This window comes from Pongo pygmaeus, chromosome 18, assembly GCF_028885625.2.
Source record: "Pongo pygmaeus isolate AG05252 chromosome 18, NHGRI_mPonPyg2-v2.0_pri, whole genome shotgun sequence".
Lineage (NCBI taxonomy): Eukaryota > Metazoa > Chordata > Mammalia > Primates > Hominidae > Pongo > Pongo pygmaeus.
The window spans coordinates 27,863,936-27,936,024 of NC_072391.2; the positions used below are offsets into that span (position 1 = coordinate 27,863,936).

Here is a 72,089-nt window from a genome sequence, read left to right on the forward strand (position 1 = left end):
ACTGGTGTCTTCAAAGAGGGCTCCTTTACTGATAATTCCACAGCTTCCATGCCAAGCATACTTGCATGCGCCAGGGACTCTGCACATGTATCCAAGCAAGGCTTATGGCCTTTCAGGACCCTCCTCTCCCCTTGGCCTCCCTAGAGCCCTATACACACCACCACCACCACCACCATCACCATCATTTTCCCTCCAGAGTCCGACCACCTCAGAGTGAGTAAGATATTTACTTGTCTTAGAATCCAAATCCACTGTTCCCCCTCAAAGTCCCTGGACCCATCATAAAGTTTGGGGGTCATGATGAGCAATGCTCCTTTTAGTGCTTGGAACACAAAGCATTCATTCTCCTCCCTTAATGTCTAATTGCCTCAACTGATTTTTAGGAATTGAAAATTTGTAATCCTTAGAGATTTTTTCCCCCTCAGAGACTTAAAGTCTCTCATCCAATTCCCAAATCTGAGTGAGTTCACAGACTTAAGTCTCTGTGAAGGAATGGGAGGTCTGGTAACCCTGTGGAAGAACCCTGATGGAATACGGCCTGTGAAGATAATGAGCTTTTATCTTGCCTTTCGCCAAAAAGGTTTGTGGCCATTTACTCAAGGAAAATACAGGGGACTCATTTAGTTATGGATACTCTGCAGACACTGGCTCTGAGCAGCTACACCTCCTGAGGTCTCTGGGTCCCACTGTAGCACGCTGCATAGAGCAGAGGCTTATCAAGTCCATGTGACAGATACTTTATCTGGAATCGACCTCATGTTTAGGTGAACTGGCTCCAGGAACGCATCCTATAGTTCTTTCTACAGTTCCCGATGGTGTAGTGGAAAATAGAGCCTCAGCAAGTACTAAAATCTCTACCCTGCCTTTACAACCCATGGAGCTGGAGTTGTTATGGTAGGAAGAGCTAAGTGGAAGCCACTGGAACACTTCCTGTATGCCAAAATTTTCAATCAAAAGCAACGCTCAAGGATGACAGAAGATGCCACCTCCATATGTGCCACTTTTGGGAATAAGGATTATCTTGAGTTAAAGGCACTTGAGAAACAGCAGGTGCCACAGGGCACTCTCACTCCTCTTTTACTTCCTGAAAGCAGGAGTTGAACCCCCAAGTGAAAGATGCCCTCCCTGTCCTGGGAAGAAAGAAACGTACTTATCACAAGATGGGGAGGCAAGGCCGAGGGAATCTGTACAGACCTTGTTAAAATAATCCTTATCTTCCTTTGGTCCTCCCATATATTTTAGGTACTTTTCCACAACTGACTCTTTGTTCAATCCATAATACAGTTAGGTTTTGCTACTTCTTTGGGTCATTTCCTTTTTTTTTTTTTTTTGAGACGGAGTCTCGCTCTGTCACCCAGACTGGAGCACAGCGGCGTGATCTCAGCTCACTGCAAGCTCCGCCTCCTGGGTTCACGCCATTCTCCTGCCTCAGCCTCCCGAGTAGCTGGGACTACAGGCGCCTGCTAATACGCCTGGCTAATTTTTTTTTGTATTTTTAGTAGAGACAGGGTTTCACCATGTTAGCCAGGATGGTCTCAATCTCCTAACCTCGTGATCCACCCGCCTCGGCCTCCCAAAATGCTGGGATTACAGGCATGAGCCACGGTGCCTGGCCAGGTCTTCATTTCTTGTGGAGACTCCCGTGTATGCTTTTCTCTTGTTTATCTGTTTTGTGTTACTTTAATCCTCAGGCCTAGCCTGAGACCCTAAAAGAGTAAAGTTTTGTCTCTCCTGTTACTCTATCTTCGAAGAAACTTTTAAGACTTCTTCCACCATTAGGCTATGGGGGAGTGCCTCAGAAACACAGGCAGCACGTGTATACAAGGCTAATTCCCTCCTAGCACTGGAGATGACCATTACTGGGACAATGGCAGGGACAACCACCAGAGGACTGCTGCACACAGACAAGCTGTGGACCCACAAAAGACCCCTGCTACTTGTGGGGGACAGCAGTGAACTAGAATGAGACTGGAATTCTTTTCATTGGCTGCTAAGATCAGCTTTTATCAACTTCTTGGTACATTATATTTTCCCTTAATAGAATGATGCCCTTCAAATTATGGCAGAAACCAGTGGGAGCCATTTATTTTAGACATTTAGTTCACAAACAAGTTTTCAAGAAGACATCTAAGTGAACACTGATACAAAACAATGAATGGACATCCATTTGCACCGGGTCTTGGAATGCATTCAGAGGCAGAGGCTTCCAGTTTCACAAGTTACTCAGACACTCCTTTAGCCAGGGCTGCCCCAGCTCCCTCACAGCTGAGTCTTGTCTGTCACCGGGCGCCAGACCTCCTGACAGAGGCTTCCTTCACTTCAGCCTACCTGCCACTGGTTATCGAGGTGCTTGGGGGGCTGCCTGCTGTGGACCACGAGGGACTTGCCCTTTCTCCTTCCCGAACAAGCTCCTGGGCTGACTTTGCTGTCACAGCATCCCTTCCCTTTCCTGAAGCATGCGATGGATTTGGTATGGCCAGATGAGGCAGGCACAGGAGAGCTGGGCCGGCAGCCTGGTCTTCTAACCTCTTCCGCATCTATATCATGCTCCACAGCCTCATGAAACATTAGAGCCAGAGCAACTTAGCAATCAAGTTCAACTTCTCTTCAGATGAGGAGCCGAGGTCCAGAGAGGCTATGATGTGTCAAACAACACTCATTAAGTAGTGACAAGATTAAAACTTGCTTCTTTCAGCTTCTGGTCTCATGCTCATTCCACCAAGGCCAGGCTGCCCTGAGCCATTTATGTGTGAGGTTTCCCTCTTTAAAAAACTGTTTCTTTCCAGATGAATGAATTACGTTGAATGCACAATAACATCACTGGTAAGAACTGGAGGTATTTGTGGCAGTAACAAAGCAAGCCTAGGTGGGACATACGAGCCCAGTTTCCAAAATGCCTTCGATAAGATGATAGTGAAAAATTGTCAGTCTATGTTGCTTTTCAAAAACAGGATTTGACACAATTTACAAGGAAATAAGACGAAATTAAATAAATATAGCTTGGGGTAGTTGGTTGAGGTGGGCTGTAAGTTTTGTTGAACTTTCCAGCAGCCAGAACAAAGACAGAAAAAGCAGCTTAAGTTACAAAAATCACAGTGTTTGTAATACATATATACAGATCTACACACACATGTAGACGTGTGTGTGTGTATATATACTGCGCTTAGGATTAGAGCTTTCCTTGGTACTGAGATCTACATAAAAAAACCTATTTCTATGAATCTTCATAAAGGCAATGTTACGTGATCTAAAAGACACATTGGTCAGAACATGATTATTCATTTTGACTTACATGTACCAGGTGAAAACAAATAAAATACAGGGAGACAAGTAGTGTTGGTCTAAAATGGGGGGGAGACCTTCCATTTCTTCAGAACAAAGTTCATCAAATTAATGTAACACATGTCTAGACAGCCCATTTACAATTAGGAGTGGAGGTAGGGGAACCAAAATTCCACCTCAGCTTGCTCCCAGGCATATGAGAGTTAAACAGAATCAGTTTGTCCCACTAGAGATGGAATGGGTCTTGACCCTTTCCTGCCACTGGGGAAGGCTGAGAGATGAAGGTACAGAATATGATTCTGGGCAACTTAGCGAAACTCTTCTGCAGGTGAAGGTGAGGTTCTCATGACTGAGCTCCTGGCCTTCTGTAACTGCCATGGTGTAAGTGGCCCCACCTTTTGCTGTGATGCTTCCTCTATCAAACTGTCAGTTCCTTGAGTCCAGGCACCATGCCCCTTCCTTCCTGTATCCTTCACTGTGGCTAGAACATGGCCTTACATATAACAGTGCTTCATATTTATGAATAAGTCATCTACTTTCCTGAATCATGCTTCCATATAATATCAATCCTGTGTACATATTACTAAGTGGTGATTTCTATCAATGTGCATCTTCTCTAGAGCTGGAATTCCAGAACATCTACACAATATAAACACAAGCCCACTGGCACCACAAACATCTTACTATGCTACACACACTACCAACATGGAACTGTACTTAGCATTAGAAATCTATAACTTGGACAACACAGAAAAATCAACCTATTGAGATGTGAACAGTCTTAACATTCCCAACAAACGTAAATCAGAAACATTTATCAATGTTTACCTGAGTCACCTGCCTTCCAACAGGCCACACCCTATTCTGGCACCATAAATTAGATTTCTTTCTACAGCACCTACCCTCCTAGGTACTTTGCTGAACAAGTTTCAAAAGATTGAAACATACCCAAAGGAAAAATATCATTTCCAGATGGCTTCAAATAAAAGCTTTTGACAAAGAAAGGGAGAGATAAGGGCAAAATAATCACCTACAAACGGCCCTAACTCCGGTTCCCTTCCCATTAAACTTGTGACTTCTCCCTTGCCAAAGCAAAGCCACCCTGGGTCACCTACATACTAAGGGAATAAACACCACTGGCTCCATCCTGAAGCAACTGGCCATGGAAAATAAAATTTCTGGGTTTCATCTGTAACTTCAAAAGTGAATTAACCATCCCCCATCAGAACTTTTCCTTCAATGTTTATTGGGTTACTGCCGGGGGTTCTCAAAGAGATTTTTCAGACAAAACAGGTAAATGAGGAAAACAGAAACTGTGTTCTGGATTTCTGGATTGAAGTTTTTATAAATGTTCCCACTTTTCACCCAGTGAGCTCTAGAGTTGTGTTAAGTTACTTGGGGCACTACAGTTAGGTTTCTGAGGCGGTAAACAGGGATTAGAAGCCTCAGGAATAGAGACTGGGAGATTTAACAGCCAGACCTGAGCGCGCTGGTCTAAGCTGAGGTGGCTATCTGATCTACAGCAGGCCAAAGGAGTCCATCTGGTCTTAGAAATGTTTCAGGTGTCTATTACCTCTTCCCCATCCCCTTAAAGTTTTAGAAACACTATTATAATATTATACTGCAGTGTGGGGGTGGGAGGTACGAAATATGTCAACATGCCAGTCATGTTCTAGATAAGAGGCAGAGAAGTTAGAGGATAGAACTAGAACGCATCTGAAATCCTGCTTTGCTTTAGTGAGACACACCACGAGGCCTCCTTTTCCATCTGAGGAGGGCATGGTAGTTCCGAAGAGGCCGGCAGGAGCACCCAGAGCAACTGAGAGGTAAGTGCAGGGCTATGAGAAACAGTATAAGGACCCGGGATTACTTATAGGCCGGAGAAGCAGCAGCCAGGGGATTTAAGTCTTCAGGTACAGAAAAGGATGACGGGTGATCAATTGCTTCTCACCTCCATGGAGGGCAAGGCATTAGTAACAGGATTTCAGTGACAATACAGGGATTCTGCCCTAGCTATTTGGATCAACTTCTTGACAAAAAAAAAAAAAAGGTACACTGTAACAGACTTCTGAGAAAAGCTATTAAAATGTTTACTCTTCTTTTGTGGATCTCTTCAAAACCAAGATGGATTTGATGTAGTTCTGATCAGACTCCTCAAAGTTCTATCTAAATATGAAAATCTGTTATCAAGTTGCATCCAGGATCTCATGGACTAGGTAACAACAACAAAAAAACTTTTGGCATTTTTGATATCCTTGAAAACAACTCTCACCCACATGGAAGATCTTGAATGTCGCCGAACTTAGCAATCCGTTGCAGTGGCCTCAACGTACTGAAGGGCATTTCATTCTGAACTCGGACAATGTATCTCCTCCACATTCTTAAAGGAGAAGCTGAGACACACAGAAGAAGAGGAACAGACTGATGAAGTTAGAGGCAGAGGTGAGAACAGGATGAAAGTGTCTAGTTTATTTATATTCTCAAGTTTATCTTGGGAATTACACTTCATAGCTAAGAAAAGATCACTTCCAAGAATGAGATTAGGGTAAAATGGCTAAGGGGGGCATTTAGGAAGAGAAGATCATCATCAAAAAGTTTTCCTAAATTCATCAGTCTTTCCCTTATGTGGGTTCTCAGGGCAATACAGAGATGGAGGGTGTGGCAGAGGCTTTTCTCTCACATGAACTTCCCGATGTTTGGTAAGAACAGAACTCTTACTGAAACGTTTGCCACACTGGGCACATCCATAGGGCTTCTCTCCAGTGTGTATTCTCCGATGTTCTCGAAATCTCGTACAGTTATTGAAACTTTTTTCACAGTCCACACATTTGTAGGGATTCTCCCCAGTGTGAACTCTCCGGTGGGCGCTGAAATGAGAACTGTTGGTGAAACTTTTCCCACACTCTCCACACTGATAGGGCTTCTCACCGGTGTGTGTTCTCTGATGTATAATAAGACTAGAGCTCTGACTAAAGCATTTTCCACACTCTCCGCATCTGTAGGGTTTCTCTCCTGTGTGGATTCTCTGGTGGGCACCAAAATTTGAGGAGTCATTAAAGCTTTTTCCACAGTCAAGACATTTAAAAGGTTTTTCGCCTGTGTGGATTCTTTGGTGTCTGATCAGGCTCCTGCTTCTACCAAAGCACTTTCCACAGACACCACACTTATAAGGATTCTCCTTGTGGTGGGTCATCCGGCACATCAGACGAGTGCTCCTTCCAAAGCTTTCTCCATATTTGAGAAGTCTGTAGGGTCTCTTCCCCACAAAAGGCCTCTGATGCACAACGGCTTTCCCTAAATCTCTAGGCTGAGACATCGGCTTTCCCTGTCTAATTCCTTGAAGATTTTCCCATTGTCTTCCTGAGATGCATTCCCTTTTGCGATATTTGCTGGGGTCGGTACTCTGGGAAACAACTCTTTTAGACTTTTCTATTAATGCCCTATGCTGTTCCATGTCCTTATATACTATCTGTGTTGGATCCTCCTTGATGCTACTTCCAATTTCAAAATCTGAAAAAACAAAAGACAATACAAATTTCATACAAGTCTGATATTAACCATAAACAACCTGGCTTGCAAGGCTTGATCCGCTTGCTCTCCATACGCTTCTCTAACCTCAGATCCTGTGACTCTTCCCTGATTCATTCTGCTGTTATTTCTTTCCATTCATAAACAGGCCAATAACAGGCAGTACAGAGTAGGCCTTCAGAAATGTTTCCTGCATTATAATCCAAGCCATCATTCCCCATCCATATCCCGATTAACATGGGGGCAACCTGGCTTATCTCCCTGAAGTTCCACTCTAATTTCATGCTATTTTCATAATTTCACCTCTATACTAAAGCACACTACACCACACTGATCTTTAGATTAGATTCTGACTAAGTCCAAGTTCCTCGAGGGACTTGAGGAACTAAATTCCTCTACATATCTAATCATATCCCACCCAAGGGTACCTGTTTCTTCTCAAATGTTCTTCTCACTTTTTTTTTCAGGCTGTCCCATACACCACACTAAATGAAAACTTAATTCTCACTGTTCCCCAAATTGGAACTATTTTCTCACTCTTTTCATCTACATCCCACATTCACTACATCTTGGGTCCAGATTTTCTGTGAAGTTTTCTGGACAGAGAGCATGACATGGTGAACAGAGACAAGTTTTGGACTTACATGGCTCTGGGTCTGGTCCCATCTTGGTCAGTTATTAACTGTGTGATTTTTGTATTAACTTATGGAAAATTCAAACACAGAAAAGTCCAGAGAACAGTATGTATAATGAACTCCCACAAACCACTTACCTACATTTAACTATGACCTATTCATGGCCAATCTCATTTCATTTCCACTCCCACACACTCCCTGCTCCCTCCATCCAGACTACTTTGAAGCTAATTCCAGACATCATGTTATTTCATCCATAAACATTTCACAAGCTGTGCAACTTAGGCCCAATTCAGGTTAATTCTTGTTCTTAAGCATCTGCTCTCCTGCCTTGTTTCTATTGCCAGTTTCAACATTACTTTCCTTCAACACATTCAGTGAAAACCACAGATAACTCTCAATCCCAAGTGTGGAGGCTGTGGCATGGGATGGGGAGAGGAGGGCAGCCATTAATCAGTCTAGTCACTTAAGTAAAAAGCCCTAACAATTCCATCTTTCACTTATTAGTACTTTTTTTTTGTCACCCAGGCTGGAGTGCAGTGGCATGATCATAGCTCACTGCAGCCTTGACCTCCCAGGCTCAAGTGATCCTCCCACCTCAACCCCAGAAGTTGCTGGGATTACAGGTGCACACCACCACTCCCAGCGAATTTTTAATTTTTTGTAGAGATGGGGTCTATGTTGCCCAGGCTGGTCTCAAACTCCTGTGCTCAAGCGATCCTCCCACCTTGGCCTCCCAAAGTGTTAGGATTACAGGTGTGGGCCACCACACCTGGCCTGTCAGTACTTCTTTTGAAGTTTTCTGATTGAGTCCAACATTGTTCTGGGATTTGGAGGAAGTCACAGTCTAGCAGTTGGCTCAGAGAAAGCTTGATAATTTGATGATAGGTCTGGAGCTCACTTTAAAAACAAGATTCACAAGGACTTTGTTTCCAGTTATCAAAGCCAGGGTTCTACAGGACTTAATTCAAGCCTTCATACTATAATTTCCCATATATATACTAAGCTAGAGTCACTTGCTTCAATAAACTAGTCCTGAATTACCCCGCATATTCAACTGATTGCCGGGGGCTTAATCTAGTGTTATGGGAAGACGGAGCTCCTGTCCTTCAGCTCACCATGTCTGGGAGATCTTACATATAAAGTGTTCAGTGCCATAAGACAGAGACAGACAAAGTATGGGAGGTGAGAGAGAATTTGGACATGGAGATATGTAGAGCAAAGGACATTCAAGGTGGAGGGAACATCACAAGCTAAAGTTTGGATGTGAAAGGGCTCGAGGTGTGTATAGGAAATAGCCAGTAGTTCCGCTCTGAATAAGCACAGAGTTGAGGAAGGAAAATGCTAACATGTAGACTAGAAGAGTAAGATGAGCTTAGATCAAAAATGGCTGTGAAACCTTAATAAAAGTGTGGGTGGGGAAAACTGGTTTGGAGGCTTTTACAACAGTCTAGGCAAGAGAGAGAGTGAAGACTGAACTAGACAGTAGCTAATGGTAACTGAAGAGGGGACAGATAGACGTGATAGTCTGGACGAGGGCGGGAGCCCACAGGGAAGAGCCATGGTGTGGCAAGGAAGATGGTGATGTTAGTTTTGAACATCTTAAGCCTGAGTTACTAGTGACAGGCCCATGAGGGCATAAGTCAGTGGGAAACATGCAGGTGGAGCTCAGGACCAGAATAAAGTCTTTTATTTATTCTAAATAAAAAAATAAAGTCTTTTATTTAGTCTCTATCTTTTTTGTCTTGCACACCACATGTAACCATAAGATATTCTTCTTTTGTGCTTACTGAAACACTTCCTTCATCCAAGTTTTTTCTCATGTGTAATTCCAAGTTTTTCTTCCCCACAGTACGTCCAGGAGATACAAAACACTGTCTGACCCATACCAACAAAAACCAAGACTGAGAACCCAAGGACTGAGTCACTCTAACATGAGTTCCTCCTTTGAATAGAAGCACCATGAGAACAGGAACTTTGTTTTTTTTCAGATGGAGTCTCACTCTATCACCTAGGCTGGAGTGCAATGGGACGATCTCGGCTCACTGCAACCTGCGCCTCCCAGGTTTCAAGTGATTCTTCTGCCTCAGCCTCCTGAGTAGCTGGGATTACAGGTGCCCGCCACCACACCCAGATAATTTTTGTATTTTCAGTAGAGACAGGGTTTCGCCATGTTGGCCAGGCTGGTCTCAAACTCCTGACCCCAGGTGATCCACCCGCCTCAACCTCCCAAACTGCTAGGGTTACAGGTGTGAGCCACCATGCCTGGCCAGGAACTGTTTTATTCACTGCTATATCACCTGTTCTTCAAGTAGCACAGGCACTCAAATATTTGTTGAATGAAGGAATATTCATGAGCTATGTGCAAGATCTACCAATTTTTCAGTAAATCACACTTATTCCTCTTTTGGACTAAAACTCCTTGGTTTTACACCTTACCATTTGGGCTCTGCAGTAGACCTGGAGGTCCCTGGAATTCTGGCTCTTGCACAATTTCCTCCTCGCTCATTCTCTCACTGCAAGAGTCTTCTATTACTGCCTCCTGTGAGGTCTCTTCAGGTTCCCAGCCTGTAGGTTCCTGGGGTTCAACCTCAATACCCCCTCTTTCTTGCCTTGAAGGTGATGGGACTTCCTCTGGGGTGCTGGGGTAAGGAGCAGGTGCCCGAGAGTTAATCAGGGCATCCATCTCCTTGTAGAACGCGCAGGACTCTAGCACGTGGCCATTTTTCACCTTGCGGTAACTCTTCTGAAGGCTTTTGAACTTGGTTCGGCACTGTTCTGGTGTCCGGAGGAAGCCGCACTCTCGAAGTTGTTCAGCTACAGCCCCATACAATTTGCTCTTCCGATGACAGGCTTGAAGCGCTTCATAAAACCGAGTCTCACGGAGGATATCAAGAAAAGTCTTGGTTTCTTCATAGCCCCAGTGCACACCTGCCATTCGGGGATAAAGTTCACAATGTAACAAAGAAAAGGAGTCTGTAGCCTCCATACTATATACATTAAGAAATGTAGAGGTAAAAAAAAAATCCCATTCACAGTGGCAACAAGAACTACATATGCCTAGGAATAAGCTTTGCAAGAAATGAGAAGGTCTATATAAAAATGTGTAATAACATAAAACTAGAAAAAATGACAAGACACTGTTTATGAATAGGAAGACTCAAGTTGTACAGATATCATTTCTCATATGAATCTATAGTCAAAATCCCATTCAGATTTTTAAAATTGAAATCGGTAAACTAATCTCAAAGCTCATTTGGAAGAATAAAAATGCAGTCCCCCAAATCTGCCATTGCTATGGTGATTAAATGATATAGTTCTCTAGAAGTCTCTTTCCAAAGTGGTTAAGAATAATGACTAGAATTTCCAATAGGAACTTCTCCCCTCAAATTTCCTACCACTTCTGTAACCAGTCTTCCTTGAGGAGCAGAACTATGTTCAGAGTAGTTTTTGGATGTCATTGAATCCTCTACTTTGAGATGAAATGATCTGCAAGACAAGACTATGTTCTGCATTTATAGCAGAATAAAACTTTTCAGGGCATATCTAAATATAATTTGTAAAACATGCTTTTTGTATGTTTTGTAATCTATTGTAGGAAAAATCTCTATCCTCTATCTTACTAGGTGGTCTCTTCCAGGCCTATGACTGGATTCCCATATTTGAGACCACCCCAAGAGTCCCAGCCTCATGTTGATGGATTTTCAGACTGGTGAGACCTGTCTAGGCATAATGAATCTTCCCATCTTAGCAGATGTTTATTTTTTATTTTTTGAGACAGAATCTCAGTCTGTTGCCCAGGCTGGACTGCAGTGGCACAATCATGGCTCACTGAAGCCTTGAACTCCTGGGCTCAAGTGATCCTCTCGCTTCAGCCTCCTGAGTAGCTGGGACTACAGGAGTGTGCCACCACGCCTGTCTAATTGTTTTATTTTTTGTAGAGACGGAGTCTCGCTGTGTTGCCCAGCTGCTCTCAAACTCCTGGCCTCAAGGGATCCTCCCAGCTCAGTCTCCTGAAGTGCTAGAATTACAGGTATGAACCACCGCATCCAGCCAGATATTTCTTTTGAATGGGTTTAGTCATGAATACATTCCCTAGCCTGATTTAGTTTTCCATTCTATGCAAGAATTTATAGGCTGGGTGCGGTGGCTCATGCCTGTAATCCCAGCACTTTGGGAGGCCGAGGTGGGTGGATCATTTGAGGTTGGGAGTTTGAGACCAGCCTGACCAACATGGTGAAATCCCGTCTCTACTAAAAATATAAAAATTAGCCAGGCGTGGTGGTGGGTGCCTGTAATCCCAGCTACTTAGGAGGCTGAGGCAGGAGAACCGCTTGAACTCACCCAGGAGGAGGAGGTTGCAGTGAGCCAAGATTGCGCCACTGCACTCCAGCCTGGGTGACAGAGTGAGACACCATCTCGGAAAAAAAAAAAAAAAAAAGAATTTATCTCTAGCTGGAGTAAAGAAACATTACTAATAACAGTGATACCAGGCAATGCTGTATTATATTTCAGCATTTTCACAGTGCCTTCATTATCCTATTTAACACTAACAACAACCCTATGAGGTATTCTTAGTCATATTTTACAGATGAGAAAACTGAAGCTCAAAGTAGTTACATGATGTGTCTGCTGTCACACAGTTATTAATTGGCAATTTAATTCTGCATGTCTCAGTCATGAAATATTTAACACCAGCTCTCTTTTGCATGGTGTATCTGTCTGCCTTTTTAATTTTAATGTCTCTGTATTAAAGGTGGATCTCTTATAAGCAATTAATGTCTGATAATCTTAGTCCTTTAAGTTTGTAATTAATTATATATTTGGATTTATATCTTATTTTTTTCCATCTGACTCATCTAGTTTGTATTCTTTTTTCTCTCCTTTGTCTTTAGATTACACAAAAAAGGTTTATTTCATTTTTAATGAAAACCTGTTGAAACTGTTACCTAATTTTGTACTGGTTATTTTAGATAATGTAATAATGCATGCTTGACTTATAATCCAATACAATTGATTGCTTTATGCCAATTATCAGATAATACTAGATCCTTAGAACCCTTTAACTCCATCTGTCTTCCTTCCACAAGGACGCAAACACTCAAAATCCATGCTGTGCTCTAAAGTGAAAACGACTCCTCCACGGCCTCTTGGAGCTGTTACTCCGACTGCAATGGGGGCAGCAGCAAGCACCTGAGAGTACTTTAGTGATGTGGCCACACCACAGTGAAAGTGGTGAGGTGTGTGTGACAGCACCCCCTGGGTTTGGTCACTTCTGGTCCTTTTTCCACAAGATCACATATCTGTTTTCTTACCAGAGAAACAAAGCACAATTCTTACCACTGAGGTTCTGAAACAAGACAGGCGCACCATGGATTTCAGACTTGCGGATAAATTCGACGCCTATTTCATCACCATCAGAATCTTCTGCAGCTTCCTCCTCCTCCACCAAGCTGATGCGTTCCTTAGCACTGACGGCAATTCTCTTCAGTCTGGGGACAGGTATCATCTCCTTTGGTTTATCAGTGGACGGAGCATGGGCTGCAGGGTTCAACAAAGCATCCATGTCCTCAAAGAAGGCGCAGGGTTCTAGCATGTGGCCATTTCTCACCTTTCGATAGCTTTTCTGGAGACTTTTGAACTTGGTTCGACACTGTTCTGGGGTTCTAAGAAAGCCACATTCTCGCAACCATTCAGCCACAGCACCATACACCTGGCTATTTCGGGGACAGGCTTGAAGTGTTTCATAAAAGCGAGACTCTTTGAGAATTGCCAGGAAAGTCTTTGTTTCCTCATAGCTCCAATGCACACCTGCTATCTTTTCGTCTTCTAAACCCCACTGCTGCTGCTCTCTCCATGTTTTTCCTGCACTCCTTGCAGGGACCTGAATAGCACGAACTGACTTTTCCTTGACGTAGTTGCTTCGTAGGATACTTCTCTTGTTAGAGGAATGCAGACCTAGAGTCCATGGCTCCTTTCTCTGTTCCAACCGGGTTATCTTGTTAGATGTAGACACTGCACTTCCTACAGTAAAAGAAACATATTTCATGGTAGACATAGAAGTCATTACTGCATGCTTCAATCTTCTGCTGTCACATGCTCTCCTGGGCCACTTGTTCACACACAAACCTTCCTCAACTGTGACACTGCACATTTATTTTTACATGACTTCCTTGGTACAAACACCTACTAACTTACACGATCATTTTACTTCTCATATATGTACCATTTCTTTTCCTAGCTAGTTCTTACAGGAAAACCTTTAAGGGTAAGAATATATATTTTTAACCTTTGATTACCTCTCAGTAGCCAGTGTTGTGTTAGGTTCAGGGTATGCTCCTACTCAGTATTTGTTACTTGTAAAAAAAAGTGTATCTTTTCCCCACATTCCCTTCCATGCCCACCCCAATATACATACATATATAGGCACTGGGACTATAAGAGATGAGAAGCCAAGAATTTTTTGTTAAACTATATTACAAAGCTATAGTAATCAAAACAGTATGGTACTGGTATGAAAACAGACACAAAGACCAGTGGAACAGAATAGAGAGCCTAGAAAGAAGTCCACGCATGTATGGCTAAATAATCTTTGACAGAGTGCCAAGAACACATCACTGGGAAAAGGTCATCTTTTCAACAAATGGTGCTGGGAAAACTGGATATCCAGATGCAAAAGAATGAAACTGGACCCCTGTCTTACACGACTCACAAAAATGAACTCAAAATGGATTAAGCCTTATAAATGTAAGACCTGAAACCATAAATCTCCTAGAAGAAAACACAGGGGACAAAGCTCCTTGACACTGGTCTTGGCAACAATTTTTTTGGATATGACATCAAAGCACAGGCAATGAAAGCAAAAATAAATGAGTGGGACTACATCAAACTACAAAGCTTCTATACAGCAAAAAAAAAAAAAAATCTAATCCAAAACAACAACAACAACAAAAACAGTCAACCAAGTGGTGAAAAAAATCTATGGAATAGAAAAAAAGATTTGCAAACCACTCATCTGCTAAGGGGTCAATATCTAAAATATACAAGGAACTCTTACAATTCAATAGCAAAATAACAACAACAAACCAAACAAATAATCTCATTAAAAAATAAGCCAAGGATGTGAACAGACATATTCCCAAAGAAGACATACAAATGGCAGATAGGTACATGAAAAGGTGCTCAACATCGCTAATCATCACGGAAATGCAAATCAAAGCCACAATGAGATATCACTTCATACCTTTCAGAATGGCTATCATCAAGGAGACAAACATAAGAAGTGTTGGTGAGAAGAAAATGAAACCTCTGAACACAGTTGGCGGAGCTGTGAACTGGGAAGAGTCATTATGGAAAACAGTACAGAGGTTCCATAGAGAACTAAAAATAGAATTACCATATGATCCAGCAAACCTGCTACTGGGTATATATGCAAAAATATTAAAATCAGTAGGCCAAAGAGGCACTACCATGTTCACTGCAGCATTATTCACATATAGCTAAGATACGGAAGCAACCAGGAGGCTGAATGGATAAAGAAAATGTGGTCTATATACACAAAGGAATATTATTCCACCTTAAAAAAGAAGAAAATTCTGCCTTTTGCAATAACATGGACGAACATGGAGAACATTATGTTAACTAAGGTAAGCCAGGCACAGAAAAGACATATATCACATGACCTCACTCTTTTGGGGGAATTTAAAAAAGTCCAACTCATAGAAGTAGAGAGTAGAAGATGGTTACCAGAAGCTGGGGGAGGAGGAGGGAGGACGGGGAAAGTGGAGATTTGATCAAAGGGTACAAAATTTCAGTTAGATGGGAGGAATAAACTTTAATCTATTATATAAATTTAGTAATCTATTATATAGTGACTATAATGTGTAGTAATGCTTTGTTTATTTCAAAATTGCTAAAAGAGTAGATTTTCCTTTATTTTTGAGACAGAGTGAGCCCAGACTGGAATGCAGTGGCGCGATCTCGACTTGCCTCTGCCTCCTGGGTTCAACCGATTCTCCTGCCTCAGACTTCCAAGTAGCTGGGATTACAGGCACCCACCACCATACCCGGCTAATTTTTGTATTTTTAGTAGAGATGGTGTTTCGCCACATTGGCTAGGCTGGTCTCAAACTCCTGACCTCAGGTGATCCGCCTGCCTTGGCCTCCAAAAATGCTGAGATGACAGGCATGAGCCACTGTGACTGGCCTAAAAGAGTAGATTTTAGATATCTTCACCATGGGAAAATAAGTATGTGAGGTGATGAATTTTTTTTTTTTTGAGACAAATTCTCACTCTGTCGCTCAGGCTGGAGTGCAGTGGCATCATCTCAGCTCACTGCAACCTCCGCCTCCTGGGTTCAAGCAATTCTCCTGCCTCAGCCTCCCGAGTAGCTGAGACTACAGGTGCATGCTGCCACGCCCAGCTAATTTTTGTATTTTTAGTAGAGACGGAGTTTCACTATGTTGGCTAGGCTTGTCTTGAACTCCTGACCTTGTGATCCGCCCACCTCAGCCTCCCAAAGTTCTGGGATTACAGGCATGAGCCATCACGCCCTGCCAAGGTGATGGATTTGTTAATTAGCTTGATTTAATCACTCCCCAACGAAAATATGTATCAAAACATCACACTGTAACCCATAAATAAACATAATTATTATCTGTCAATTAAAAAAAGACAAATGATAACAAGGTTGTGGAGAAAAGGGAATGGTCATGCACTATTGGTGGGAATGTAAACAGGTACAGCCATTATGGAAAACATTAGGGAGGCGCCTCAAAAAATCAGAAATACAATATGATCCAGCAATCCCACTTATGGTACATATCCCAAGGAAACAAAATAAGCATCTTGAAGAGATAGCTGTATTCCCGTGCTCACTGAAGCATTATTCACAATAGTCCAGACATGGAAACAACCCAAGTATCTGCTGACAAATGAATGAATATTGAAAATGTGAAAATACAGGAAAAAAAATATAATGGAGTACTAGTCATAAAAAAGAAAGAGCCTGGGCGCAGTGGCTAACATCTGTAATCCCAGCACTTTGGGAGGCCAAGGTAGGAGGATCACAAGGTCAGGAGTTCGAGACCAACCTGGCCAATATGGTGAAACCTCGTCTCTACTAAAAATACAAAAATTAGCCGGGCATGGTGGCACGCACCTGTAGTTCCAGCTACTCGGGAGGCTGAGGCAGGAGAATCGCTTGAACCCGGGAGGCAGAGGTTGCAGTGAGCTGAGATCGTGCCACTGCACTCCAGCCTGGGTGAGAGCAAAATTCTTCTTCTTCAAAAAAGAAGGAAATCCTGCCATTTGTGACAACACTTGGAGGGCATTGTGCTAAGTGAAATAAACCAGACAGAGGAAGACAAATATGATCTCACTTACATGTGGAATCTAAAATGCTAAACTTAGAGAAAGCGAGAAGAGAACGGTGGTTGCCAGGGGCTTGGGTAAGGGGAGATGATGGTCAAAGGGTATAAGCTTTCAGTTATAAGATTAATAAATTCTAATGTATACAGCATGATGGTTACAGTTAATAATATTATAGTGTATACTTGAAATTTACTGAGAGTGTAGATCTTAAGTGTTCTCAACACACACATACATAACTATGTAAGGTGATGGATATGTTAACTCAAATGTGGTAATTATTTTACAATGTATATGTACATAAAATCATCAAGTTGCAATATGACATTCTTAAATATACACAATTTTATTTGCATATATATACATATACATATTTTTTGAGATGGAGTTTCGCTCTTGTTGCCCATGCTGGAGTGCAATGGTGTGATCTCGGCTCACTACAATCTCCACCTCCTGGGTTCAAGCTATTCTCCTGCCTCAGCCTCCCAAGTAGCTGGGATTACAGGCATGTTCCACCATGTCCAGCTAATTTTGTATTTTTAGTAGAGATGGGGTTTCACCATGTTGGTCATGCTGGTGTTGAACTCCTGACCTCACGTGATCTGTCTTTGACTTCCCAAAGTGCTGGGATTACAGGCATGAACCACTGTGCCTGGCTTTATTTGCATATATTTAATAAATAAATATTAAATTTATTTGTACCCCAATAAAGCCGAAAAAAATTTTGTAGAAGAACCTAATTTTCAAACAAAAACTTACAGGAACCTACAAATACATATATCAAAGAAATAAAATTGAGTTGTTTTGCTTAAGGAGGTTGAGGGTGGGTGGGCAAAAAAAAGCCTTATATCTTATTATAGCTTTGTGGTCCTAAGACATGTCAAAGATGTCTTTCTCTTCAAAAGAGACTGAAATCTACTTTTCTATTACATGAAGGGGAAAAATAATCTGTGACTTCACATTTGAAAATTATTGGTACAGATATATTTTCATAAGTATTTATTGAAAACAAAATATTTCATTAATAAAATATTTCATTAATTAAAAAAAAACTCCTGAAGACATTTTGGTGAGGTTAATAGGAAAGAGCTGTTAAGAACAGAAGGCAAATTGAGAATTTGCCAGCTTACAAAAGAGATGAACATGTCGTAATTTGAATCCTAGCTACATTGCTTACTTTACTTTGACCAGGGGAAGTTTCTTAAGCTCTCTAAGCCTCAGTTTCCTAAGGAATAATACCATTTACTGTACTACACCATTTTATATAATACAAATATGATAGTCATATGTAACTCCTCTCCAATGTTTTAATCACTAAATTATTATTATTTTTTTTTACTGGAAGGAGGAGTGGGTGAGGGAAGAGAACCTGGCTAAGTGATTACACTAGACAATCCTTAGAGATCCTTTAAGTGTTAACATTTCTATCTGCCTATCTTCTAATCAGTAGAAATGAATACATTAGAAAGCTCCAAGTCTTATATTTGGAAAGGGAAGGAATCCTTACCCAGGGAGACCACGTTCCCAACATTCTCCTTCCTGAAATCCCGGTAGAGGTCCCTGTGGGCAGGAATCTGATGCACACTCTTTTTGTAGGAAAAGCCTCTGGCCACGTGGACATCTTTCACTGGTTCCTGTAATGACACTAACACCAATGACTACCAAGATAACTGCACAGGTCTTCAAAGGATGAACAATCATGGATGAGGCAGAGGAAGGACCCTAAAGAAGAACTGAAATCAAGGAACAAGTGGATAGTTTGTGCCAAATGAAGCAGAAGAGAAAGAATCATAAGATGACAAGATAAGCAAGATGATCCAGCAAGGAGTCTCATTACTCAGAAGACTGGGTCCCATCTTTTCAGGAAAAGGAATAAAGGGGAAATATACTTATACACTTGTGAGGAGTGTAAGTATATTTAAAGTAAGTAAAGTAAGTATATTTAAAGTAAGTATAAGTAAAGGAATAAGGGGGAAATATACACTTGTGAGGACTGTAAGTATATTCAAAGTAAGTAAAGTAAGTATATTTAAAGTAAGTATAGGTAAAGGAATAAGGGGGAAATATACTCTTGTGGGGAGTATATTTAAGTTAAGTAAAGTAAGTATATTTAAAGTAAGTATAAGTAAAGGAATAAGGCAGAAATATACTCTTGTGAGGAGTATATTTAAGGTAAGTAAAGTAAGTATATTTAAAGTTAAGTATAAGTAAACGAATAAGGGGGAAATATACTTTTATACTCTTGTGGGGAGTATAAGTATATTTCAAGTAAGTATAAGTAAAGGAGTAAGGGGGAAATATACTTTTATACTCTTGTGGAGAGTACAAAAATTTGTGAGGACAGTGAAGGCACAGAAAGCATTGTGCCTCAACACCCTAGTAAGCAAGGCCAGAGAAGATAATTACGGCAGGGCATGGTGGCTCACACCTGTAATCCCAGCACTTTGGGAGGCCGAGGTGGGCGGGTCACTTGAAGTCAGGAGTTTGAGACCAGCCTGGGCAACATGGTGAAACCCTGTCTACTAAAAATACTAAAACTTAGCCAGGTGTGGTGGCATGCACCTGTGGTCCCAGCTACTCAGGAGGCTGAGGCAGGAGAATCGCTTGAACCCAGGAGGCAGAGCTGGTTGCAGTGAGCTGAGATTGTGCCACTGTACTCCAGCGTGGGTGACAGAGTGTGACTCCACCTCAAAGAAAAAAAAGACAATTACAACGTACCTGGGACCAAGCAGGAAGCCGTGTGGTTGTCACTTCCTGATCTAGGGTATTCCATTCATCAGCAAGGGCAGGAACCCAGGGAGAAGGCCGAGCTGTAAGAATAGAAAGAAACGATTAGTGATCTGGGCTTTGACCCTTTAATTCATGCTGTCTCTCTTTTTAAGAGATGAGTACGTATTGAAACACCAACAAATATAAATTCACCATTTTCTCTGTGAGTTCAGAACAATCCCCAAAAACACAGTACCCTAAAGCTGGGATCACAACCTCAAATGCTTTCCGGGGGTAAGCAAGTAAATACAAGATGAAGGGGGCCAGGTAAGGACTGTGGGAACTGGAGAGCACACATCTGATTCAAAGGGCACTGCCAATGCCAATGCTCAGGTCCCGCTCATCTCTCAGTGTGAGACTATGGCTATGGTACCTTCCCTCCTTCCCTACCCCCTTTCCCTTCCCCCGCCTTCCTTTTCCCTTCCCCTCCCTTCCCTTCTCTTTCTCCCTTCCTCTCTCTCTCTCTCTATCATGGACATTTGCAATGCATTCCATCATAATATAAATTTGAGGAGGCATAAAAAAGTATAGTAGTACTGAATCTTGCCTCTCAGTGAAGGGTTGGCTAAGTCAGTCAGACAGTCAGTCAGACAGACTTAAAAATAATTGTGCCATTCTGGGGGAAAGGAAACTAACATTTATTGAGCACTATTATGCACTGGCTCCTTCACGCTGCCTCATTTAATCTGCACTAATAGCCTTGCTATTTCCCTTTTAAGGATGAGAGGACTGGGTGCGGTGGCTCATGCCTGTAATCCCAGCACTTTGGGAGGCCAAGGCGGGCAGATCACCTAACGTGAGGAGTTCAAGACCAGCCTGGCCAACATGGTGAAACCCCATCTCTACTAAAAATACAAAAATTAGCCAGGTGTGATGGCACACGCCTGTAATCCCAGCTACTCGGGAGACTGAGGCACGAGAATCGATTGAACCTGGGAGGCGGAGGTTGCTGTGAGCTGAGATTGTGCCGCTGCACTCTAACCTGGAACAAGACTCCACCAAAAAGAAAAAATAAAACAAAATAAAGATGAGAAAATGGAAAGTTTGAGAAGTTAAGTATCCTGACCAAGGCCACATAGATAAAAAAAATGGCAGAGCTAGGTTTTGAATCTAGGTCTGTTTGCCTCTAAAGCCTCAGCTCTTAGCCTCTGTGCATTCATGCTTCTTTTCATATTATTTGCCCAAGATCACAGACACAGGGTGGCAGAGATAAGTTATAAACAGAAGACTTCTGATGGCAGGTTCAGCGATGTTTCCATTCCTCTCTTTAAGACTGAGATGAAGCCACACTTCAGGAGATGGAGAGATCACTGTGGAATGGGAAGGACAGGGTACTCATTTCCTAGTATTTGACCTGATTCATTAATGTGCAGGGTAGCTATGAATGTCAGTGGTCCTTTCCCTGTGAAATCTTAACTGTTTATCTCTCTTCTATGCCACTTCTGTGATGGCCTGTGAGTCAAACTTTGAACACAAATGCCTTGTTCCCTCTCAAACAGCTTTTTGACTTCTTTATAGTCAGCCAAGAGCACATACACATGGTAGGACTGAAAAACACATGGTGATTGTAGAATGCAGATCTTATTTTATTTATTTTTTTTGTAGAGAAAATGTGTTTGTCTCGCTATCTTGCCCAGGCTGGTCTTGAACTCCTGGCTTCAAGACATCCGCCTGCCTCAGCCTCCCACAGTGTTGGGATTATGACGTGAGTCACTGTGTCCAGCCGTGGAGAGTTTAACACCACAGGATCTCATAGCTGGCCCAGGCAATTTAAGTTTCCCCAGTTTGGATCTTTTTTTTTTTTTTTTGAGACAGGGTCTCACTCTGTCACCTAGGCTGGAATACAGTGGTGTGATCATGGCTCACTGCAGCCTCAACCTCCTGGGCTCAAGCAATCCTCCTGACTCAGCCTCCTGAGTAGCTGAGACCACAGGTGCATGCCATCACACCTAGCTAATTTTTTTTTTTTTTTTTTTGCGATTTTGTAGAGACTGGGTTTTCCCATGTTGCCCAGACTCAGTTTCCATCTTTACGATACCTTTTTACTTATATTGCACATGTTCCTAATTCTTGAAGTGAATGAAACCTTTCTCCTATTCTGAATATATATCTAGGAGGCCCTCTACTGAGCATTCACAGCGTTGGGGTACTGTGGAAATCTGCCCCAGCCTCTGCACTGGGCATGCTCCCAGTCTTCCCTCTTACCATTCTTGGGTAAGGGCCGATGTTCTCGCTTTCGGTTCAGCTGTTCCTGGTGTCCTGAGTGGAGGCTTCCAGCTTCCTCCCGAGACTCCACCCTGGGTTGGGTCTCCACCTGCTCTGGCTGGAAGTCTGCCATCTCCCACGCTGCTCCAAGTGGGGCAGGCTTCTCCAGGTGCACGGGACTGCTGACCTGAGAAATGAAGTCAATACCATAAGAGGGAGTAAAACAGGCCCATATCAGGGCAAAATTCTCCCACGAAAGACATCAAAGAAGGACAGAGACATGAGAAGGAATGAAAATTCCACTCCATTCCCAATGAAGTCTCCGAGAGCGCTGGGCTGAGAGTACTGTCCAGCAGTCTGGGTGTAAGGTAACAGAACAGTATTCTTTTTTTCTGAGACAGAGTTTCGCTCTTGTTGCCCAGGCTGGAGTGCAATGGCACGATCTTGGCTCACTGCAACCTCCACCTCCCAGGTTCAAGCGATTCTCCTGTCTCAGCCTCCCGAGTAGCTGGGATTACAGGCATGCACCAACACGACCGGCTAATTTTATATTTTTTTAGTAGAGATGGGGTTTCACTATGTCGGTCAGGCTGGTCTCGAATTCCTGACCTCAGGTGATCAACACGCCTCGGCCTCCCAAAGTGCTGGGATTACAGATGTGAGCCCCCGCGCCTGGCCAGAGTAATCTTTATTACTAAACAGAGGGGAAATCTGTCAGGAGTTAAAGAACCTCCTTGTTGTTAGAATAGATATTATTTGACTCTTTATATCTGTTAAGTTCGCAAAGAAGTTACCAGGACATGAATATATTCACTAGTGAAATGAAAACTTACAAAATTAATATCCATATCTATCTGTCTATCCCTGACCAACACAGCAACCTGCCGATAGATCTCTACACAATGGAAGTCCGATGCAAGGTGAAACTGCAAATCTTGCAAATGCTGCAGTATTTCACGAGGTTCATGAAAGGGAGGTTGAAGAGCAACTAGAAGAGCATGCAAGCCACTGAGGAATGAAGATGTGGCAGTTAGACCGGAGGAGAGTGACAGAAATGACGGCATAAGAGCACTTCAGAAGACACTGAGTGCAACAGTAAAACGCTTGGAGACGGCTCTGGGATAACGGATGAAGTCTTTTTTTTTTTTTTTTTTAAAGGGGGAACAGAATAGCCTTTTTTGATCAAAATGCGTAAGTGAACCTCTGTGACGCAAAACCATATTGTTCTCTTATATTGTTTTGTTGCAAACATTATGCCAAAGATGACGATAAATGCTTAGGTGAATAAGTCTGGTTTCCATTGCAAGATAATATTTCAACCAAAGCTTTTATTTTTGTATTTCATGTGAAATTCTGATCCCCTTTTAAGTGGATTCACTTAAAGTGAAAAGACCTCCTTATAGAGTCTTTTATTAGTACCATTTATCTTTCTCTGAAGAGCACTTCTTTCTGCAATACATCCCTGCCCACATGGCTTTCCCATTCCCTTTTTTCTAAGTACAAAAATTTGGAAAATCCTCTCTCACCTGCTGTCTTAGTCTTCCAGTCTCTTTCTCCAAATGCACTACCAGGGCCACCGCTTCCTCTCCACTTTGCGGACACTGCTTCTGTGCCCAAGCCTGAATCTTCTCGGGTAAAATGGTGAGAAACTGCTCAATCACCAGCAGCTCAAGTATTTGCTCCTTGGAACGCATTTCTGGCTTCAGCCACCGGCAGCAAAGTTCCCAGAGTTTACTGAAAGCTTCATGGGGTCCGGTCACATCCTCATAACAGAATTGCCTGAAGCATTTGCGGAAGGTCTCAGAGCTATCCAATCCTTCCAGAATGGGCTCTGATGCCCACTCGGGATCCTTTTCCACCTTCATTATTAGGCATCCCTCAACCTCCAGGGGCGCGTCGATCTGAGAGTCGAGGGCTACAGCCATGCTGCAGCCCAGGGGTCAACTTCACGTCTAGCTCAAGGTGGGGAACCAAAGAAGACTCCAAGCGCTCCCTGCTTAATGTTCCTGGGAGTGTGATAAGGTAGGGAGGTAAAAACGGCCAGGTCGGCAGGAACAGGGTATTCCAGGCTGATTAATCAAATCGATGCCAGGCCCTTGAAAAGGTGAACGTATACCCTAAGATGCAAAAGCCCGGCCTCTTCCCCAAACAAGATGTGACCGCGCAGTGTGGTTTTCCAGGGTGCATCCCTCTTAGTGCAAAGTCGGAAACCGGGAGGCTGGACGACTGGGAGAAAAATGAAGCAGGTTGAGGAAAGGCTGGGCGGAGGCGGACAGCCGGGCCGGGAGGGGGTGTGTCCGCTACTCCGGGGTCGGGCTCCGAGAGGCGAGGCCCCGAGTGGGTGGGGCCGGATGTGCAGGCCCCGCCCGGCGCCACGTTCCGGGCTCGGGTCACGGCAGCACGTCCAGGCCGCTGCGGGCCGGCGGATTCTGAGAGCGGCGCCGGGCTCTTTCGGGTCCACGATGGCCCCGACCGTCCTCAGGAAACCTGTGCCCGCTGAGGAAAGGCCGCAAAAACCGTTCCGCCCGGAGGGGAGAAGAGCTGCGGGCTGAAGCCAGGCCTCTCAGGGGGCAGCGGCCGGCTCCTCGCGTTCGGCCTCGTCCACTCGGCCCGCGGAGAGCGCGGGGGGCGCTGGGAGTCGCAGTCACGCATGCGCCGCCCGCCACCGAGCGCCGCGGGGCCCGCGCGAGGCGTCCTCGCGGGCGAGGGGCTGGGGGAGGGGGGGCCGTGTGGTGGACTCTCGCGAGAGCGCGCGGCGCGGTGACTCGTCGCTGAGGGACTTTAGAACTGTAGAGGGGCGCAGAGGGTCCTCCCCAGGGCGGAGGGACACAGAGGGATTGTAAGGCACCGGCCGTCGCGAGTCCCGCTTCAGGCGGAGAATCCAAGCGGCGGCGGGGCTTCCCTGAGGCGGAGGAGTCGGCACCGGGGCCTGACTGCCGGGGAAGGAGAGCACGGGAGCGGGGACTCGTGTCTGGCGGAGGGATCTGTTTCGTGTTCCTGGTCCAGGGCCGCGGTCGGGGCTAGAGCGGGTATCCCGACCCTGCGGGACTTTATTCCCCTGGCGGAGGTGCACGGCGCGGCGTGACCCTTTCTGGCGGAAGTATCTGTGCGTGGCCCCAGGCCCTTCCCGGCGCGGTCTCATCTGGGGCCACTTGTTGGCCCTGATGTTGGGGAGGTTCATGTGGTCGATCCTGATGTGAAAGGGGTCACAGGGGTCTCGGGGCCAGGGTTCAGCCAGCCAGGCCCCAGCTTGCTCTCTTCTGGTGCTGCCCCGTCCCCGAATTCATAGACCCGGCTTTCCCTCTCTTGAGCACCTGCTGTGTGCCAGGCAGCGCTTTGCGCACTTGGCAGAGGCAACAGTGTCACCTGGGAAGCTGGTTTCCCCCAAAGGGACTCTTGTCTGTCCGTTGTTGCAGAGCCAGCGCATGAGACCAAGTGTGAGTATTAGGCAGTGCAGCCTTCATTCAGTGGCCATGGAGTTGGAGAAGTGGGAGCGTAGCTCGCAAATCAAGCTCTCAGCTCTTGAAAACTGAGAAGTTACAGGTAATAGGGAGTGTTGACGAAAAGTAAAACTGTGCAAAATATTTGAAGAGATTTATTCTGAGCCAAATATGAGTAACGATGGCCTGTGATACAGCCCTCCGGAGGTCCTGAGAACATGTGCCCAAGGTGGTCGGGGTGCAGCTTGTTTTTATGTTTTAGGTTGGCATGAGACATCAGTCAAATACATTAAATACATTGGTTTGGTCCAGGAAGGCGGGACAACGCAAAGGGGTGGGAGTGGGGGCTTCCAGGCTGTAGATAAATTTAAACATTTTCTGGTTGACAATTGGTTGAGTTTTTCTAAAGACCTGGGATTGATAGAAAGGAGATGTTCAGGTTAAGATAAAAGATGGTGGAGACCAAGGTTCTTTTGAAGTCTTATGGTGGCTGCTCTTAGAGATAATAGATGACAAATGTTTCCTATTCAGATCTTCAAAAGGTGATCAGTTTAGGATTGGGAGGGCCTGGAAGAAAAACATCTAGCTATGTTAATAGATGTTCTTTACAGATGCACGTTTTACCCCACAAAGGATAGCTTTTGGGGGAAAATGCTGTCCTTTATGGAAGAAATTGCAAAATAGGGCAAAGAAACATGTTTTGGGGTAAAATATTTTGACTTTCTTTTTGTCACGTAATGTTATGCCAGAGTCAGATTGGAAAGTAAGTCATCATATATAGGGTTAAATGAAACCCATCTGATGAGAATTTATGGTTTGCAGGTCATGACTCCCCAGATCCCTTAGATAGGAATTTGGGCAGGATTTAAAAAATCAAGAGTTTAGGCTGGGCGTGGTGGCTCACGCCTATAATCCCAGCATTTTGGGAGGCCAAGGCAGGTGGATCACTTGAGGTCAGAAGTTCAAGACCAGCCTGGCCAACATGGTGAATCTCCGTCTCTACTAAAAATACAAAAATTAGCTGGGCATGGTGGCACACGCCTGTGATTCCAACTGCTCAGGAGGCTGAGGTATGAGACTCACTTGAACCCGGGAGGCGGAGGTTGCAATGAGCTGAGATTGTGCCACTGCACTCCAGCTTGGGTGACAAAGCGAGACTCTGTGTCAAAAACAAAACAAAACAGAGAAAAAAAACAACAAAAGAATCAGAGGTTAGTCCTCAGGTGTCCTTAATGAAGGGGCTGGACATTAAAAACAAGGCGAGGAGGCAGAAGGAAAGCTTGAGCCCAGGAATTGGAGACCAGCTTGGGCAACATGGCAAGACCCTGTCTCTAAAAAAAATAAAAATTAAGAACAAGAGGAGGAATATTCATGTTTTTTCTTGGGAAGGGAGGTAGATTTTCCTGGAATCAAGGAGCTGCCTCTTTTTTTGTCCTTTTTTGGTCTCTTCGGGTCATCATGGTGATTGTCAACTCATGGCACCAGTGGGAATGTCATTTAGTACTGAAGTTGGATTAGAATGAAGCTAGAGGTTCTTCAGAGGTCGAGTAAGCTAAGAAGGAACCTATGACCACAGACAACCTGTTTTCTAAAAATAAGCAAGTTAAACCTGAGTAGGAATTTAGCTATGTCATGGAGGCATTGCATTGGGTAACAAAAGCCAGGTAGGCATCCAGCTAAGTCCCCTAGGCCCTGCAACGAGTAACAGTAGTACTGACTCTATGTTAGAGAAGAGCTTGCTTGCTTGAGTATAATTATTGTTTTGCCTGAGTTTGTAAATTATTCACTAAAAACAGCCACAGAAAAAAACAGGACCTTCTTCAACAGAGAAAACACACAGACCCGCAGCTCTGGGAACAGGCTGATGGCCCCTGCACAGTCTAGTCACGAGGCGTTCACCAAGAAAGTAATGAGTAACTGCCCATCTGAGACTGCGCATGATTCACAAGAATGTTTCTTTGTTTTGTTTTTTGAGACAATCTTGGTCTGTCTCCCAGGCTAGAGTGCAGTGATGTTGGTTTGCTGCAGCCTCTGCCTCCTGAGTAGCTGGGACTACAGGTGTGTGCCACCGCACCTGGCTAATTTTTGTATTTTTAGTAGAGATGATGTTTCACTATGTTGGCCAGGATGGTCTCGAACTCCTGACCTCAAGTGATCCACCTGCTTCGGCTTCCCAAATTGTTGGGATTACAGGCATGAGCCACCGCTCCTGGCCCACAAGAATGTTTTGATCATTATGTCTCCTAATTTTCCTTAAAATCCCTGGATCTAGAGGCACAACTGAGAAAGGTGGTCTTTGAACACTAGTGCACTGTGTTTTGCAGGTTGCTGGTTTCTCGAATAAAGCTAACTTTGCTTTCACCGAAGCTTGTCTTTTGAGTTTTTGGCTTTCAGGCGACGAGTGGCCTGGACACCAGTTCGGCTACATGTATGTCAGTGGGCAAAACAAAAATCCTTATTCTGGGAGGTAGATAGCTTATTAGAAAACACAACCTAATCACTTCTTTCCCAAATGTTAAAAATTGAGCCAATTTTAGCCCCAGAAGCTTAGGGTACCATGTACATAACAGGTATTACCTGAGGGTGTGGCAGAGAGAATCAGTGGGGTACCTTGTATATGCCAGGGGTTGTATCAGCATCCCTACACAGCTCATTTTTCTTTTTAAATAATACTTACTGAGGACCTATTTAATGCCAGATATGGTGGTAGGTAGGGAGCAAAAGCAGGATTCCCCTCCCATTATTGAGTTTTCAGACTGATGGGAGAGGCAGGAATTAAGCAAGTAATCCACAAACTCAAGTACAATTCTAAGGGAGGTGGGTGCCACCAAGAAGAGACATGGTGCTGAGAACCTATGTCTGTCAGAGGGATTTGATCTATTTGGGAGGTCTGGAAAGGTTTTTTTGAAGAAGCAGTGCTAGAGGTGAGATCCAAAGGAGAAGAGCTAATTAGGCAAAGCCTAGTCCTCACAAAAATCCTATAAACCAGATAAGATTACCTCCATTTTAGAGTTTAGGGCATTGAGACTTGAGCAAGGTGATGTCACTGCCCAAGGTTACATCAGATTAAATGGCAACCCAGGATTCAGATTCAAATAAGAGTAGGGTCCTTTATATTCTCCTTGGGCTATTTGGTGGTTTTAGGAGAGGCAAGTATCACAAACAGCTTGGGGACATGAGGGAGCAGGAGTCACAAACTTGAAAGCCTGCAGAGTTCAGGCAGATAGCATAGAGTGAAGTAAGGCAAAGTATAAGACAATAGGGAATGGTGGGGAGTGTGGTGAGCTGCAGGCCACATTTCCTGTCTAAAGGAAGCAGCCACTAGTTCCAGCCTCTTGTTGCCATGCAGGAATACAGACCAAGCCTTGCTGGATCTTCTGATAATATTATTTTGAGGGCCGGGTGCGGTGGCTCACGCCTGTAATCCCAGCACTTAGGGAGGCCAAGGCGGGCGGATCACAAGGTCAGGAGATCGAGACCATCCTGGCTAACACGGTGAAACCCTGTCTCTACTAAAAATACAAAAAATTAGCTAGGTGTGGTGGTGGGCACCTGTAGTCCCAGCTACTTGGGAGGCTGAGGCAGGAGAATAGCGTGAACCCGGGAGGTGGAGGTTGCAGTGAGCCGAGATCACGCCACTGCACTCTAGCCTGGGCAACAGAGTGAGACTCCTCAAAAAAAAAAAAAAAAAAAATTATTTTGAGAAGGAATCTCGCTCTGTCACCCAGGCTAGAGTGCAGTGGTGCAATCATAGCTCACTGCAGCTGGGACTGCAGACACATGCCACTACCCGGCTAATTTTTATTTTTATTTTTGCAGAGACAGGGTCTCACTATGTTGCCCAGGCTGGTCTGAAACTCCTGAGCTCAAGCGATCAGCCTGCCGTGACGTCCCGAAATGCTGGGATTACAGGCGTGAGCCCCTGCGCCCGGCCTAGATCTTCTGATTTCTAAAAAGAAGCTGGCAGTATTTTTAGGTGAAGTTATCACACTTTCAAATAATTGGCAGTTACATCAGTTTGCCTCACTATAATGTTAGCTCAGTGAAGCAGGACATTTTATGTTTTTAGCCACTGTGTACTGGGAGCTTATAAAGTGCCTTACACATAGTAAGCACTCAACCTCATCTGTGGTATGTTGCCTCTGAGCAATTCCTCCCTTGTGTGCATGGTTTCACAGTTTTTGAAGTAGTTTTATAGTCATTATTTTATCCACCAGTCTTTCTGCTGGCACCTCATTTGTCCTGATGCGGCTGCTGCAGGAAAAGTCCTCCGAAAGGCTCCCTAGGGAAATATTTAGTTGTGCCTTCCTTTTGTACCTTTCCGCCCTCTTCGTATTTTACGTTTCTCCATCCTAATGTGCTTGGCATTATATCTTGGCTCCCTCTAGTTATCCAACCCATTTTATATTTAATATTTTGTTGTTGCTTTGGTTCTCACCTAGACTTCATGTATTGACCTGGGGCCCATGACCACACTTAGGTATGCTTTCACTTATGCTTGGCCCAGCCCCTGCTCCCAGCTGCTTGTCAGGGAAAAGTGCATGAAAACGTTTCATTTCTTAGAAATTGCTGTCCTGAGACATCTTGCGAAAGTGATCATCCCTGGACATCTGAACTTCCTACTCCATCACATGGACTTGAGCAAGAGAAAAATCTCAGGTCTGCATGGGGCATTTAGAACTTTGCCTCCTGAAAGCTCCTCAGGGAGCAGAGGGAATCAGGCTTGCTCTTTATTATTTCCTAGGTGCAGGATCATAAGTTGTTCAGGATCATAAGTTGTTCAGGAATTGTTACAATTTTTTGGTAGCCTCTCAGTAACACACACAAGTGCACACACACAGACTCATATATATGCATATGTGTGTGTGTAATATATATATATATTTTTGCATATGTATATATTTAATGGAAAATTTCTAACATAAAATAGAATCCTCACGTTTCTGTCCTCCAGCTTTAACAATGAGCAATTCATGGCCAATCTTGTCTCACCTGCTCTGATCCTGGATTATTTTGAAGCAAATTCTGGACATGATATTTTTTATTTGAAACTATCAGAATGTATTGCGTAAAGACAGGAATTCTTTTTTTTTTTGAGACAGAGTCTTGCTCTGTCGCCCAGGCTGGAGTACAGTGATGCGATCTCGGCTCACTGCAACCTCCACCTCCCAGTTTCAAGTGATTCTCCTGCTTCAGCCTCGCGAGTAACTGGGAGTATAAGCGTGCACCACCACTCCAAGGTAACTTTTTGTCTCTTTAGTAGAGGCAGGTTTCGCCTTGTTGGCCAGGCTGGTCCGAACTTCTGGCCTCAAGTGATCCGACTGCCTCAGCCTCCCAAAGTGCTGGGATTACAGGCGTGAGCCACTGTGCCCAGCCAGGAACTCTTACTTTAAACATAGCTTCAATATCATCATAAGCTCTTCTCAGTTGTATCAACAATTCCTTAATACCATTTAAAGAAACAGCTAATTTGGGCCAGGCATGGTGGCTCATTCCTGTAATCTCAGCACTTTGAGAAGCTAAGGGGGGATGATTGCTTGAGGCCAGAAGGTCAAGACCAGCCTGGGCAATATAGTGAGATCCTCATCTCTACAAAGATAAAAGTTAAGCAGGTGTGGTGGCACACACCTGTAGTCCTAGCTACTCAAGAGGCTGAGGTGGAAGAATTGCTTGAGCCCGGGAGGTCGAGGCTGCAGTGAGCCATGAGGGAACCACTACACTCCAGTTTGGGTGATAGAGTGAGACTGTTTCTTCAAAGCAAAACAACACAACAACAACAAAAAGAGCAAACTCAGGACAGCTAAAGAAAAAAGGGTTATAGATGCTGGACATGTAAAAAGAACAGATGTCCTCCACATTTGCTAACTAGGTGTTTACATTTAGTTCAGCATGCAAATGGTGTCTTGGGAACAGAAGAGCAGATTGTCGAAGTAGTGGATCAGTATGTAGGTTAGTAAATGAAGCAGGTCATGGTACTCAGAGGTATCTTTAAGGAGTGGTTATTTTCTCAAGATCCCAAACCTCTGAGTTGATCCAAACCCAGAGCTACTCTCTTCCTTTGATGCCAAGAACAACGTTCACACTAATCTTTCTTTGATAGACCATCATATATCACAGCTGTTATTTTCTAAGTACTCGCAGATCCAACTTTTGCACCAGATTCCTCTGTCCATGGTGCTGAGCCACCAGCCTTTTGGCCGGCAGGCTGATGAACTATAACTTGGTGTTGGCCAGTGGGATCTAATTTAGGGTCACTGTAAATGTGAATATTAAATATGCATTAAAGTCCTAAGAGATTATATCTGTGCCTATGTTAGGTAAAAAATAAAAACTCCAAGACAAAGAATTTTTTAGTAATGCCTGTTCTCATTTTTTTTCATTTTTTCTTTTTTCTTTTTGAGACAGAGTTTCACTCTGTTGCCCAGGCTGGAGTGCAGTGGCACAGTCTTGGCTCACTGCAACCTCTGTCTCCCGTGTTCAAGTAATTCTGCCTCAGCCTCCCAAGTAGCTGGGATTACAGGCACATGTCACCATGCCCAACTAATTTTTGTACTTTTAGTAGAGACGAGGTTTCATCATGTTGGCCAGGCTGGTCTTGAACTCCCAACCTCAAGTGATCCGCCCACCTCGGCCTCCCAAACTGCTGGGGTTACAGGCATGGGCCACCGTGCCAGGTTATTTCTCATTTCTTTTCTTTTCTTTTCCTTTCTTTCTCTTTTCCTTCCTTCCTTCCTTCACTCCCATCACCCAAGCTGGGGTGCAGTGGTGCAGTCTTGACTCACTGCAGCCTCCACATCTCAGGTTCAAGAGAGTCTCATGCCTCAGCCTCCCGAGTAGCTGGGATTATAGGTGTGTATCACCACGCCTGGCTAATTTTTGTATTTTTTTGTTTTTTTAGTAGAGACAAGGTTTCACCATGTTGGCCAAGCTGGTCTCAAACTTCTGGCCTCAAGTGACTCACTCACCTTGGCCTCCCTAAGTGCTGGGATTACAGGTGTGAGCCACTGTGCCCAGCCTTCTCATTTCTTTTATGCCAAATCTGATCTACTTCTTAAAAACTGAAAAGTAGAAATGAGAAGATTAGGTATGTGTGTACTGGTGTCTACTTCAGACGTAGTATTAATATTTTCAAATATGATTCCTTAACTAAGCTACATGCCTCTTTATAAGGCATCATGCCAGGCACTAATGGGATAGGCAGATACATAAGACATGACCCTTTTACTTAAAGTGTTACAGTAAAGTGGAAAAAATTTGAGACAGTGTCTTGCTCTGTGCTCAGATGATGTCCTCAGGCAATTGATTCCCCTCTATTTTCAGCTCTGCTTTTTCCTGAATCAACCTTATTTTCAGTAGGTTCTCCCCATGTAGTAGCTGCTGGTCTTCTGAAAGAGAGTACACTCCCATGAACCCCCAGTAGTTTCAGCAAATGTCCTGGGGCTGACCCTCATAGGGTTGACTTGGGTCATGTGCCCATCCTGAACCAATCACTGTGACCAGGGAGAGGAAATTCCTGATTGGTGAGGCCTGGGTCACATGTCCACTCTGGAGCTGTGGTGTGTTGTCAGCTCTTTCTGAGCCACCTGGCCCAAGAGTTTGGAAGGGTTTTTTTTTTTTTTCCTAAAGAAAAATTGAGTGGATACTACTACCAGAAGAAGGGATAAAGGATGCTATACAGGTAAAACCAAGGGATGTTCACTTTCCCTCAAGGCCCTAGTAGAAGAGGTGTCATAAAACCGTACATAATTCCATATGATTGTATCAGGCAATTAGAGCTATCAGTTCAGATGTTTTGGAAGTGGTCAAAACAAACTTCATGGATGAGACTGAAATTTAGTTAAGCTTGAGGAATGGGCAGGAATTGATAAGAGGAGTTCTAGAGGTGGGCAGGACTAGAAGTACATTCAATGGACCAGGGTGAACTGAGTGGGTAGTTGGTGAAGGGAGAGAGGTTGCAAATGCCAGAACTTTGATTACCTTGATAGGATAATCTTGGCCAAGAGAGCTGCAAGCAAACCTTTTGACAAAATTTGCTTGAGCCAGCCTGTGGTCTAATCCCTATTCTTGTCTGTGATGCATGGATAGCCCTTTGGGTTCCAGCTGGCCTTTGTCTCTGGAGTTCTGGGAACACCTCTTACTGACCCCATTGCCTACTTTGTGATGAGGCTTCTAGTTATTGGAAAAGTCTAATGTCCATGTATGCCTTCCTGTGACCAATCCGGTTTACCCCTTGTAGTTGATTGTGCCAAGTCATTTTAGCCTGGGACACGGAAAATATGCTGCAGGCCTTTCCCTATTTTCAGAGTAAAGCCTTGGGAGAGCTTGCTGCAACACTGTCAAACAGAAGAAAAATCCCTCTTAATCAGAAGAGCAAATGCAGCTGTTTTGAATGGCAAAGTCATGGAACCAACCTAAGTGTCTGCCAGTGGTTGACAGGCAGAAAATGTGGTGGGCTGGACACGGTGGCCCATGCCTGTAATCCCAACACTTTGAGAGGCTGAGTCAGGAGGATTGCTTAAGGCCAATACCAGCCTGGGCAACATAATGACAAAAATAAAAATAAAAAATTAGCCAGGTGTGGTGGGATGCACCTGTAGTCCCATCTACTAGGGAGGCTGAGGTGGGAGGAGCACTTGAACCCAGGAAGTGGAGGCTGCAGTGAGCTATGATGGTGCTATGATGGCTGGTGGAGTGGGACCCTGTCTCAAAAAAGAAAAAAAAAAAAAGAAGATGTGGCAGATCTATAACGTGGAATATTACACAGCCATAAAAAGGATGAAATCACGTCCTTTGCAGCAACATGGATGGAGCTGGAGGCAATTATCCTAGGTGAACTAAACAGAAAATCAAATACTGCATGTTCTCACTTATAAGTGGGATTTAAACAAAGGTTACACATGGACATAAACACGGAGAGAATAGATTTTGGGGATTCCTAAAATGGGGAGGGTGGGATGGGGGTGAAGTTTGAAAAATTACCTATTGGGTACAATGTCTGATATTTAGGTGATAGGTCCACTAGAAGCCTAACCCACACCATTATGCAGGTAATACCCTTGTAACAAACGTGCACATGCACCCCCAAATCTAAAAAAAAATCGAGTGAAGCACAAGCAAGGAACAGCTGCAAGGATATCAAAGCTCCTTATGTGCAAGCCACACTTTTATTGGGTGCTCCCACTTTGCCTCTGTGAGTCCCTAGAGAGGTCCAGTATTCCTCTTGGGGGATTCACCCAATCAACCATGTGCATCTAGACAAGGGTATTTTCCTGGAGGCAGGGAAGTCCAGGTTGCTGCTTGTCTAATAGCTAAAATGTATTGAATTTTTATTATGAGCCAGGTGTGGTTTTGACTATTTTATGTGCAATAACTAATTTCTTTCTCATGCCAACACTGGGAGGTAGATGCTATCAATATTCCCATTTACTAACAAAATTAAAGCAAAGGGAAGTAACATGCCCGAATTCTTCTAGCTGCTGAGTAGAGGATCCTGGATTCAAATCCAGGTGACCTGACTCCAGAGTTTGTGCTTTTAACGATTACTTTATGCTGCATCTAACCCTGTTATTTTAACTTACAATGACTGAAAAAGAAGGCAGATAATTTGTTCATTTAATTATTAGAAAGGACTTGATGCTCATCATTGCTAGTCAGGAATAGATTGAGAATGCAGAGGCTGCTGCCAACATCTCTTTGTTCTGTGCATTACCTGTCAGGCTGAGTTTGCCTTTTGTAGACACAAGGAAATTCCCTTTATCTTGATTTCCATCCCTCCATTATTTTCTAACAAGGGCCCCAGCCTTTATCTGCACCTGCTCCTTTTTATCTGTCTTGATAAGACCCATTTTCCCTGAGTTCTCATATTTTTCAGAGCAGGGTACCCAAAGACCATGAAACCTCTATGGCTAATATTGGTCAACTCTCATAGGATAACTTTCATGTATTATACTAATGATCCTCTTCCCGCTAGGAAAGAAGTTGAAGAGGAGGAACAATGGAAATGAAGGGGTTAGGGGATAGGATCTTGCCCCAGTAGGATGGGATAAAGGGGCTATGTGATTAGGTAGAGCAATGGGTTCTGTGCTTCAAGACCTGAATCTCAGGCTGGGATTCTATGAGTATTTCCTATAAGAAATGCTATGGAGGCCAGGCGCAGTGGCTTATGCCTATTAATCCCAGCAGTTTGGGAGGCCGAGGCGAGTGGATCACCTGAGGTCAGGAGTTTGAAACCAGCCTGGCCAACATGATGAAACCTCGTCTCTATGAAAAATACAAAAATTAGCTGGGTGTGGCAGCGCTTGCCTGTAATCCCAGCTACTTGGGAGGCTGAGGCAGGAGAATTGCTTGAACCCAGGAGGCGGAGGTTGCAGTGAGCCGAAATCACGCCATTGCACTCCAGCCTGGGCAACAGAGCAAGATTCCATCAAAAACAAAAAACAAACAAAAAAAAACCATAGAGACTTGGAGCAGCTTAGAAACAGAAAATGGCAAATAGTGACCTTGGCCAGATGTGCCTGGGTTTGAGTCTGTGAACTGCCCATTTTCCACTGTTGGCCCAGGACTGAAACAAGCATGTGTAAAAGGGGCTGACCGGTTATTTATGAGTTAAGTAAACTTCTCCCTCTCGTCACTCAGCACATGAGTTTGTATGGGAGGTTGAGTATCATTCGTGAAATCCATACCATGATGTTGGAATCCCCAATTTTTTTCTCTTATGAACACTGTCAGATGGTGCCAGGCTGGCCCTCCAACCATCTGGTTTGGTTTGGGGGTCAGAGGTCTGGCAGTGTCTTCATTTATGTGGCTGCTTCTGCGCATGTCTTGGGAGTTTGGGTAGGTGTAAGCAAGTAGGCAATTAACTCTACCCAAATCAGGAGGTCTGAGAATGGGCTAGTGGACAGAGCAGGAGCATTGCCATCTTGGACAAACCCCACGATTTTAAGTTCCCCTTGATTAAAAAAAACCTGCCTAAATCCAGCCCCCAAACATCAGCCTAATGGCTAATGTCAGCATAACCAGAAACATTCCAACCCTAAGATAAACCCCACTCCAACCAGAAACATGCCAACCCCAAGATAGCTTCACCTCCAACCAGAGACTTTCCAACCCCATAATAAACTTTTCCTCACGTAGAAACATTGCGAACCTATGATAAGCTCCCCACTTCCTATATCCTTAAACATCCTTAGTCTGTAAGAGAGAGTGCTCCTGATCAAAAAAAATTGGCCAGAAGCCCCTCTCAGGTTTATTCTCCAAAATAAACCTGACTTTGAATGTTAAGCCGCTTTTCATGTTTCTTTGCTCTTTAACTCTTACACTAGTGGGTCATTTCCCAAGTGTGATGCTGTCTACACTAGTTTACTGTGGTTGCTGAGAAGATAAAATATATGACTGGACCTGTTGGTTAGTCTACTAGGTTGCTGTAAGGAGAGTCTTCCAAGAATGAGGCAAGATCAAAAAACAGAGAGGGTGCCACAGAGTTTGAAGTCATTATTTGAGCTCCTAGATGCAACTGCACCTGAAACTAGACCCCTGTCTCTAGGTTTTTGAGCCAATATATTCCTTTGTTTTGCTTAAGCCACTTTTAGTTCAATTTCTGTCACTTGCAACCCACACAGTTCTGACTGATATACAAAATAAACACGTTATCTTCTGTGACTCAGAAATTATTATCCATTTTTACAGATGAGATGGAGGTTTAAAGTTGCAGGTAACTTGCAGTGAAAAGCTAAAATCTGGCACAAGGTTGATCTTGAATCTGAAGAAGAAATGGTTCAAAGTCTCCTTTAGAGATGATACCTTCCTGCTGCTCGGTTCCAGAATTTAGTCAGGGAATTATCGGGCTGACTTGAGTTGTTGTGTATACAGTCTGTGAACTTGCAGTTTATGGTATTTTATAATTTTGTTTTCCCTGCCATTTTGCTAATGCAGCTTTGTGAGCAAACATTGCCTGTGATTTAAATCCACCACGGTAATGAAACGCACACACACACATGCAGACACACTTCCTCGGAACAGTCCACAGCTCTCTGATTAATCACATGTGTACAGTACAGTGTTTATAGGAAATCAGCAGGTGGCAATTACCATCTTGGAAATTATCTGGGAAACACAACTGGAGCTGCCACTTCAGGATGGAAATGTGGCAACAACCGGCAAAGTGACAAACCCCCTCGGAGTTGGAAATGAATGGGGCTGAAAGCAGCACTACCAGGCACACAACAGCTGGTGGGGGCGGCCCAGTGTGGACTGCAGACTGCTTGCTAGCTTCTTCCTTTTCCTCCCAACACGCAAGAAGCAATCCTTGAATAGAGACATGTAATAGATGCTCAGACCTGGCTGGACACGGTGGTTTATGTCTGTAATCCCAGAACTTTGGGAGGCTGAGGCAAAGCCAGGAGTTCGAGACCGGCCTGGGCAACATAGTGAGACCCTGTCAGTGCCCCGCCCCGCAAAAAAAAAATTACCCAGGTGTGGTGGGGCATGTCTGTAATCCTAGCTACACAAAAGGCTGAGATGGGAAGATTGCTTGAGACCAGGAGTTTGAGGCTACAGTGAGCTATGATTGCACCACTGCACTCCAGCCTAGGTGGCAGAGTGAGACCCTGTCTAAAAAAAAAAGAAATATTTTCAACAATGACCAAATGGAATAAAATAATGTTTATTCAGTATGTATCACAGTATCTGCCACATAATTCTCAATAAATAGTAGGTGTTTTCAATTATTATTTAGATCAAGGCATAGGCAGACATTGGCATTACTGTAACAGTTGTTAAAATGTTAAGCTATTTCCATATCAGTTGGAAAACAGCTGCTTTCTTGAGCCCTCTGAGTGGCTCCCCACTGCTGCCCTCCCTTGGGAACCACACTCTTCCGGATCCAGTGATCAAAATGTTAATGTCTCAATCCTGCTCCAGCGATAAGTCCAGCGTCTATTCTGATTGGTCAGTTTCTGTGCTGCATTCTGATTGGTCAGTTTCTGTGGTGTCCGGACTCTCACTGCTCAGGAGTTTCAGTGACCACAAGAGAAAGCAGCAACACAAGGATGGATGTACTGAAAGGAGTGAGGAGAGGAAACAGTGCCAATCTGTTTTATACATGAGATGTTCTTCATCAATAATTGAAAACAAATTCAATACTGGGTGATACGGTTTGGCTCTGTGTCCCCACCCAAATCTCATCTCAAATTGCAATCCCCACGTGTTGCGGGAGGGACTTGGTGGGAGGTAATTGGATCGTGGGGGCAGTTTTCCCAAAACTGTTTTTGTTTTTTGAGACAGAGTTTTGCTCTTGTCGCCCAGGCTGGAGTGCAGTGGCACGATCTCAGCTCATTGCAACCTCCATCTCTTGGGTTCAAGCAATTATTCTGCCTCAGCCTCCCGAGTAGCTGGGATTACAGGCACCCACCACCACACCTGCCTAATTTTTTTTGTATTTTTAGTAGAGACAGGGTTTCACCATGTTGGCCAGGCTGGTCTCGAACGCCTGACCTCAGGTGATCCACCTGCCTTAGCCTCCCAAAATGATGGGATTACAGGCGTGAGCCACCATGCCCAGCCCCAAAGCTGTTCTTGTGATAGTGAGTGAGTTCTCACGAGATCCGATGGTTTAAAAGTGTAGGCCGGGTTCGGTGGCTCATGCTTGTAATCCCAGCACTTTGTGGGGCTGAGGCAGGCAGATCACTTGAGATCAGGAGTTCGAGTCCAGCCTGGCCAACATGGCAAAACCTTGTGTCTACTAAAAATACAAAAATTAATTGGGTGTGGTGGTGCACACCTATAATCCCAGCTACTTGGGAGGCCGAGGCACAAGAATCACTCGAACCTGGGAGGCAGAGATTACAGTGAGCCAAGATCACACCACTGCATGCCAACCTGGGTGACACAGCAAGACCCTGTCTCAAAAAAAAAAAAAAAAAAAGAAAAAAAAGTGTGGCACTTCCCTCCTAGCTCTCTCTCTCTCCTGACACCACGTATGATGTGCCTTGCTTCCCCTTCTCCTTCCACCATTATTGTAAGTTTCCTGAGGCTTCTCCAGCCATGTGGAAACATGAGTCAGTTAAACCTCTTTTCTTTATAAATGATCTAGTCTCAGTTAGTTTCTTATAGCAGTGTGAAATGGACTAATACACTAGGTGTATGTATATCTGTACTTATGTCTATATATATTGATATCACTGTCAACATCTATATCTATATCGTCTTCTGTATATGAAGTGGCAGTAAAGCCCTGAATTCCAGTATCTCTAACATTCACATTGGTTCTCAGCCCTGGTTGCACATCAGTGTCACCTCTGAGAGCACTTACAAAATACAGATGCTTGGACACCATCCACAGAGATTCTAACCCAGTAGACTTGGGATGAAGCCCAATCATCAGAATTTTTTAAAAAATAAAACCTCCCAAGATGATATTAGCATGCCGTTGAGAGCCACTAACTTAAATTTACTAAGCTTCATGTTCCCATGTAATCAGTACCAACACCCATCTCCCAGGATTACATGACACAATGTACATGAAGCTTTTTATCACAATGTGGGACCTAACCCTGTAAATGTTAGTTCCATTAATAATTAATATTCATTACTTTTTTCTTTTGAGATGGAGTCTCGCTCTGGAGTGCAGTAGCACGATCTCGGCTCACTACAACCTCCACCTCCTGGGTTCAAGTGATTCTTCTGCCTCAGCCTCCTGAGTAGCTGGGATTACAGGCACCTGCCAACACGCCTGACTAATTTTTGTATTTTTAGTAGAGGCAGGGTTTCACCATGTTGGCCAGGCTGGTCTCAAACTCCTGACCTCAGGTGATCCACCTGCCTCGGCCTCCCAGAGTGTTGGGATTACAAGTGTGAGCCACTGTGCCCAGACTTTAAATATTTTTATTGGAAAAAATTTTTTGCCCATGACACAGCCCTCAGGAAACCCTGAGAACATGTGCCCTAATTCATTTTTTTATATGAAGTAGAGGTGAAAGTTCTTTTATATATTTTCTATATGTATATCGAATGGTTCCAGCATCATTTTGTTAAAAAATTCTCTTTCTCCATTGCATTGACCTGGTACCTTTATGAAAAATAAGTGGATTCAATATGTGTGGGTCTATTCTTGTATTCTATTCTGTTCCATTGATCGGTTTGTGTATCCTTACGTTGAGTCCTTGTCTTTTAATTGGAGATTATTGATGCAGTTTGTTGACTCCTTCTGTATACCCTAATTTCTCTAATCAGGCCAAATCTTTCTCAGTAACAGCAAGGGATAAAGAAAGCAAACAAGGCAGTGAGTTGTCTGAGTGCTACTAAGCCAATTCACAAAGCCGTCAGAGGAATGAGCCCTGCTTTGACTTGTGCAGGTGTTTCTTTCCACTGATCAGTGGTTATCAGGTCAAAAAGCAAGGCAACATGATTAAATAATCAACATTTTCTACCTAAGTTATGACCATGCCAATGAAAGGTAAAGTAGGGCTGCAGTAGCCAAGAATGTCCTGAGCTCCCAGCTGCAGCCTAATCCCTTGAATTTACACTGTAAACCCATCACTCACTCTTAAACTCAGTCCACTGTTCAAAAGCCTCCAGAAAAACCTCCCGGAACTTCCGCCGAGGTAGAACTGGTTGGCGCATATGCTGTTCTTACTGTAATTACTGTTCGCTCTGTTCACTTCATTTGTATGACTTTTCTAATATCATAATGATCACATCATTATCAAGAAGAGGAGACCCTTTGTAGTAATTTGCTATAACAAAGTCCTACAAACTGGGTGGTTTAAACAATAGAAATGTATTTTTTCACAATTCGGGAGGCTAGAAGCCTGAGATCAAGGTATTGGCAGGGCTGATTCTGAGGTCTCTCTCCTTGACTTGTAGATGGCCGTCTCCTCTGAGTCTTTATCTGGGCTTCTCCTTGGACATGTCTGTGGTTAGAGTGATGAAAACTCATGGCTTTTTATCTTGGATTTGTTGCTTAAAATTTGTGTGATGTTGAGCAAGTCGTCTACACTCTTTGCACTTCAGTTGTACCAAAGTGGGTTGGAAGGTTCTTATCTATTTATTTATTTATTTTTTAGATGGAGTCTCACTCTGTTGTCCAGGTGGGAGTGCAGTGGTGTGATCTTGGCTCACTGCAACTTCCGCCTTCCAGATTCAAGCCATTCTCCTGCCTCAGCCTCCTGAGTAGCTGGGACTACAGGTGTCTGCCACCATGCCTGGCTAATTTTTGTATTTTTAGTATCCACCTGCCTTGGCCTCCAAAAGTATTGGGATTACAGGCATGAGCCATCATTCCCGGCCATATTTTATGTTTTTAAGAGGTAGGGTCTTGCTCTATCGCTCTGGCCAGAGTACAGTGATGCAATCATAGCTCACTGCAGACTCGATGGTTAAGCAATCCTCCAGCCTCATCCTCCTGAGTAGCTGGGACTACAGGTGTGTGCTTCCATGCCCAGCTAATTAAATTTTTTTGTTGCTGTTGAGATGAGGGACTCACTATATTTCCCAGGCTGGTCTCAAGCTCCTGGCCTCAAGTGATCCTCCAACCTTGGCCTCCCAAAGTGTTGGGGTTACAGGTGTGAGCCACCACACCCAGCTGAGTTGAAAGGTTCTGACTGTCATCCTGGTTTTACCATGCACTGGCTAATGAGACTACATGCAAGTTCTACAAGTTTCCAAAGTCTCAGTTCTCTCATCTGCAAAAAGGGCTAACAATGCCCACACAGCTCACCTCACAGGCATTTGCAGAGCATCATGTGAACAAGTTGGTGAATATTTTAGATCTTTAAACAGTTTTGCCTTTTCCAGGAGGTCATATAGTTGGAATCATACAGTATGCAGCCTTTTCAGATTTTCAGGCAAAACCTTGGAGACAACAAAAAGGTTAGTGATTGCCAGGGTTTAGGGGTGGGTGGGTAGGGATGAATAGGCGGAACACAGAGGGTTTTAGGGCAGTGAAAATACTCTGTGTGATACTGTAATGGTGGATACATGGCATTATACATTTGTCCAGACCCACGGGATATGCAATGTCAAGTGTGAACCCTAATGTAAATTAGGGACTTTGGTGATAATGACACATCAGTACTGGTAGGTGCCTCAGTTGCAACAATTGTACCACTCTGGTGGGGGATGTTGATCATGGGGGAGGCTATGCATGTGTAGGGGAAGGGGGTGTATGGGAAATCTCTCTGCCTTCCTCACAATGTTGCTATGACCCTAAAACTGCTTTTAAAAAAATCGTAAAAAAATAAAAAATAAGGCCAGGCGTGGTGGCTCATGCCTGTAATCCCAGCACTTTGGGAGGCCGAGGCAGGTGGATCAGGAGGTCAGGTTCGAGACCAGCCTGGCCAACATAATGAAACCCTGTCTCTACTAAAAATACAAAAAATTAGCTGGGCATGGTGGTGGACGCCTGTAATCCCAGCTACTCGGGAGGCTGAGGCAGGAGAATCGCTTGAACCTGGGAGGTGGAGGTTGCAGTGAGCCAAGATCGTGCCACTGCACTTCAGCCCGGGTGAAAGAGTGAGACTCCATTTCAAAAAAAAAAAAAAAAAATTAAATTAAAAAAAAAAAAATAAATATATAGGCCAGGGCTGGTGGCTCATGATTGTAATCTCAGCACTTTGGGAGGCTGAGGCAGGAGGATCCCTTGAGCCCAGGAGTTCAAAACCAGCCTGGGCAATATAGTGAGACCCTGTCTACAAAAAATCAAAAAATTAGCCAGACAGGGTGTTGTGCACCTGTAGTCCCAGCTACCTGGAAAGTTAAAGCAGGAGGATCACTTGAGCCTGGGAGTTTGGGGCTGCAGTGAGCTATGATCATACCACTGCACTCTGGCCTGAGATAGCAAGACCTGTCAGAAAGAAAAGACAAGACAAGACAAGACAAGACAGAAAAGAAAAGATACAAAGAAAGAGAGAAGAAAGAAAAGAAAGAGATAATGTAATATTTAGATAGAAATGAATGATGAAGATTTGGGAGATATCCTTTCCTCTTATATTATTTTTTAAGAGCTTCCGGAGATAGTCAAACTTATTGGCAAGGAAGACGGGGTGTCCTGATAACTGGTTATTTGTTTTCTACCAGGACAGCGTTTGCTTCCTTAGGTGATAATAGTGGCTGTTAATCCAAAAGTGAACAGCAGAGGGCAGTTTGTGCCCAAAAATGACATCGCTCTCTTGCTGTCTCCAGCAAGCTCTATGAATATGGGGCCAGGGATTATAATAAAATTCATGTAGAGTCCACTAATACTGCAATCTGCGGGTGCAGCTCAGGATTGCTATTTGTTTTTGATACACACACACACACACACACACACACACACACACACACGTATATATATATATTTTTTGAGATAGAGTCTCCCTCTGACACCCAGGCTGGAGTGCAATGGCGTGATCTCAGCTCACTGCAACCTCTGCCTCCTGGGTTCAAGCGATTCTCCTGCCTCAGCCTCCTGAATAGCTGGAATTACAGATGCCTGCCACCATGCCTGGCTAATTTTTGTACTTTTAGTAGAGACGGGGTTTCACTATGTTGCCCAGGCTGGTCTCGAACTCCTGACCTCAGATGATCCACCCACCTTGGCCTCCCAAAGTGCTGGTATCACAGGCGTGAGTCACTGTGCCCAGCCTGTTTTTGATCTGTATATGTTTTTTAAAATTATAAACACACGTGTGGTTAAAATATTAGATCTATACAAGAATTTACAAAAGATTCCTTAGAGTCACCACACGACCCTACGCAGTCAGGCCCCCCTTTTACTTCTCTGTCTTTGAATCCTATGCACTTGTTGGCCCCAGCCCATCCTCAGAAACTGTTCTTGCTGTTCCCTTGCCCTGGAAGACTCCTCTCCAGATATCAATGAGGCTCATTCCCTCACTTGCTTCAGATCTTCACTCGATCATCTCCTTATAGAGATTTTATCTGGCCTTCTCATTTGCTATTACAACCCCTCTCAACACTCTGTACCCTCATTTGAAAGGTTTCTGGATCATAGCGTTATACATAGTGTTATTCTTTTCCTCCAGAGCACTCATCACTCTTGCTCAATCTGTTACACTTAGTAATTAAAAAAAAAAATTCTGTGGTTGGGCATGGTGGCTCATGCCTGTCATTCCAGCACTTTGGGAGGTGGAGGTGGGAGGATTGTTTGAGCCCAGGAGTTGGAGACCAGCCTGGGCAACATAGCAAGACCTCATCTCTACCACAAACAAATAAAAAATCAGCTGGGTACAGTGGAGTGGGCCTGCACTTCCAGCTACTCAGGAGGCTGAGTTGGGAAACTCGCCCGAGCCTGGGAGGTTGGGGCTGCAGTGAGCTATGATCGTGCCATTGCACTCCAGCCTGGGTGACAATGCAAGACCCTGTCTCAAAAAAACAAAACAACATTCTGTCTCTTACCTCTAGAATGTAAGCTTCGTGAGGGCAGAAACTTTTTTTATTTTTATTTTTTTCATTTTATTTCATCAGTGCCTAGACAATCCTAGCATGTAATAATAGGCTTAATAAATATTTGTCAAATGAAGCTACAACACAGCTCTGCTTATGAAAGACACTGACCTTTATGACAATGTGATAAAATGAATTCGCATCTTTTACTAGCTCATGCATAATTCTGGGATTTGGCAATTAGGGGTGGGCTCAGGTGGTTGGCTTTTCTATTCTAGACCAGGCTTAGCTGATCTTAGCTGGGCATGCTCATGCTTCTAAGGTCAGCTGAGGCACATCAGTTTTCCGCCACGTGGCCTCTCGTTCTATAGCAGGCTGGCTTGGACTCATTCACATGGTGGCATCAGGCTTCCGAGCACAGCAAAGGAGGCAATTGCAATGTATAAGCCCCACTTGCATTACATTGCCCATTCTCTCCTTGGCCTAAGCAAGGCCCATGACTAACACAGATTCATGGAGGTAGGAGCTGCTAAGTAACATTGCAATTGGGAGTGCATACAAAGATGAGAAGAATTAGGGGGTATTTTTGCAATCCACCATGTTAAGTATGATTCAGTTGCCTTTAGAAAAATAGAATAAAATCCCACCAAGAGCATATTCAGTTGCCTGTTTCTTTGTCGTATTATTCACTGTGTATTATTACATTAAAAAAAACTTCACTAATCAGACAGATGAAAAGTAGTGTCTTATTTACTCAGAGAACTTAAAAGACATCAGTGTAGCTGGTAAGAAGCAGAGCTTGACCTCAAAATGCAGGTTCTTGCTTATACACTGTTGTTGGGAATGTAAACTAGTTCAGCCACTGTAGAAAGTAGCTTGGAGATTTCTCAAAGAACTTAAAACAGAACTACCATTTGACTCAGCAATCTCATTACTGGGTATATATCCAAAAGAAAACAAATCATTTTACCAAAAAGGCACATGGACTCACATGTTGATTGCAGCGCTATCCACAATAGCAAAGACATGGAATCAACCTAGGTGCCCATCAGTGGTGGATTGGATAAATAAATTATGGTGTATATACACCATGGAATACTACACAGCCATAAAAAAGAACCCAATCATTTCATTTGCAGCAACATGGATACTGCTGGAGGCCATTATCCTAAGCGAATTAATGCAGGAATAGAAAACCAAAGACTATATATTCTCACTTATAAGTGGAAGCTAAGCATTGGGTACTCATGGATATAAAGATGGGAACAACAGACACTGGGGTACTACAGTGGGGAGGAAGAGAGGAGGGGAGGGGTTGAAAAACTATTGAGTACTATGCTCACTACCTGAGTGATGGGATCAAGCATACCCCAACCCTCAGCATTATGCAATGTGCTCATGTAACAAGGCTGCAAATGTACCCCCTGAAACTAAAATAAAAGGTGAAATTATTTTTAAAATATTGCAAATTCTCACTTGGCTTGCCATGCTTTCTCACTGTAGACAGGGTGTTAAGACCTGTCCTTGACTCCAGGCTGGGTCCTGTGACTTGCTTTGGCCAATGTGGTATTCACAGATGTGATGCAAGCAGAAGCTTGAAATAGGCTTGCACGCTGGCGCTTGCTGTCTCTTGTCCCTCTGCCATCACCATGAGAACATGCCCAGACTAGTGTGCTGGAGCATGAGAGACACTTGGAGGAGAGCTGAAGAAGCCCAGCCACCCTGCAGAGGCCAGTCCAGGTGCCTGGATAGCCAGCTGACACCTGGACACGAGAGCAAGCCAGCCAGGATCAGCAGAGCCACCTGGCTGACCATCAGCTGCCCCAGGATCTGTGCATTGATTGCTTTCATCTCACTGGTCTCCCCAGAGGACCTGTGAGTTTAGAGCAGAGAAATGGCATCCCACAACTCTAGATGATGGAGGAGCCTAATTCAATCCCAGCATCCTCAGGCCCTGGGGACTCCCTGTTGTTGTGCTTGGACCTATGAATTTGGACATGCTCCTGGGACATCCTTTATAAAACTATTAACCCTTTCCTGATCTCTTGTAGTTTCCTTAGCTGGAGTGTTCTGATGGTGCAGAGGCTGTTAGGCTGGGTTAGAAAAATCTTCATAATTGTCAACACGCTGGCCAGAGTCAGACCCCGACATCTGATGGAAAGGGTCATGAATCGCAGAAAAGGAAGCTGGCTGCATTTGCCCAGAGCCTGCCTGAGATGATGGATGAGTGGCCCGGCAGGCCAGGAAGGATGGAGATGTTTCTATTTCTTAAGGCAGGGCATTTTCTCCCAGGGCACAGGATGAGTGGAAACAGGGTCAGAACAAATCACTTTACATTTTTTTTTTCTCTCTCTCTCTATTTTTTTTTCCTTCTGATGAGAAATAACTCCTACTCCCAAGGCATGATAGACTAGTAAAACTGCATCAAAGCTACATTTACGCTCTGAACATTTTTTTTTCCATGAATTTTAATCTTCTTATGGGACTGTAACCTCTCTGAGAATCTGATGAAAGACATGGACCCATTCCCCAGAAAAATACTCATAAATACAAATTTTTACTTAAAATGTTAGGGGATTTACAGTTTCTCTGAAACCCACTCATGGAACCTAGATTAGGAGATTCTAAGAGAAGAAAAGAGGAAGGGAGGGAGGGGGAGACAGTGGTGAGGAGGGAGTTGGAAAAAAATGGGGAGAGTTTTGAAACAAACATGTCGAGAAATTTGAACCACAGATCCTCTGGCCCTAAATATGACCCCTCTTCACTCTGTACTAGTTCAAGAACCTATGCTTTTCCTACAAATCACTTCTCTTAGTCAATGATATCATAGTCCATGTATCGTTCTGCAAACCTGCCTTTTCCCATCAAGTCTGCCTATTTCAGATCTATTCATATATGGTATATTTTGATATAGTCTATTCACTTTAACTGCTAGACAGTATGTGGTAGGAATTTACCTCATTTTATGTATCCCCTCTAATATTGGACATTTAAATAGTTTCCTGTTTCCTGTTACCTTTGGAAATATCCTTGTATATTTCTCCTTGAACGCAAGTGAGAGAAGTTTCTCTGTGGACTTTTCTTAAAGTGGAATTGCTGGGTTGTAGGGAGTGAGGATTTTTTTTTTTTTTGAGACGGAGTCTTGCTCTGTGGCCCAGGCTGGAGTGCAGTGGTGTGATCTCGGCTCACTGCAACCTCTACCTCTTGGGTTCAAGCGATTCAGGAGTGAGCAGTTCTTGAACATTTTAAGATACAATTACCTTGCTCTCTGGGGTCATTGCACAAATCTACAATAGTGTCTTGGGGTTGTGTTACCCACATCCTTTCCAAGGCTTGTTATTTTCTGACTTTTATACATTTAAAAAATGAATCTGATGGGCTTAAAATGATGTGTGTGTATTTTAAAAATGTGTGTTATTTTTGCATTTATTCACTTTTTTTTGGCGTTTGTGTGCCTCTACTGCAAATTGCCTATGTCCTTTGCCCATTTCCCTTCCCCTACTAGCATATTGAAGGTGAAGTCTTTCTAGGTCTTGGTTTTGGGTTTTTAAAATTTGGCCATAGCCCTACCTCCTCAAAACTTGGTAAAAAAAAAAAAAAAAAAAAAAAAAAAAGTGACATGCATGGGAGACGAAGAAGTCAGAACTTGAATTTAAGGTATTCCAGTTTCAGTCCTGGCTCTGACGCTAACTGGCTGTGTGAATTTGGGCAAGTTATTTAACCTCTGTAAACCTCAGCTTCCTCACCTGGAGAATGGTGATAACCATCTCTACTTCTCAAAGTCAATGACAGGCTTAAATACATTGTGCCTATGAGTGGTCAGTAAATAACAGTTGAGTTGAAGAACCCAGATAAAGTTCTCACCATGTCCAGATGCCTTCACATATAGCTCTGAACGGATCTACAGCACAGCCTCCATGAAGGAATTCAGTTATCACAGTGGGGCACAGCCCTCCCATAGGACGGTTCTGCTGTCTGCCAGGTGGCCCTAGAACTGACACACAGTTATGGAGACCCATAGACTGTTCTAGGGAAGCCCCCTCCCCACTTTCTCTGCTACTTCCAGCGAGGTCTCATGGAACATCATTAACCTCACATCAGAACAGTAGTGGCTCTGGAATGCCAAACCAGCATCTATACCCTCCCTTAATGCCCACTAAGGAAACCAAACCATTTGGAATTAGTAATAATAACAAAAGAAACAACAATAGCTCATCATTCTTGAATGCTACCTGAATAGATATAAAGCACTTAGAACATTGCCTAACACATAGGAAGTACTATGTAAGTGTTAGCTATCATCATTATTATTATTACATGGTGATGATGATGATGTACTAGGCACTGAGTTAAGCATAATGGACATTAATTTGTTTAAGCCTCATAACTGTAAAGATTTTTGGTTAATTCTCATAAGTGCTGGGGATGGACACCCCTCCCAGTGCTTTTCTAAGTTCTTTCTCTAAGCACAGAGATGTTGGACTAGGGGAGGGTGATTTTTTTCCCTTAAGATGATAGCAATACTTCATGTAGTATTTGTTCATCAATTAACAGCTTACAAAGTGCTTCCATAGGCATGCATTCTTTCAGTCCTCACAAAATCCTTGTGCAGGAGTATCTTATCTCCCTTTTGAAACAGCCCCCTCTCAGCTTCCAGGAGCCACATATCCTGGTTTCCTTCCTCTATCATTGTTCACTTCTTTCCAATCTTCTTTTGCTTGATCCTCCTTTTTTCCCCGATCTCCACATGTAAGCGTTTCTTAGAAGATCTGATGCCTGGGTTCCATGTGCAGAGATTCTAGCTTATTAAGAGTTGATTTGCTGGTAAGGCTTTGGCAGCAGCATTTTTTTGGTGGGTGCAAATTATTATTATTATTATTTTTCACAGAGCAGTATGAACATTTATTTGTACAAATTTATGGGCCAACACTCTCACCACTCTTATTCAACATAGTGTCAGAGGTGTTTGAACCAGAGTAACTCCATCTTAAATAGGAGCTGTGTAGAATGAGGCTGAGACCAACTGGGCTGCATTCCCAGACAGTTAAGGCATTTAAGTCACAGGATGAGATAGGAGGTTGGCACAAAATACAGATCATAAAGACCTTGCTGATAAAACAGTTTGCAGCAAAGAAGTCAGCTAAAACCCACCAAAACCAAGATGCCCACGAGGGTGACCTCTGGTTGTCCTCACTGCTACACTCCCACCAGTGCCATGACATTTTACAAATTCTATGGCAATGTGAGAAAGTTACCCTATATGGTCTAAAAAGGGGAGGCATGAATAATCCACCCCAAAAGGGGAGGCATGAATAATCCACCCCTTGTTTAGCATATCATCAAGAGATAACCATAAAAATGGGCAACCAGCAGCCCCCAGGGCTGCTCTCTCTATGGAGTAGCCATTCTTTTATTCTTTCACTTTCCTATTAAACTTACTTTCACTTTATGCACTTACCCTGAGTTCTTTCTTGCACAAGATCCAAAAACCCTCTCTTGGGATGTGGATTGGGACCACTTTCCAATAACAATAGTACTGGAAATCCTAACCAGAGCAATCAGGCAAGAGAAAAAAAAAAGTCATCCAAACAGGGAAAGAATATGTCAAATTATGTCTCTTCCCTGATGATATAATTCTATATCTAGAAAATCCTAAAGTCTCTACCAAAAGGCTCCTAGAATGGATAAATGACCTCAGTAAAGTTTCAGGATACAAAAATCAATGTGCAAAGATCAGTAGCATTTCTACACATCAATAATGATCAAGCTGAGATCCAAATCAAGAATGCAACCCCATTTACAGTAGCCACACCAAAAATAAAATATCTATCTGGGAATACCTCTAACCAAGGAGGAGAAAGATCTCTAGAAGGAGAACTACAAAATACTGCTGAAAGAAACCATAAATGACACACAAATGGAAAAATATTCCATGCTCACGGACTAGAAGAATCAATATTGTTAAAATGGCCATACTGCCCAAAACAGTCTATGGATTCAATGTTATTTCTATCAAACTATCAAAGCTATTCTTCACAGAATTAGAAGAAACTATTCTACAGCTCACATGGAACCAAAAAAAAAAAGCCCCAATAGCCAAAGCAATCCTCAGCAAAACAGAACAAAGCTGGAGGCATCATAGTACCCGACCTAAAATTATACTCTAAGGCTACAGTAACAAAAACAGCATGGAAGTGGTATGAAAATAGAAACATAGACCAATGGAACAGAATAGAGAACCCAGAAATAAAGCCACACATTTACAACCAACTGATCATTGACAAAAATAAACAATCGAGAAAGTACCCTTTATTCAATAAATGGTGTTGGGATAACTGGCTAGCCATATGCAGAAGAATAAAACTGGACCTCTATCACCACATACAAAAATTAACTCAAGATGGGTTAAAGACTTACATGTAAGACCTAAAACTAAAAATTCTAGAAGAAAATCTAGGAAACACCATTTTGGACGTTGGTCTTGGGAAATAATTTATGACTAAGTCCTCAAAAAATTTGCAACAAAAACAAAAATTGACAAATGGGACCTAATTAATTGAAAGAGCTTCTGCACAGGAAAAGAAACTATCAACAGAGTAAAAAGACAACCTGGAGAACAGGAGAAAATATTAACAAACTATGCATCCAAAAGAAGTGTAATATGAAACTTAAACAATTCAACCAGCAAAAAAACAAATGACCCTATTAAAAAGTGGGCAAAAGACATGAACAGACACTTCTCAAAAGAGGTGGGTAGATCACCTAAAGTCAGGAGTTTGAGACCAGCCTGGCCAACATTGTGAAACCCTGTCTCCACTAAAAATACAAAAAATTAGCCAGATATGGTGGCGGGTGCCTGTAATCCTAGCTACTCAGGAGGCTGAGGCAGGAGAATCGCTTGAATCTGGGAGTCAGAGGTTGCAGTGAGCCAAGATCACGCCATTGCACTCCAGCCTGGGCAACAAGAGTGAAACTCTATCTAAAACAAAACAGACATACAAGCAGCCAACAAGTAAAAAAATGCTCAACGTCGCCAATCATCAGAGAAATACAAATCAAGACCACAGTGAGACCAATTAACAGCTCACACCAGTCAGAATGGCTTTTGCTAAAAGCGAAAAGATAATAGATGTTGGTGAGGCTGTGGAGAAAAGGGAATGCTTGTACACTTTTGGTGGAAATGTAAGTTAGTTCAGCTACCATGGAAAGCAGTTTGGAGATTTCTCAAAGAACTTAAAACAGAACTACCATCCGACCCAGCAATCTCATTACTGGGTATGTACCCAAAGGAAAATAAATTGTTCTATCAAAAAGACACATGCACACATGGGTTCATCACAGCACTATTCACAACAGCAAAGTCATGGAATCAGTGTAGGTGCCCATCAATGGTGGACTGAATGAAGAAGATGTATATGCCATGGAATACTGTGCAGCCATACAAACAAACAAAATCACGTCCTTTGCAGCAACATAGGTACAGCTGGAGGCCATCATCCTAAGCAAATTAATGCAAGAACAGAAGACCAAAGACTGCATGTTCTCACTTAAAAGTGGGAGATAAATAAATATGCTCATAGATGTAAAGATGGCTACTACAAATAAAGTTTCTACGAACAATCACAGATCAGTTTTTGTGTGGGCATAAGTTTTCATTTCTTTGGGGTAAATGCCCAGGGATGGGTGCAATTGCTGGGTCATATAGTAAGTGTATATTCTGTTTTTTTTTTTTTTTTAAAGAAAGTGGCAATCTATTTTTCCATGGTGGCTATACCATTTTACACTCCAGAAACATACAAGAAATCTAGTTTCTCCACATCCTTGCTGGCATTTGATACTGTCACTGTTTTTTATTTCAAATGTTCTAATAGATGAGTAATGATAGCTCGTTGTGGTCTTGATTTGCATTTTCCTAATGGCAAATTATGTTGAACATCTTTTCCTGTGCTTGCCATTTGTATATCCTCTTTGGTGAAATGCGCCTTTTGCCCATTTTCTTTTTTTTTTTTCTTTTGAGAAGGAGCCTTGGTCTGTCGCCAGGCTGGAGTACAGCAGTGCAATCTCGGCTCACTGCAACCTCCACCTCCCGGGCTCAAGCGATTCTCCTGCCTCAGCCTCCTGAGTACCTGGGACTATAGGCACGCACCACCACACCCGGCTAATTTTTGTATTTTTAGTAGATACGGGGTTTCACCATGTTGGCCAGGATGGTCTCAATCTCTTGACCTTGTGATCTGCCCGCCTCAGCCTCCCAAAGTGCTGGGATTACAGGCATGAGCCACCGCACCTGGCTGCCCATTTTCTAACTGAATTATTATTATTTGTTTAACGTTCAGTTTTGAGAGTTCTTTATTCCAAAGTGGCCTTTTGTTAGATGTGTGATTTGCAAATAATTTCTTCCAGTTTATAGCTTATCTTTTTATCCTTTTAATGAAGTCTTTTACAGAGTAAAAGTTTTTCATTTTGAAGTCCAATTTATCAATTTATTCTTTTATGAATTACACTTCTGGTGTCATGTTTAAGAGTTCTTCATGTGCTCCAAAGATTTCCCCTTTTGTCATCTTCTAAAATATTTATAGTTTTACATTTTACGTTGAAGTCTATGATCCATTTTCAGTTAGTTTTTATATAAGGTGTGAGATGTAGGTCAGAGTACTTAAAAATTTTTTTTTGCTTCAGCACCATTTGGAGAAAATATTACACTTCTTATATTGCATTGCTTTTGCATCTTTGTAAAACATCAGTTGGTTGATGCAAAAGCAGAGGGGTGTTAAAAAATCAGTTGGTTGCACTCATGTGGCACTATTTCTAGGTTTTTCATTCTGTTCCGTTGATCTCTGTGTCTCTCCCTCTGCCATTATCACATAGTCTTTATTACTGTAGCTACCTCTATTAATATTTATTTATTTATTCATATATATATTTTGAGACAGGGTTTTATTTCGGTCACTCAGGCTGGACTGCAATAGTGCAATCTTGGCTCACTGCAACCTCTGCCTCCCAGGCTCAAGTGATCCTCCTGCCTCAGCCTCCCAAGTAGCTGGGACTACAGGTGCACACCACTGCACATGGCTAATTTTTCTTCTTTTATTTTTAGATACAAGAAGATTTTAGAGATGGGATTTCACCATGTTGCCAAGTCTGTCTTGAACTCCTGGCCTCAAGCAATCCACCCCCCTCAGCCTCCAAAGTGCTGGGGTGACAGGTGTGAGCCCCTATGCCTGGCCTTACTGTAGCTACATCTAATAAGTCCTGATATGAGGTAGAGTGATTCCTCTGAGTTTATCAATGTCTTTTGAAAATTGTTTTGGTTATTCTAGCGCCTTGCCTTTCCATATAAATTTCAGAATAATTTAGTCTGTATCTATCTGTAGAAAATTTTGCTGAACTTTTGACAGGAATTCTGTTACATTTGCATCTCAATTTGGGGAGAATCAGCATCTTTACTGAATCTTCTACTCATGAACATGTTATGTTTCTCTGTATATTTAGATCTTTGATTTAATAGTTTTTGGCCTGTAATTCCTATACATATTTAGTTAGATTTACACATAATTGTTTCATCTTTTGAGCAATTATAAAATACATTATATTTTTAATTTCAGTTTTCATGTGTTCATTGTTAATACATCAATACACAAATAATTTTGTATCTTTCTCTTGTATCCTGTAAACTTGCTGAACTTATTTATTTATTTATTTTTGAGACAGAGTTTTGCTCTTCTTGCCCAGGCTGGAGTGCAATGGTGCAGTCTTGGCTCACTACAACCTCCGCCTCCTGGGTTCAAGCAATTCTCCTGCCTCAGCCCCCCGAGTAGCTGGAATTACAGGTGCCCACCACCACTCCCAGATAATTTTTGTATTTTTAGTAGAGGTGGGGTTTCACCATGTGGGCCAGGCTGGTCTCGAACTCCTGGCCTTAGGCTATCCACCCGCCTCAACCTCCCAAAGTGTTGGGATTACTGGCGTGAGCCACTGCACCTGGCCTGCTTTTCTTTTTCTTTTTTTTCTTTTTTGAGACAGGGTCTCGCTGTGTCGCCTAGGCTTAGCTCACTGCAGCCTCGCCTCCCAGGTTCAAGCAATTCTCCCACCTCAGCCTCCCGAGTAGCTAGGATTACAGGGGCACACCACCATACCGGACTAATTTTTACATTTTTAGTAGAGACAAGGTTTTACCATGTTGGCCAGGCTAGTCTCGAACTTCTGAGCTCAGGTGATTCACCCACCTCAGCCTCCTAAAGTGCTGGGATTATAGGTACAAGCCACCACGCTCGGCTGTGCTTTTCTTATATACACATTTTTTCCCCATACTTTATCACATCAGTTATTCCAATCAGATCCACTTTATCCCCTTGGGGACTTCAAGTGTTATATTGTTATCTGTTACATGGCTGTCAGGACAGTAACAAAACATTATTCTTTTTCTCTTGCTCTACCACCTCGAACCACCCCCAGTGGCAATCATGACCTGCCCATGTTTCTCTGTCTTCACTTTTTTCCTGTCCGTGCTTTTGATGAGCTCACTCCTTTTTCCCAGCCACGTTCTTTCTTGTCCATCCATTTGGCCTTCTCACCATTTCACTCATAGTGATATTGTTATCAATTTTTGCCTCATTATAAATTAGCATTTTCAAGTGTTCTCATTTACATAGGGCACCCCAAAGATAACTTGGTCCACAGCTAAAAGGGCAGTCGTTCTAATGCATCTATGATTGAGGCAAAGCCCTTGCAGGAAATAGCAAGCTAAGGACAGCTGATTATAATGAAGGGCTTAAGCAAGGCATAAATGCTTGAGGGATGACGAGAACACAGACTGAAAGGACTGATGATCTATTTCAGCAAAAAAAAATCCATCAAGAGAGAAACCTTTCCTAAAGCAGTGCCCAGTCAAGGTGTGGGACTTAGAAAAGCTGGATCTATATTTTAGGAGACAGCAGCCCACTTGGTTGACAGGTCATACGTCAAGAAACAAGTTTAATAAAGAATTCATTGAAAAACACTATTTCAACACTAGGTGATAAAGTTGGCCCCAGAAGAGTAGGACTTGCGAAGGTTTTGGAACATATTATAGGTTGATATCAGATGTTCAACTTAGAAGGCTACATCTTTAAGATTCATGGAGCAATGTGTAAGCATCATGACCTTGGACCTGTTCCAAAGTCCCGTATATTATCTAAGTGAATTCATTGAGACCACCTGTGTACCTACTTGGTATGCTTTCTCTGCTCATCAATTTGAGCTATTGTGTTTGAGTTTGAATTACCTCTATATACTGACTGTCACACTTTCCCCATCTAGTTTTAGTGTCACTGTTAAAACAATTGAATGATGGACACTGCAGCAGGCAGCAGGTGTTGCTTCAGGCAGTTGGTTTGGACCCTCCCTTCCTTCCTTCCTTCCTTCCTTCTTTCCTTCCTTCCTTCCTCTTTCTCTCCTTCTCTCCTTCTCTCCCTCCCTCCTTCCTTCCTTTCTTTTTTTCTTTCTTTTTCTTTCTTTTTTGACAGTCTTACTCTGTCACCAGGCTGGAGTGCAGTGGTACAATCTCGGCTCACTCCAATCTCCGCCTCCGGGGTTCAAATGATTCCCCTGCCTCAGCCTCCGAAGTAGCTGGGACTCCAGGCATGCACCACCATGCCCAGCTAATTTTTTGTATTTCAGTAGAGACGGGGTTTCACCATGTTGGCCAGGATGGTCTCAATCTCCTGACCTTGTGATCTGCCCACCTCAGCCTCTCAAAGTGCTGGGATTACAGGCACGAGCCACCGCACCCAGCCAAGAAAGTAGGCTTTCTTTTTTTTTTTTTTTTTTTTTTTTTTGGTATTTTTATTTTTATTTTTTTTTCTTTTTCTTTTATTGTAATTATTATTATTATTATTATTATTATTATACTTTAGGTTTTATGGTACATGTGCCCAATGTGCAGTAAGTTACATATGTATACATGCGCCATGCTGGTGCACTGCACCCACCAACTCGTCATCTAGCATTAGGTATATCTCCCAATGTTATCCCTCCCCCCTCCCCCCAACCCACAACAGTCCCTGAAGTGTGATGTTCCCCTTCCTGTGTCCATGTGTTCTCATTGTTCAATTCCCACCTATGAGTGAGAATATGCGGTGTTTGGTTTTTTGTTCTTGCGATAGTTTACTGAGAATGATGATTTCCAATTTCATCCATGTCCCTACAAAGGACGTGAACTCATCATTTCTTATGGCTGCATAGTATTCCATGGTGTAGATGTGCCACATTTTCTTAATCCAGTCTATCATTGTTGGACATTTGGGTTGGTTCCAAGTCTTTGCTATTGTGAATAATGCGGCAATAAACATACGTGTGCATGTGTCTTTATAGCAGCATGATTTATAGTCCTTTGGGTATATACCCAGTAATGGGATGGCTGGGTCGAATGGAATTTCTAGTTCTAGATCCCTGAGGAATCGCCACACTGACTTCCACAAGGGTTGAACTAGTTTACAGTCCCACCAACAGTGTAAAAGTGTTCCTATTTCTCCACATCCTCTCCAGCACCTGTTGTTTCCTGACTTTTTAATGATCGCCATTCTAACTGGTGTGAGATGGTATCTCATTGTGGTTTTGATTTGCATTTCTCTGATGGCCAGTGATGGTGAGCATTTTTTCATGTGTCTTTTGGCTGCATAAATGTCTTCTTTTGAGAAGTCTCTGTTCATGTCCTTCGCCCACTTTTTGATGGGGTTGTTTGTTTTTTTCTTGTAAATTTGTTGGAGTTCATTGTAGATTCTGGATATTAGCCCTTTGTCAGATGAGTAGGTTGCGAAAATTTTCTCCCATTTTGTAGGTTGCCTGTTCACTCTGATGGTAGTTTCCTTTGCTGTGCAGAAGCTCTTTAGTTTAATTAGATCCCATTTGTCAATTTTGGCTTTTGTTGCCATTGCTTTTGGTGTTTTAGACATGAAGTCCTTGCCCATGCCTATGTCCTGAATGGTATTGCCTAGGTTTTCTTCTAGGGTTTTTATGGTTTTAGGTCTAACATTTAAGTCTTTAATCCATCTTGAATTGATTTTTGTATAAGGTGTAAGGAAGGGATCCAGTTTCAGCTTTCTACATATGGCTAGCCAGTTTTCCCAGCACCATTGATTAAATAGGGAATCCTTTCCCCATTTCTTGTTTTTCTCAGGTTTGTCAAAGATCAGATGGTTGTAGATATGTGGCATTATTTCTGACGGCTCTGTTCTGTTCCATTGATCTATATCTCTGTTTTGGTACCAGTACCATGCTGTTTTGGTTACTGTAGCCTTGTAGTATAGTTTGAAGTCAGGTAGCGTGATGCCTCCAGCTTTGTTCTTTTGGCTTAGGATTGACTTGGCGATGCGGGCTCTTTTTTGGTTCCATATGAACTTTAAAGTAGTTTTTTCCAATTCTGTGAAGAAAGTCATTGGTAGCTTGATGGGGATGGCATTGAATCTGTAAATTACCTTGGGAAGGATGGCCATTTTCATGATATTGATTCTTCCTACCCATGAGCATGGAATGTTCTTCCATTTGTTTGTATCCTCTTTTATTTCCTTGAGCAGTGGTTTGTAGTTCTCCTTGAAGAGGTCTTTCACATCCCTTGTAAGTTGGATTCCTAGGTATTTTATTCTCTTTGAAGCAATTGTGAATGGGAGTTCACTCATGATTTGGCTCTCTGTTTGTCTATTATTGATGTATAAGAATGCTTGTGATTTTTGCACATTGATTTTGTATCCTGAGACTTTGCTGAAGTTGCTTATCAGCTTAAGGAGATTTTGGGCTGAGACAATGGGGTTTTCTAGATATACTATCATGTCATCTGCAAACAGGGACAATTTGACTTCCTCTTTTCCTAATTGAATACCCTTGATTTCCTTCTCCTGCCTAATTGCCCTGGCCAGAACTTCCAACACTATGTTGAATAGAAGTGGCGAGAGAGGGCATCCCTGTCTTGTGCCAGTTTTCAAAGGGAATGCTTTCAGTTTTTGCCCATTCAGTATGATATTGGCTGTGGGTTTGTCATAAATAGCTCTTATTATTTTGAGATACGTCCCATCAATTCCTAATTTATTGAGAGTTTTTAGCATGAAGGGTTGTTGAATTTTGTCAAAGGCCTTTTCTGCATCTATTGAGATAATCATGTGGTTTTTGTCTTTGGTTCTGTTTATATGCTGGATTACATTTATTGATTTGCGTATATTGAACCAGCCTTGCATCCCAGGGATGAAGCCCACTTGATCATGGTGGATAAGCTTTTTAATGTGCTGCTGGATTCTGTTTGCCAGTATTTTATTGAGGATTTTTGCATCAATGTTCATCAAGGATATTGGTCTAGAAAGTAGGCTTTCTATTTGCCCTCTCTGGGTATCTAGTATTGGCTAGGACTTTGTCTCTCTCATCTCAGACCCTTCCTGGGACCTGTGCAGCTTGAGTGGGAACTGCTGCTGCAGCACCTGTTTTTCTTCGTTTTTTTCTTTTTTCTTTTCTTTTTTTTTTTTTGAGATGGAGTCTCACTCACAGCCCAGGCTGGAGCGTGGTGGCATGATCCCGGCTCACTGCAACCTCTGCCTACTGGATTCAAGCAATTCTTCTCCTGCCTCAGCATCCCAAGTAGCTGGGATTACAGGTGCGCACCACCATGCCCAGCTAATTTTGTATTTTTAGTAGATATGGGGTTTCACCATGTTGGCCAGGCTGGTCTCAAACTCCCGACCTCAGGTGATCCACCTGCCTCGGCCTCCCAAAGTGCTGGGATTACAGGTGTGAGCCACTGCACCTGGCCCAGCTCCTGTTTTATTGGTGCTGCTGCCAATGGTGGTCCCTTGGCTGCTGTGGCCCAAGACAATTCTTCTTCCAATGTGGCCTAGGGAAGCCAAAAGATTGGACACCCCTGCTCTAGACACCTGTTGCTCTGTTCCTCTGCCCTACCCCATGGCCACCGTCCTCATTAGGGCCTTCCTAACGTCTCATCTGGATCACAGCGTTAATCTCTGAAGTGGTCTTGCTGCACTTCCTGGTCTCCCTCAGTCTCAAATCCATATTTCACCCAGAGAGATGGTTCTAAAGCACGAATCTGATCAGAAAGTGTTCTGTTGAGTGCCTCTGGGGCTCCTCACAGGATTTAGGCTTCGGTTAGTCTTCTTATCTTAACCCATAGGACCCCTTGTAATCAGTCTTGTGACAACTTCTTTTCTGCTTTAGCTGTTTGGTGTGCTGCCACATTCATTCATTTACTAAACATTGATCAAAGGCCTGGCACTGTTCTTTCCTGGCACTGGGAATAGAGTAGTGAACAGAAACAAAAGCCCCGACCGCATGGAATTTCATTCTCATTGGAGAGACAGAACATAGCAGAAGGCAGTAAATACAGCAGAGAGAAACAAAGCAAGAAGGGAGTCAGGAGAGAGGGGAGGGCTCTCTCTTGAAAGGGAGGATTCTTAAAGGAGAGTGTTCAGGGAGAACCTCACTGAGGAGGTTATATTTGAATCCCAACTTGAAGGAATTGAGGGAGCAAGCCATGTGGGATCTAGAGGAGGGAACAGTATATGCAAGGGCTCTGAGGTTATTTCAAGGATTGGTAAAAAGGTGAGTGTGGCTGAAGCTGAGATGGAAAACCACTGGATTTTTTCTGAACCTAAGAGTGATGTGCTCTGACTTACATTTTAGAAATGAACTACTGGGTTGGGCATGGTGGCTCACACCTGTAATCCCAGCACTTTGGGAGGCCAAGGCAGGCAGATCACCTGAGGTCAGGAGTTCGAGACCAGCCTGGCCAACATAGTGAAACCTCATCTCTACTAAAAATACAAAAATTAGCTGGGCGTGGTGGCATGCACCTGTAATCCCAGCTACTCCGGAGGCTGAGGCAGGAGAATTGCTTGAACCTGGGAGGTGGAGGCTGCAGTGAGCTGAGACTGTACCACTACACTCCAGCCTGGACAACAGAACAAGACTGTATCTCAAAAAAAAAAAGAAGTGTTGTCGGGGGGCGGTAGCTCATACCTGTAATCCCAGCACTTTGGGAGGCCGAGGTGGGTGGATCACCGGGTCAGGAGATCGAGACCATCCTGGCTAATGTGGTGAAACCCCGTCTCTACTAAAAATACGAAAAATTAGCTAGGTGTGGCGGTGGGCGCCTGTAGTCCCAACTACTCGGGAGGCTGAGGCAGGAGAATGGCATGAACCTGGGAGGCGAAGCTTGCAGTGAGCCGAGACCAATGCCACTGCACTCCAGCCTGGGCACAGAGCGAGACTCTGTCTCAAAAAAAAAAAAAAAAAAAACAAAAAAGTGTTTATGAAGTGAAGGAACAAATGAATAAAACTATAGATCTGATTGAAAGTGAAGGATGACATTCACGCCAGGGAAGGCAGGTAAGCAGATGCTTCCCTTAATACCCAACAGTTTTTGAGTGCTCCCTACCTGCTGGGCATTTTCCTAAGTGCTTCTCATATACGTAGCTATCTCTTACAGGAAGGAATTGACTTACTTTACAGAGGAGCAGACTGATCCTAGAGGCGTGAAGGAGCTTGTCTAAGATCCCATACCCAGCAAGAGATGGAGGCAGGACTTGAACAAGGCACTTAAAGTCCAGCTGTACTTTATACTTGGATGAGAGGAAGCAATTCATTTCCCCATGGGCTTGCTTTCTGAGAAATTGCTGAGCCAGAGCAAAAGTACAAAAACTGGCTGGGTGTGTTGGCTCATGGCTGTAATCCCAGCACTTTGGGAGGCTGAGGTAGGAGGATCGCTTGAGTCTAGGAGTTTGAGAGCAGCTTGGGCAACATAGTGAGACCCAGTCTCTACAAAAAATAAAAAAATAGCTGAGTGTGGTGGTGTGTGCCTGTAGTTCCAGCTACTCTGGAGGCTGAAGTGGGAGGAGCACTTGAACCTGGGAGGTCCAGGCTATAGTGAGACATGATTGCCCCACTGCACTCCAGCCTGGGTGACAGAGTGAGACCTTGTCTCAAAAACAAAAAACAAAAACTATCTCTGGGCTGGGTATGGTGGCTCACGCCTGTAATCCCAGCACATTGGGAGACCGAGACAGGTGGATCACCTGAGGTCAGGAGTTCCAGACCACCCTGACCAATATGGCGAAACCCCGTCTCTACTAAAAATACAAAAATTAGCTGGGTATGGTGGTGTACACCTGTAGTCCCAGCTACTCAGGAGGCTGAGATGGGAGAATCGCTTGAATCTGGGAGGCGGAGGTTGCAGTGAGCTGAGATCACAGCAATGCACTCCAGCCTGGCGACAGAGTGAGAATGCATCTCAATAAATAAATAAATAGATAAAGTAAATCATAATCAACTGACCACTAATAGAAGCACTAAAATTTTTTTAAATGAGCAAAATTTTAAGAAATATAAACATCTAAATATGGTTTAGCACATTTCTTTGTAAAGTACAACTGTTCATAGTCAACACTTATCTTTTCTTTCTTTTTTGAGATGGGGTCTCACTCTGTTGCCCAGGTTAGAGTACAGTGGCACGATCACAGCTCACTGCAGCTTCAAACTCCTGGGCTTAAGCGATTCTCCCACCTCAGCCTCCTGAGGTGCTGGGACTGTAGGTACAACACCATGCCTGGCTGATTTTTAAATTTTTTTGTAGAGATAGGGTCTCACTATGTTGCCCAGGCTGGTCTTGAACTCTTGACCTCAAGTGATCCTCCCACCTCTGCCTCCCAAAGTGTTGGGATTACAGGTGTGAACCACCATGTCTGGCCATAGTCAACATCTAGTTTGGTCCTCATTCTTCTGCTAGGGCTCAGGAGAAGTGTAATTCCAAAACTTTCAGGGGTTCTTCCCCAAATGGGGCTCAGCTTCTGTGGTTTTGCACTTCAGAGTATCTCTAAAGTCCACGGTACTTACGGCAGCGTGCCTTCACATTTCACAAGAAGCCTCAATGGCCTGCTTTCATTTATTGATGAGAAGGGCTTATTTTGCTTCCTAATTTCCTTATTACTAATAGTATCAGTGCCAATAGCATCCTGCTCATTTTACCTTTTCAAGTCTTATTTCTGAGAAGGAGAATGTCTCATTCCTCACTAATCAAATTTTCTTTTTCTTGTAAGCTGGAAAAGGATAAGAGGCATGTTCCTATAAACTCCCTGCCTTTCTCCTAATAACTTCCTTGCATCTACTCAACAAGTATTCATTGAGCACCTATTAAGTGCTGAGTATTGCAATTAATCATGCTCTGTTAGCAGCTATCTTACTACCTTGTTGCTCTGATAATAGATACCTTAAATGACATAGTCACATTTTCTCAGGGCTTCTAAAGTACCTAGTAAAAATACTCAACATGGTTATACAGCGACTTCTCCAAATGTGAAATCTGGAAAGTTCAAAATAAGTCAAGGAGTCTATGTAGGTCCCTCAGTCTTTCCTTTTTTTTTTTTTTTTTTAAAGCATATACCAGAACTTGTTCAGACTATGTTTTTTTGTTGTTGTTTTGTTTTTTGTCTTTTTTTTGTTTGTTTTGACCAAGTCTTGCTCTGTCGCCCAGGCTGGAGTGCAGTGGTGTGATCTTGGCTCACTGCAACATCCGCCTCCTGGGTTCAAGCAATTCTCCTGCCTCAGCCTCCCAAGTAGCTGTGACTACAGGTACCTGCCACCCTGTCCAGCTAATTTTTGTATTTTTAGTAGAGTCAGAGTTTCACCATGTTGGCCAGGCTGGTCTCGAACTCCTGACCTCGTGGTCTGCCCACCTTGGCCTCCCAAAGTGCTGGGATTACAGGAGTGAGCCACTGCACCCAGCCAGACTATGCTTTTTCATTGCTTTGGATTGACTACACTGTTACAGATTAGGTAAAGAGGCAGAGAGTATGTTGTTAGCTCTCACAGCTAACTTGTAATCCAGCGTTGGTCCAAGTTAACTGTATACCAAAACATCACTTCCTGTGTAGATGTTAACAATTACTAATGCATTCCTTGATCAACTGCAACAGTTTTGATGGAGAGACAGTTGAGGTCTGAGATGTGCTAGCTTCCTGTTTGTGTATTTGATCTTGAAGCAGCTGGTGAATCTGCACCCGCTGGTAGAGTCCAATCCACATTTGTTTCTTTCAGTGGAGAAACTTCCATCATGAACTTTACCACTCTCCTTGCTGAAGGGGGAAGGATGTTGCAAAATTGGCTTGATGCCTGAAAATGTCTATTTACTATGCTTCATGAAAAGATGTCTATGATTGAATAATGATGCTTGAGTACTTAGATGACTTCAGTCTGTAGGGGATGCCTCTCTCATTTGCCACCTGAAAAGGTGCAATTACCAAAATTGCTTATAATGCCTCTCCTTTAGGAGTTCACATGAGGAATCCCTTCAGGAGAATTCATTCATCCATTCATGCATGCATGCATTCATTCGTGTCTCTCCCCCGAGGCCCTAAAAGCAAGCTTGTTCTACCCATGTACCGTGAACCTGTCTATCAACAAAGACGATTCACAAATTTTGATGTTCAAGATTACCTGATCACAGCTGGGTGCGGTGGCTCACACCTGTAATCCCAGCACTATGGGAGGCCCAGGTGGACGGATTGCTTGAGCCCAGGAGTTCGAGACCAGACAGGGCAAACTTGTCCCTCCTAAAAATACAAAAATTAGCTAGGTGTGGTGGCACGCACCTGTAATCCCACCTACTCGAGAGGCTGAGGCAGGAGAATCGCTTGAACCCAGGAGACGGAGGTTACAGTGAGTGGAGATTGTGCCACACTACACTCCAGCCTGCCGACAGAGCGAGACTGTGTCTTAAAAAAGAAAAAAAAAGATTACCTGATAACCGGAGATAGACCCAGTGGTGTGCTGGGAAGTGCTTGACAATCAGCTTGCCAAAAAAATGAAGAAATGTTTTATTTGTAGTGATTTCTGATCACTACAAATGTTTTATTTGCTGATTTCTCTGGTATAAATTCTCCTACCACGGTTGATTAGAAGTCACCAATATGATGTCACTGCAGGTGTGCACAGTGGCTCTCACAAATCATGAGCCAGCTCCAGGACCCAGTGGATGTGATCTGCACCCAAATCTCCACTCCCTTGCTGATTTCATTACCTCATTCATACGTGGGCCATCTGCAGCTCCCATAAGAGGAGTTGAGGGTTGAGGTGAAGGTGGCATTCATAGCTGAGTGAGAAACAGCCTAATGTAATTATCAGGCACGTGGATTCTGGTCCATGTCAAGTGCATATGTAGTTCAGACCTCAGCTCTGCCATTAACTATTGTATCATCCTGGACATGTTACTTATCTCGCTGTTTCTATCTTAACTTGAAAGCAGAGGGCCTCATTGGAATAGCCTATGGACTTAAATGGACTTATATTTGTAAAGTGCTAAGAGTAGTGTCAATCACACAGTCTGTGTCATGCAAATGTTTGTTGAATAAATAAGACTCAGTCCACAAATATTTACTGAGTACCTAGTTTGGGCCAAGTGCAGGCACTAAGCCTTATGGATGTGACAGAGACGGAAACACAGTTTCTCCCCTTAGGAGTTCAGCGTGTAGTGTAGCGGGGGAGAGGTAATGCACACACATTGCCTTGATGTAAAGAAGAAATGAAAACATCTAACTTTCATTGAGAACTATGTGGCAGATACTTCGATAAGTACTTAATATACTTTATTTTATTTATTTCCATTTGGTCATCACTTAAGAGGTACCACTTTTTTTTTTTTTTTTTTTTTTTTTTTTTTCCAGATGGAGTCTCACTCTGTTGCCCAGGCTGGAGTTTAGTGGTGCAATCTCGGCTCACTGCAACCCCCACCTCCTGGGTTCAACAATTCTCCTGCCTCAGCCTCCTGAGTAGCTGGGATTACAGCCACCACACCCAGCTAATTTTTGTATTTTTAGTAGAGACAGAGTTTCACCATGTTGGGCAGGCTGTCTCAAACTCCTGACCTCAAGTGCTCTGCCCACCTCGGCCTCCCAAAGTCCTGGGATTACAGGCGTGAGCCACTGCGCCCAGCAAGAGGTATCATCTTTGTTTGTAAAACTAACATTGAAGAATTAGTAGTAAAGCTAAGCATTTGAAAACATCTGGCCACTTTTAGTTCTTTCATTATCAAGAGTTCCTTTTGATTATCCATTTTTATGATGGGGTCTTTATTTGTATATTTAACTTTTCTAAGTTTTATACTACGGAAACTTCAAACATACGAAATAGAGCCAATGATATAATATACCTCTAGATATCCATCATCTAACTTCACTAATATGGTTTGGCTCTGTGTCCCCACCAAAATCTCATCTCAAATTGTAATTCCCACGTGTCAAGGGAGGAAAGTGATTGGATTATGGGGTCGGTTTCCCTCCTGCTGTTCTCATGATAGTGAATGAATTCTCACTAGATCTGATGGTTTTATAAACGATGGTTTTTCCTGTGTGCTCTCTCTCTGTCCTGCCGCCTTGTGAAGAAGGTGTCTGCTTCCCTCTCCCCTTCCACCATTATTATAAGTTTCCTGAGTCTTCCCCAGCCATGTGGAACTGCGAGTCAATTGAATCTCTTTCCTTTAATTACCCAGTCTCAAGGAAATTCTTTCTAGCTTTATGAAAACGGACTAATACATTCACCAGTTATCAACCTATGGCCACTTTTGATTCATTCATACCCCTGTCTGCTTCTCTTACCTGGATTGTTAAGAAGAAAATTCCAGACATCATATAATTCCATCCACACTACCCCTATTTCACAGATTAGAAAAGTGAGGCTCAGAGTCAAGTTTACACAGCTAGTAAGTGGCAAAGCTGGGACATGAACCCCAGTCTATTTCACTCCAAAGTCTACACTTTTAATTTTTTTAATTTTGCTAAAATTGGGGGGATATTGCAAGTATCCCAAGTAAGGGAAGGAAATGGGGGCACAGAAGCTTGGAAGAAATCCAGGAGAGCTTTGCAAAAAAAAAAAAAAAAAGTAATTTCAGGCTGTTGAAATGGAGGTGGAGATTTTCAGGAGACATAAAAAGCTTGCCTTAAGTCACAGAGGAAAATGATTAGAGGTTGGGCTGTGGGTTTGAAGAGAATTATCGAAGGTGTGGGGAATGGGTTAACTTAATTGGTATCATCTGGGAGGTCTTGTTTAAAATGCTGATGGCTGGGATCCTCTGCAGACCTCGTGAGTGTGACTTTCTGGGACTTGGGGCCTCAGGATCTATTTTTAACAAGCTCTCCTGGAGTTTCTGATTTTATTATCCTATATAGTTTGAAAACCAAATGGAGCCATTAGCTGGAACCATCAGGACTGTAGGGATAATCATTCAGCAATTTTATTTTTGTTTCCCACTGTGTGTTCAAACCTGTTATGCAGCCCTGAGAGAAATTCCTGGGAAGCCCCAGTGCCTTTCTCGGCTGTTATTAGTCACTCGGTTCTCCAGGCACCTCAAGCTGTACATAGAAAAGTCTCATTTCAGCAAATATATGTAAGGCCTTAAATTTCATTTAAAGAGGTTTGAAAGGGAATGAAAGCCTCTCTAGTCCTGTGGTAGGGCGTGCTTTGGGCTGGCAGCCCACGGTGGGAAAGAAGGGCTTGGCCATCTCTTTCTCTCTTTCCTGGTCCAGGTTTCTCCTTTTTTTTTTTTTTTTTTGAGACAGGGTCTGGCTCTGTCGCCCACGTTGGAGTGCAGTGGTACAATCTCAGCTCATTGCAACCACCTCCTCCTGGGTTCAAGTGATTCGTGTGCCTCAGCCTCCAGAGTAGCTGAGACTATAGGTGACCACCACTCCTTCTGGCTAATTTTTTTGTGTTTTTCATAGAGATGGGGTTTCGCCATGTTGGCTAGGCTGGTCTTGAACTCCTGACCTCAGGTGATCTGCCTGCCTTGGCCTCCCAAAGTGCTGGGATTACAAGCGTGAGCCACCATGCCTGGCAAGGCTTCTCCTCTTCTTGCCTTACTCATCCAGCTGCCTCCAAATTCTCCAAAGCTGCATCAGAAAGAGAGGGAGTGCCTAAAGGTTAGAAAAATTCTTTTACTTTAACACTACAATCTGGACAATAAATGATATCAATTTTCTAGCTCACGAAATTTGTCTTCATATGTGTTTGTCCTGCCCTTTGCTTTGTTTGTTGCTGTTGGACTTTTAATTTTGGCAAGTATTTCTTTAAATTTACAAGGACTCGTTTCCTTTGTATTGTTTGCATCCTCATTTGGATTTAAGAATGTGATATCTACTCAAATATCTCTTTATATTAACCATACTTCTTTGAGAAGTCTCTTCTGATTGTATTAACTGTACTTCATTTGGTGTTAGCTCCTCTGTTTATTCAGCCTCCTACCTTCTGTTTCATGCTGTTTGCCTCAACTATTTGGTTGTCTGGAGTGAAGTGTGGTTCTTTCAGCATAATTGAAAATCAATGTGGCTCAGGCAGTGAATGTGGATTATGGTGATAGAGAATTTGGTGTGGGGAAGCCTCAATTCTTCCTCATGAATTTCTCCTGTGGCAGAGCCCCTACTGTATTAAGAGCATCGTTCTTCCATCAAGACAGTCAGGCTGGACGCAGGGGTTCACATCTGTAATCCCAGCACTTTGGGAGGCCACGGCAGGCAGATCACCTGAGGTCAGAAGTTCAAGACCAGCTCTGGCCAACATGGCGAAACCCCATCTCTACAAAAAATACAAAAATTATCTGGGCAGGTGACACGTGTCTGTAATCCCATCTACTTGGGAGGCTGAAGTAAGAGAATCACCTGAACCTGGGAGATGGAGGTTGCAGTGAGCTGGGATTGCGCCACTGCACTCTAGCCTGGGTGACAGTGAGACTCTGTCTCAAAAAAAAAAAAAAAAAAAAAGACAATTGGTAATGCCAGTATGATTTAATATTTTGTAATGTAAATTGTCATACTAGTAGGCCAAAAAAGAAAAAACTATACATTTAAATAAATGCAAAAACAGATATTCAATACATTTTGAAGTCCCATGCTGATTTTAAACATTTAGTTACATAATAATAGGTGGACATGTACTTAACATGACAAAAAATATAAAAATATATAAATACACATTTATATACTTCATATAAAAATATAAAATTCACACTCATTTATACACATAGAAAAAACAAGTAAAAAAAAAAAAAAAAAAAAAAAACCAAAAAAAGCCAGGGCTTTGCTTAAGGGTGAAATGTTGAAACATTTCCTACTAAAGCGAGAAATTAAATGAGGGCTGCAATCACAATTATTAATATCTTTTTAATTATACAAGTAATGCATATTATAATATAAAATTTAAACTTCTCAGAAAAACATAATAAAAAGTGAAGGCCCTCCCTATAATTGCATGCTCTTAAAATATCAATTCAATCATTTGATGCCTTTTCTCCTAATTTTATTTTCCTAAGAAGTTACTAAGATTTATTGCATTTTTTTTTGGATAGGTCACAAAATGGGATCAAAGAACTAGTCAACACACTTAGAAAAGAATATAAAGTAGCATAACAATCTTAATTGAGGACCCAAAATTGTTGTTATTTGTAGATGTTTCAACTATCTATTGATATGTAACAAACTACCCCAAAACTCAGTTGCTTCAGATAACAGCCATTTTATTTGCTCATGATTCTGCCAATTTGGGTGGGTTTTTCCATCTTTCTCTCTTTATGGTCTTTGCATGTGGTCTTTCCAGCAATAGAATCAGACTTTTCCCAAGATGGATCAGGGTTCCCAACAGCACAAAAGCATAAACTGCTGGGCTTCTTAAGGATTAGGCACAACATCACTTCCATTCCTTTCTATTAATTAAAAGCAAGCCACAGACCCAGCCTAGAACCAAGGGCAAGAGACTACACAAGGATGCAAACGCCAGGAGGTGTGGTTTATTGGGACAACAATTTAACAAATTACCGTGATAGATAGTAAGACTTTAGTTATAGAAACATAAGAGAATCAACCACAAAATGATTAGGAATGATAAGAGCGTTTAGTTAAATAATGGATAACAGAATAGATTAAAAACAACAAATTGTTAACTATATATTACCATATATAATTAGATATATTTTCATGTATATTATACATGTAATTAGATATTATTGATTATATATTTAATTATACCTACAATGTTACTTATGAAGGTTAATGAAATCAAAGACAGCATTTACAATACCAATTATACATATATATATATATATATATATATATATATATATATATATATATTTTGAGACAGAGTCTTGCTCTGTCACCCAGGCTGGAGTGCAGTGGCACTATCTTGGTTCACTGCAACCTCCACCTCCCGGGTTTAAGTGATTCTCATGCCTCAGCCTCCTGAGTAGCTGGGACTACAGGCACATGCCACCATGCCCGGCTAATTTTTATATTTTTAGTAGAGACAGGGTTCACTATATTGACCAGGCTGGTCTCGAGCTCCTGACCTTAAGCAATCTGTCTGCCTTGGCCTCCCAAAGTGCTGGGATTATAGCCATGATGAGCCACTGTGCCTGGTCCCAATAATAATTTATTTCATGAATATTTATTTTGGCCACTACCACATAGCAAGTATTATGCTAGGCCACAGCTATATAGAGGTACACAGAACAGACAGAAGTTTTACCGTCATGAAACTAACTTATAGTCTAAAGAAGTGGGCATACATTAAACAAAATCTCTGATGGAGGGAAGAATTTCATGCATCCCTGAGCTATTGCTTTGATAAATGCTGTGTAACAAACAATCCCTTAATTGTTTTAAATCTTAGTAGTTTAAAGAAATAAACATCTGTTGTTCTGCTCAACAGTGTGCCAGTTGCTTGGGGACAGTGCTGCTTTAGGCTATGGGTTGGGTTCAGGCCTGTTCCACGTATCTCTCAGTCTGGACCAGCAGCAAATCAGCATGCTCTTCTCCCAGATGGCAGAAGTGCAGGCAGCTAAACCAAACCATGCAAGCACATTTAAAGCCTCTCTTTGCATCGTTTGTTTACATTCCATTGGTAAGAGCAAATCACATGGCCAAGTCCAATATTGATGAGATAAAGATGTGTAATTCTATAACATGGAGGAAATGAAGAATTAGAAACAATAATCTAATAAAACATAGTCAGAAATCTGAAGAACTAATTCCCATGGGGCTTGGGTGTCATGAACAAGAAGGACAGTGGTGGGATATCAGGCCAAAGACAGAGAGGGGATAGATCATTTAGGGCCTTGCTGGTTTCACTGAAGATGTTAAATTACATCTAAATGGAATACAAAGCCATTGGAAGATTTTAAGCATGGAGGTGATATGATCAATTTACATGTTTAAAAAGATCCTGTTGTAGAAAGGGTGAATTGGAAGAAGAAAAGAGAAGACATAGACCAATGAAATCTGTTGCAATAAGTTCAGATAGCAGTACAGCTTAGACAAGGAGCGTAGTAGTAGTAGAAAGGAAGAGAAGCCAGTGTGTTTGAGATATATTTTGGAGAGGGTCAGACTTAGTCATGAGTTGGATGTAAGTTTTAAAGAGGACTCAGGAATGATTCAGATTCCTGACAATCGCACTAGGGTGAATACAGATACCTTACTTGCAATGGGGGCTGGGGAAGTGGTGTCTGGCAAAGGAACAGATTTGAGGAGATAGATTAAAAGTTTAGTTTTAGGCATACTGAAATCCATATGCTTGTGAGACACTACTCATAAAATATCTGGGGACAAGCTTAACAAGCAATGTGGAGGATCTATATGAATAAAACTATAAACCTCTATTGAGGGACATAAAAGAAGATTTGAATCAATGGCGTGTCAAATCTTGCACTTGGATAAGAAGACAAAAGTGTAAAGATGTCAATTCTCACTAAATAAATCTATAAATTCAATGCAATTTCAATCAAATTTCAATAGTACTTTTTTCTTGGAACTTGTCACAATTACCAGGAACATTCTCTAAAAAGAAGAGTAATGAGAAGTAACCAGTTCCACCATGTAGTATAATGCATTATAAAATAATGAAATTTATAACACCAGACTACTGATGCAGGAACAGACTGTTAGATCAATGGCATTTAATGAAGTATAGAAATATATCCAAGAATAGATGAGGATTTAGTATATTACAAAGATTGAGCATATCTAAGTGGGAGAAAAGACAGGTTATTTGTAAGTGATTTAAGGACAACCGGATAGCTATATGGAGAAAAAAGAAGTGAAACAGCATTTGTAGGTCATTTAGGAAGATTTACTCTTTCTTCTTATTGGCTATATACTGTTCCATAGTTTCAGTATAGCATAACTTATATTCACATTGATGTACTTTTAGCTTTTTTTGGGTTACAAACAATAGTGTGAAAGGAAATTTTAATATAGCATCCTTGGACAAATGTGTGAATCCTTCTCCAGGATAGATTCCGAGATGTGAATTTGCTGGGTCAGAAAGTATGTGCTTCTCTAAAAAAAGCACTGCTAAATTTCCCTTTGAAACCTCAAACTACACTCCAGCAGCACTGGGCAAGAAGAGAAAAACAAAAGAAACCCAAATAAAATAGATGGATCAAGTTGATAAAAACCAAAGCAGAAATAAATGAAA

General features: G+C 42.9%; 1 protein-coding gene across 1 annotated transcript; it reads right to left on the reverse strand.

Moving 5' to 3' along the window:
* Window positions 1-2,057: 2,057 nt before the first annotated feature.
* Window positions 2,058-25,033, reverse strand: ZKSCAN2 (zinc finger with KRAB and SCAN domains 2). Its single transcript, XM_054454243.2, has 7 exons — window positions 23,316-25,033; window positions 21,790-21,976; window positions 19,534-19,625; window positions 18,323-18,449; window positions 12,786-13,469; window positions 9,885-10,376; window positions 2,058-6,792 (listed from the first exon to the last, which is right to left on the reverse strand). The coding sequence occupies exons 1-7, from the start codon at window positions 23,712-23,714 to the stop codon at window positions 5,870-5,872; spliced, it is 2,904 nt and encodes a 967-aa protein (XP_054310218.2). The 5' UTR covers window positions 23,715-25,033; the 3' UTR covers window positions 2,058-5,869.
* Window positions 25,034-72,089: the final 47,056 nt, after the last annotated feature.

Bases quoted from the DNA above. Each gene is read 5' to 3' on its own strand.
- ZKSCAN2 (XM_054454243.2), bottom strand. From the start codon at position 23,714: ATGGCTGTAGCCCTCGACTCTCAGATCGACGCGCCCCTGGAGGTTGAG. The intron at 19,626-21,789 runs GTAAGAGGGAAG...CTATTCTTACAG, and splicing joins TCGGCCCTTACCCAAGAATG to CTCGGCCTTCTCCCTGGGTT. The intron at 13,470-18,322 runs GTAAGGATTCCT...CTTTTACTGTAG, and splicing joins TGGGAACGTGGTCTCCCTGG to GAAGTGCAGTGTCTACATCT.